The sequence below is a fragment of the Hibiscus syriacus genome, unplaced genomic scaffold (assembly GCF_006381635.1).
Source record: "Hibiscus syriacus cultivar Baekdansim isolate YM2019G1 unplaced genomic scaffold, ASM638163v2 tig00000340_pilon, whole genome shotgun sequence".
In the NCBI taxonomy this organism is placed as follows: Eukaryota; Viridiplantae; Streptophyta; class Magnoliopsida; order Malvales; family Malvaceae; genus Hibiscus; species Hibiscus syriacus.
In genome coordinates, this window is record NW_024061783.1 from 2638862 (window position 1) to 2699809 (window position 60948).

Consider the following 60948-nt stretch of genomic DNA (forward strand, 5'->3'; position numbering starts at 1 on the left):
TCAATTGCAACAAAATGCTCTTGCCTTCAAGAGGTAGTACTCATGGGAGTGGCCATCACTGTCATCTCACTCAATGCCCTTGCTACAAGCTGCCCTGTGCTCGAAAGAATGGCACTTTGTAACACCGACTCGGTAGGGGACTTGGAGATGCAATTCATCGGTTATAAGTTCAATGCGCTTAAGAAGCTGTGCATTAAGAACTGCCCTATCTCCGATACCGGTATCAAAGCCGTAGGCGAAGGGTGTGCGAGTCTAGTGAAGTTGAAGGTGAAGAGATGCCGAGGGGTGACGAAGGAAAGCGTGTGGAAGCTAAGTATGAGGAGGAGACGTTTGATCGTATCGGTCGATAATGGGTCGATGTTGTTGGCCGACGATGAAATGGTGTTGGCTCCAAAGAGGGCTTCAACTTCAAGCTCAAGGACACATGACGTGAACGTGATTTGCGGCAGCAGAGGCGCTCTCTTGCTCAGGTCTCGGTTTGAGCATGCTCTACGCTTTAACAACAATAACAGAAGAAGACCCAATTGATGCACACAATTCGCATCTGTCCTTTCTTGTTTTTACATCCTTTTCCTGCCAAATTTGGATTGATTTTGATTTGTTTTGTTCTTTCTATATGTTTTTGTCTTCTGGTCTAAGCAATTCATCCATTCACTCAAAATTCTTGCAGCATCTGATCGACTTTTGGACAAATTAAGATTTTTGCACTGTTGCTCCATTCTGAACCACAAGGTTTTGGACATTGGATGTGTTGAAATATGAATATGATACATTCGAATATATTAGTATATAAATATGAAGAGCCACTTTAGGGATGATAATGGTTTGGTATATCAACATATCTGTTTGACAAATCTCTTTATCAAATTATATAGCTGTTTCTAAATTAAAAGTGATTAAAAACAAAACTCACAATGAAATGAGGGATGGATGGAATTGGGGCGGCTGGAGACCATAGTTCCCTTGATAATTTTAAATTATATATTTTAGATACTTTTATATTTTTTATTTATAATCTATTTTTTCATAAAATTTTACAATTTCGCTTCTTCAAATATTTTTAAAATTCACCTCTAAAATAAAATGGTAAAAAGGCATCAGGGATCTCTGTACTTTTGGGGGAAAACTAGGTGACTCTCGTATTATTTTTTCTCTCAATGCGACCCTCTAACTCAGAAAATAAACTCAATATGACCAATGTTTGTTCATCGTTGACTGTTACGATTCTGATATGACAGTTCACGGTGTTGATGTGGAAATTTACAATACTGACATAACAGTCCATGGTGGAAGATTAACGTGGCAGATGACATGACAGATTGACTAAATTGGTAACTCAAACAAGGTAAATGGAAGTCAGCACCGTGGACTGCCACATCAGCATCGTAAATTAACATGCCAATATAGTAATGGTCAACGATGAATGTAACATCTCATTTTTTGGGCCTAATTGAAATGTTTTAAAAATGTTACAATTATTTGTAATTTCTTGTCAGTTAGGGGCTTAAGGCAAAATATGGCCATATGTGGGTTTAAAACCTAACTCCCTTCCATTTTTCTCTTCTTTCTCTGGTGAACAATCCCAATCGGGGTTTAGTTTTCCCTCTCCCTCTGTTTCAAAACAAAAACATAAGTGCCATTTTGGTTTAATTCATTTTGTTTGTCGATTCCGTTAGTTGTGGTTTACACCTTCGGTACCCCACTATTTTTCGTGTTGTTCCCGTTCGTCCAGTGGTCATAGTTTTTCGTTTGCTAACGATGTTAGCATTTTTAGAGAGAAAGTAATTTTGGGTTTCATTAAAAAAATCATTTTTTGACGTTGTTTCTGTAACCCAAACCCAGTAAGTTGTTCCCCGCGCTTTGAATTAATTTTCTGAAAATTTTGGTGTGAAAATCGCCGCCGGACGGCATCCTACGTACCCACACGTCGTTCAGATATCATACAGTAGTTAGTATGCATCCCCGTAGGAGAACACGTCGTTCTATATTTACCCGCAGATATGATAGCGCTCGAGGCCGTGGAGGTTGGGTGACTATTTCTGATAGAGATCCTCCCGTTTCTAAGGTCGAGTCGTCGGATGTGCATACTCGAGCATCTTATTCTTCTGACCTGACTGAACATACTCGAGTGTGATTCTCCTAATCTGACTGAGTATACCAAGCATACTGAGCATACACTTGTCACTGGAGTCAGAGCTACTGATGAGTCGGGGGTGCTGATGTTGGTCAAACAATTTTATGTTTACTTCAAAGATTTGTTGGGGTCCAGTCAGAGGATAATTCTACTACTGTCTCGTCGAAGATGTTGCGTAACAGATTAGAGAATTTCAGAGGGATTTCTTAAGCATTCCCTTTTGTTGAGGATTGTTGGAATAAGGATATTAAGCATTTGTTGGATGAAATGGATTATCTAGTTGAACGGAGACTTCATGTTGTTGTCTCTCTGCTCAAAGAGGATACCCTAAATTGGTGGAATTCTGTAAAGATAATTACTCTGATGGATCAGTTGACTTATGAGTTTCTCTAGAATGCTTTTCAGAGTCACTTTATTACTAGTCGATATCTAAAAAAGCGAAAGCAAAAGTTGATGGATCTGAAATAGGGTGATATGATTATTCAGGAGTATGAGAGGGAATTTGTTTAGCTCGTTGACAAAGCTAAGACTGCTGAAGAGATGGAAGACCTCAATAGAGAGCATTACAGTCGGAAAAGAAAACAATCAGGTTTTGAGGGTCCTTTTATTTATTCTGCTCATCATAGAAAACGATTGAAAGATGATATACTGAGGGTTGATTCTGGGTCTAGACGTGTATTTTCTTCTGGTCGGTCTAAGAGTAGGGGTGTTTCTTCTTCATAGCGGGTTGTCCCTACTTGTACATTCTGTAGTAAGTATCATGATGGGGAGCTTCCGTGCTATTTGTTAAGAAAAAAAAGGGTCTTTGCACTTGTGTATTGATTATCGAAAGCTGAATAAGCTGACGATTAAAAATAAATACTCATTATCATGCATCGATGATTTATTTGATCATGCATCAGTGATTTGTTTGATCAGTTCCGTGGTGCATCAATTTTCTCTAAGATCAATATTTGATCTGGGTATTATCAGATCAAAGTAAAAGATTTTGATGTTCCAAGAATGACTTTTTGTACTCGATATAGTCATTACAAGTTTTTAGTAATGTCATTCGGCTTGACTAATGCTCCTACTGCTTTTATGGATATAATAAACCATGTTTTCCAACTGTATCTGGATCATTTTTTCATTGTTTCCAGTGATGATATTCTGATTTACTCGAATTCTAAGGATGGACATGATGAACATTTAAGAATTGTTTTGCATACTCTGAATGAAAAACAACTCTATGCGAAGTTCTGTAAGTGTGAATTCTAGCTTAGCGAGGTGATATTCTTGGGTCGCATTATTTTGGTTAAGGGTATTTTTGTGAATCTGAAAAAGATTGAGGTTATTCTGAATTGGAAATAACTGAAGAATGTGGCTGAGGTTCATAGGTTTTTTGGCTTAGCGGGTTATTATCGGAGGTTTGTATATGAGTTTTCTATGATTGCAGCTCCCTTGACAAAACTTCTGTGAAAAAAATATATCATTCTTCTGGGGTGAAGCTCAATAATCGGTTTTCGAGTAGTTGAAATATGTTCTGACCTAAGCACCGGTTTTGATCTAACTGAAGTCTAGAAATGATTATAAAGTTTATAGTAATGCTTCACATACTGGTTTGGGTTTTATTATGATGTATGATGGTAGAGCGATAGCTTATACATCTCGTCAGTTAAAGACACGTGAGTGTAACTACCCTAGCATGATCTGGAGTTAGCTGCAATGGTCTTTGTGTTGAAAATCTGAAGGCACTACCTTTATGGTGAAAAATGTTATATCTACACTGAGTACAAAAGTCTGAAATATTTGTTGACTCAGAAGGATATGAATTTGAGACATCATCGTTGGCTAGAGTTTCTAAAAGATTATGATTTCTAGATTGAGTATCATCCTGGAAAGACCAATGTAGTTGTCGATGCTTTGAGTTGTAGAGCGACTACTGATTTGAGGGTGATGTTCGCCAGTTTGAGTTTATATAATGATGGCACCTTTTTATCTAAACTCCAAATTAATACTACTTTGGCAGTTGAGATTCAGTCGAAGAAATCTCTCTATGTATCCATGTTTCCGTTTGCAAAGCGAACTAAGCAAGGTTCTGATTCTGAATACACATTTGATGAGAATGGTGTATTATGTTTTCGGGGATGTTATTATGCTCCGAATGATCATGAGTTATGAACTGCTATTTTGAGGGAGGCTCACGATAACCCCTACTCGATGCATCTTAATGGTGTTAAGATGTATCGAAATCTCAAAGAAATGTATTATTGGTCTAGTTTAAAAAGGGGACGTCACCGAGTATGTGGCTACATGTAGTACTTACTGTTAAGTTTCCATAAAAAATAAAATGGTTGAGAAATAAAATTAGGCATTGTGACATACCCTTACACACATGTAATTGGCGTTCATCATTATTCTTAAAATTTTTATGATAGTTCACGGTAATATGTCGGATTTAATATCGATGTTGGACATGGGGTGGTTGCCACATTGGACCCAAAAAATCCATTGCTGCTTTGATCTCAGCTCCGCGGTGTAAAATGATACATATTTTTCCCTCGTGACAACATGTAAGTGTAAGTTTCTAAGAAAAAAAACCCAAGAATCTATATATTCACTTTCAACAAGGGAAAAAACAACTAGAAGAATATTGCGATTACCATCTTGGACAACTACCAATAGTAAAACTTGCTTGTATTTTCCATACAAGATGTCTCATAAATTTGGACCACGAACTTGCATTATTTCACAACATTAATGCACTGCGGGTAAGTCCAAAAAAGTCGATAGAATTGGCATCGATCACGAAGCATTAAATCATTGTGGTATACATGGCAAGTTTCAAAGTCGACTATTGTCACAGTATTCAGTCTGCGCATTACCCTAAACCAACTTGGTAGTTCGTGTAAAATGAATCCCACTTGCTATGAAGTTTTTTAATGGCATTCTATTTTTTCTTCCATGTTTTTTTGTAGGATACGATGTACCCATATTGAGATTGTATAGCTAAAATCAACACCACAATAGCTATATCGGAGCTTGTTTTGACCATGGGCATGATGGCTTGGCAGATAATGTCGGAGTCTAAGTTGGGATAGTTTCAAAGTCGATTGTTGTATATTGTTAGTTCACATGTTATTTTTCCTCTTTTTCTTCGATACACGAACCATCCATTTGCATCCATTATCACGTTAAACACAGTGACAAACATATTTTTCGGTAGTAGATCGGTCGACTATGGAGTAAACAAAATTATGAATTTTATAATTCTTAATTGCAATTATCACTTCTTTTTTTGGATGGAAACTTCATTCCGATATATAACTCACTTTACTAATGAGTTAAATCAGTAATCACCAACATTAGGCATATCCGTAAATTCTGTTGTATATTATATCATATTCAACTTCATATATGTGTGTTGGAGGTTTGGTGTGTACTGTATTCGTGGGAACTTCATCTACATCATCATTATCATTAGAGTCCACGTTGAATTGCGGTGATTCTGGCTCAACAAATATTTCAGTCTCAACATCATCTGCACCTAGCTCACGAAGAGGTTCTTCTGGTGGAGATGATGATTCCTCTGTGATGCCGATATTTAGGTCAAACAACCTGGCAGTTGAAGGTCTCCCCTTGAACTTGAAGGCATCGTGTCATATAGGTTTTGAACTGAGTGTTGTGTCACAGACATCTCCACATTAAGGTCGAAGCAGCTCGCAATTGAATGTCTCTCCTGGAACTTGAAGGCATCGTGTCAAATGAGTACTAAGCATATTGTTGTATCGAGGACATCTCCATATTAAGGTCAAAGAAATTGGCAGATGAATGTCTTCTCCTTGAGCTGGAAGCGATGTTTTCATACGAATTGTTCGTGGAGCCACATCAGTAGAGATCGTAACAAGTTGTTGATGAATGTCTCCCCATTGAACTTGATGGGATGGTACCAGGACGTGGATTTCCCATTAACGAGTTAAAATCATTACACATTACTTGAGTTGGGTTGTCAACTTGATCAGCTTGTTGAGTCAGCCCATAGTAGAAGCATAATGACATACTATAAACCGCAGATACTTCAACAAATGTGGCATACATTTTTGTAACAACGTCCAAATTTTGATTATGAGCATCAACCATCATAGCAACATCGTCATCGTTGGAGAGTTCGAACGCTGTATAAGTTAACAGAAATATTACAGTTGGAAATCTGTACTGAAGTGAATACAATCATCTGTACTTTCAATATGAACATTTTTTTGAAATTTTAGTGATCAACTCCTCAAAAGTGTTGTTTCTCCTGAAGGATAAGGTGGCATAATAATTTGATTCGAAGATAAAGTCGATTTTGTCTTCTCGAATTTCTCCATCATATTAAATAATAGTTGAAACAGGCCTCATTTTGAGAGTTTGAAAGATTGAAAATCTTATATCTGCAAAAACGAATAATTGTTTCTAATATTCGATCATTCTTTTAATTAAATAAATAATATACGAATTAAAATATAAACAAATACTAAAAAAATTAAAAATATATTCACAATAATTTAAATAATTCAATTTAATATTGTTACCGTGTCGGTAAAATGTCACGAGATATAATTCCCTTCCATTTTACAACCGCAAAAAGTAATAAAAATAATTAGTAAAATAAATTTTGGTCAAATAAATTGAATATGAAATAATTATAATATAATAAAATTAATTTTACTTTCTAAAAATTATAACAAAATCTACTTGATAAAATGAATTTATATAAGGAAAAATATAAATGTAATTTTAGTGTGGTTTGATATTTGAATTTGGGGTATTTATAGGGAGAGGGGATGAGTCATCCGGAACTTAAGGCAGTTGCGGTAATAGTAGAATATGCAATAATTGAGGTGGAATAATCGAATGCACGTTTCATAATCTGTGCCTCCTTGACGTGTCGAAAATCCCGCGAAGGTGCGGATTACGATCTGCACTTTTTCACCTTGGCGCCAGTTTAGCCAGAACTCGAAGAAGGTACATTTCATGATCCACACCTTCTGTCTATGTCTACAAAGCGTGTATCTTGAAATTCGATTTATTATCACTCTGTCAGAATGAGTGTTAGATACTAATATTTGGAGAAAAAATATCTGACAAATAATTATTGATTGCTTATGTGATTTTTTTTTGGTAAAATCGCCTGCATAATTCTCATTGCCTGCCACTGCCAGACGAGCCGAAGCGATTGGCCCAATTACACATTGTAACCGACGGCACGATTTTTAAGACTTCTTTCTAATTTCGAATCTCTTTTTTCAAATGAGATGACTATTCAACAATGTTCTTAATCTTGAGGTCGTGGGATCGAAAGAGGGCATTTTATAATTCGGAGGTCTTCTACGGAAGTTGCTCTCAACTTGGTGTTGGGGGCAGCCTACTATCTTACATCCCCTTATCCCATTATATACGGGACAAAGCACACCCATTTTTTTTTCAAATGAAACCGCGTTTCGCTTTGTGATGCTTTTCCTATTTAAATTATTTTTGGTAAACTTTATTACAATGTGTACTGTGTTATCGGATAGCCACAAATTGAAAGCTCCTCACTATATATATTTTTGGGGGTAGTCTCCCATTTGGCCCTGGACTTTTATAGGATGCATAATGTAACACGTACATAAAAAAATATATGATAATCTAATATAAAATTAAGGAACGACAGAGAACTAATACAACCGAAAATGTTATAATAAAACATAACATTTTCGGTTCATATTAAAAAAAAATTAATATTTTAAGTTACGTCCAATCGAAAATGTTATGTTTTTTATAACATTTTTTTTGCATCTTTTCCATATCGTTCTTTAACCTTATATTACATTGCCTTTCTTTGAGACATCCCATCGAGCAAAACTGAAAAACAATAAAATTTCTCAATCAAATATCTGCAACTGATTTAACAAATATGATCCAATGTGTTTAAATTCATATGTTTGATTTAACAAAACTGAATTTTCTGACAATGTTATTATTTCCAGCAGCCTAAAACTCCTGAACTATAAAATAATTCTTTACTGAGAACCCTTTGAAATACATGTACTGTTCAGGTGATAAAACATACTTTTCCAATGGCTGTAGCATGTAAGCTTCCAAAGGCCTCTTCCATGCTCAAAATCTTCGGCGATAATGCGTTTGCAGGAGTCGGGATCATTGCATCTGTTGCATCCATATGTTTCACATTTTGTCAGGTGTAGAACTCAACTAATGAAGATGACACAAATCATTCTGAACCTACACAGCAGCTAAGAGAAATGGAAAAACCGACTCACTGCTACTCACTTATGGTTTGTTGCCTGGGCACCATTGCTGGCAGAAGATCGGGTCCATGTATTCTAAGGTAAAGTATATTACAATACGATAAGAAAAGAAGAAGAAGATAAAATTAGGATACCTTGATGATGACAGTTTCAGCATTCTGTTCTGTTATATGCTTTGATGATAATAGCTAAGCTATAAAACTAGACAATAAATGCACGGTTTCCTCAAGATTTTAGAAAGAAATTTGTGATGCTCGTCTTAGTTTACAAACTCTGCTTGGTTTTAAGAACTCAAAAGATGTCAAATGAGCAAAGAATGTGCAGACTAAGACCTGTGAACAAGAACGAGAGCAAAGATATAAAATAATGCTACTTATAGGTGAGAAGCCATATGTTGAAATTACATGTGAAGAAAGATCAAAGAATGAGACTAGTGTTATAAGAACAATCTGATTCTGTGTCAGGTTTCAGAATGAGATTCACAATAACCGGAAGATGATCATTAATTCAGTAAAACCCATACCACAAAGTTGCATTTCCAAGTTCTTCATTCAATAATTCAAATGAATGGGAGAATCAGATCGGATGAGATGCCACCCATGCACCAGAGCAGGATGAATGAAATTCATAAGTGTATTGCCAGTGTATTAAGAAATCAAAATTTACATTGAAATTAAGGAAAAATATTAAGACAATAGCAGCAACAATAAATACAGGAGTGATCATTTTAAATTCCCATCATATTACTCTATTCCCTTGTCTAATTGACCCAACTCTTGTGCTTCAATTGGTCGGATAGGTTGTGAAAATTCAGCTTCAAGCTTTACTAAAGAACAGGTTCAAAGAAACATTTTAAGCTACCATGTTCAGCTGGATTTAGGCTTAAGAAAAACCCGAAGATTCATTACGAAGCTAAACAAAGTCTCGCCTCTATGCATTTATTTCCCTAGAAACTCATTGTTTTTTCCCTCTTATTTACCGAAAGTTGAGCGCAGTTAGTTCCTTGATTGAAGCAATAGTGTCTGAATTTGAACCCAAGGCTACCATTCGGCATTCACAATGAACTTATTTGAAATTTGAGCACTGTGGCTTATCCTATAAAATCCAGAAGTAGTGTTTTGTCAGTCTCTTTAAACTAAAAATGAAGGGGAATAAGAGATTCCAAAAGATTCGATATTATCCAAGACAGATATTGTTCTAATGATGACCCAAAACCCAGTTTATATGAAACATTCAGCAGGCAATAAACTGGAGAAGAAGAAAATAAGAATTGGTGCCTGCCGCGTTGGATTGTGCTAAAACAGTGGAAATACTAAAGATTAATAATCGATCTGATGATAGTTGTACGGTTGCAAGCTCTGTTTATGATCTTTTGTAGCGTGACTGGGAAGTGAGACTATGCCATATACACAAAGAAGCGAATATTGTTGCAGACAAACTTGCTGCACTGGCAAGGGACAAAGAAATAGGGTAATTACTTATCATTCTCCTCCAACTAAGATAGCTACTCTAGTTGAAAGAGAATCTGCTTTCATAGGATTAATATATTGCACAAAATCAAGTTTAAGGATTAGTATATTAGCATATAAATCATGTTGTGTAATGCATGAATCTAGGTGTATACAAACAATGTCTTATTAATAGTAGAAATAGCTCTTAACTCTTGAGGATGGGACAAGCAATGGTGAATGAATATAGTAAAGAAAAGTTTAGGTGTTTCATGAGTGAACTAGTGGGTGATGAGTATAGATATTGTATAAAATTGATTTATAAACCTTTTAGCATAAAATGCATGCCTCGCATACGAAACGTGCGCATACACCTTACGCCTAGGCTCTATAGACCTTTTGCGTCTTGTGCCTTTAAAAACCAAAGTTAATTTAATAAACGTACAAATATGAATAGAGGTGTGTGTTGGTTCGTTTATGTTCACAGACAATTTATTTTATTGGATTATTTATAATTTTGTTTATCAACTCATTTATATGCTCGTTTACCCGATTATTTTTTCCTTCTAATTTTTTTTTACTTTTTTAATATCAGTAAAGTTTAAAACTAAATTGTACATAAATGAATTTTGAAGTTCAAACTATAAAGTCTAAAGAGCTTAAGACTAATGACATATTTCACCAATATATTTGTTAACACTAAACGAACATGTTGATAAACATATAAAAATACATGTTAAAGAATGTTAAACATATTTATAAATATTAAATTAATCAAAAACAAAATACATAAATACATTTAAAAATTAAAAATTATAATATTAAAAATTTAAATAAACATAAATCAAATATAAATATATTAAAAATAAATAACCAAACACCTGCAATGATTGTCGAGTGTTGTACACGTGCCTGTAACGCAATGCTGGAAACGAAAAAGTAGAATATGAGCGGAGCGGTCCAAACTGTCTTAACACTGCAACTAACGGCCGTCAACAAATAAATGACGGCCGTAATGTCCCCGTCAACCTAGAGCATTGTTTAAAAAACATTAAAAGTCGCCATCTTCAGCCAATTTAATTCGATTTTAAATAATTCAATCGATATCTGATTATGAAATTGATTACTTTAATCGATTATTAATTTTGAAATCTTAAAGTGACACAATTGAAATTTTGACATATACTATATTTAAAAAATATTTATAATAAATAATGTGAATTAAATATTTAAAATTTATCTATTACATATAAATTCCCCAAAAACCATTAATTGTCGCGTTGATGTTTTGTGTGTAATTTGTAACTGGCGAAAAATGACATTTTAAGTTTTGATTATCGTGCTTATCTGACATCTCACATGTCGTGTAGATGTAGGTTCCACTTTCCACTCTCCCCTGTTGTACCTTTGCTTTTTGCCTCAAACCTTTTCTCTTTCTCTCTTTCCCTAGCCTTACAGTGTGTTCTTTGGCCTTTTAGAGGAGGGGCCGGCGGTGGCGGTGGTGATGGTGGTGGTGGTGGTGGTGGAGGCTTAGATTCTTACTCAGTTCGCACTTCAACGGCTGTAAAGTTAGACCCTTTAAACCTTTTTCATGTCCTCATTGCTTATCCTGTTCCTTTCTTTTTAAGCTAACTTTTCCCCTTCTTTCCCCCCCTCCACTCTACTGCTAATCGAAATATAAATCTGGGTTTCTTTTTGACTGCTTGCTGCTAGATTTTGTTTCCCTTTTTGTTAACTAGTATATCCATTCTTTAATAAAGGTTAAACCATATTTACTTCAGTTTATCTGCTTTCCTCGAATCAGAACTTTTCAAACCAGTTTCTTAGTATCTCCGGTTGCTGGATTTGCTTGGGGATACAAAAAGGTTAAAAATTTAGTTGCAAAGGGAGCAGAGAGGGAATACTATGGGGTGGGTTTCAGTACAGGATAGAGTTAATATTGGGTTTGCATGTTTGTTTATGGTGGTTTGGAGTGTGAGTGGAATCGGTGTGAACTGGGGGACACAGTCAACTCACCCTCTTCCCCCGGACATCGTGGTAAGGTTGCTGAGAGAAAATGGGTTTCAAAGAGTGAAGCTTTTTGATGCAGAATATGATACGCTTAAAGCTCTGGGCGGGACTGGGATTGAGGTCATGGTGGGTATCCCAAACGACATGCTCGCCACCGTGGGTGGCAGCATGAAGGCTGCTGAGAAATGGGTTGCTAAAAATATCACCCAGCACATCACTTCCAATAATGTCAACATCAGGTTTGCTTTCTGTTTTTTATGTTTCTTCTTCTTCTTCAGTTCACGACTTTATGTTGTTTTAGCTTAGGTTGCAGTGTTGTGAATTAGGGCCAAAATAAGTATAAATCAAAGGATAGGGGGCTTATTTGCATATAATAAATGTATAGGGGCTTATTTAACCAAACTAAACTAGTTCAAGGGCTTTCTTTTAGTTATTTAGACTTAGTTTAATCATCCTAAAAGGCTTGTTCGCCTCTGAAAATTTGCCCATTACCTCGAGGCACATCCAGTTTTTGAAGACATTTCAAATTGTAACTATAGCTGTGACTGGTTTTAATCTTGGTACATGGATGTTTTATCTTCCGTGTGATTAAGGTTTTTCATGAAACTTTGTCGTTGCATGGTGCTTTCCGGTGACTCGTATGAGTTGCAGCTGATCTTTTTGGCATTGAACCTTTTAGTTGTATTTATATGAGGCAGTGCAATTGACTGTAAAATATGGTATTTACAACTTCTGGCAACCATATCTAAGATGTCGGACCACAACATAAATTTCAGCTTACTCGAGGATTGCCGGGTTTCATTCTTTAGTTCCGATTACATTGTGTTGTCATTTCTGCCCTACAGATACGTGGCTGTCGGAAATGAACCTTTCTTGGAGACATATAATGGAAGCTACCTTGGAATAACGTTCCCTGCTCTTAGGAACATCCAGGCTGCGCTGGTCAAAGCCAGGCATAACAACCAAGTCAAAGTCACCGTTCCCCTCAATGCTGATGTTTATGCAAGTTCAAGCAGCTTGCCATCTGATGGGGACTTCCGCGCCAACATCCATGACTACATGCTTACAATCGTCAACTTCTTGAGTGTTAGTGCTGCTCCCTTCACTGTGAACATCTATCCCTTTATAAGCCTCTATTCTGATCCCAACTTCCCTGTCGAGTATGGATTCTTTGATGGCAATGCGACGCCAATAAATGATGGTGGAACACTATATACCAACATGTTTGACGCCAACCTCGATACCCTTGCTCATGCATTACAAAGGAATGGATTTGCAGATTTGCCCATTATAGTAGGGGAGATTGGATGGCCCACCGATGGAGATAGAAATGCTAACTTAGAGTATGCTCGACGGTTCAATCAAGGTTTTATGTCTCATATTGCAGGTGGGAGAGGAACCCCAATGAGACCTGGGCCGATAGATGCATATTTATTTAGCTTGATCGATGAGGATGCTAAAAGCATTGCTCCGGGAAATTTCGAACGCCACTGGGGGGTTTTTACTTTTGATGGGCAGCCCAAATACCCTCTGAACCTTGGCACTACAAACTCGGGAACTTTAGTTCCTGCAAAAGGTGTACAATACCAGCAGAGGAAGTGGTGTGTGATGAAGCCGAATGCCAAACTCGATGATCCATCAGTGGCACCGAGCGTGAACTATGCATGCTCGTTGGCTGACTGCACTTGCCTTGGTTACGGTACATCTTGCGGAAATCTCGATTCTAGGGGGAACATTTCCTATGCCTTCAACAGCTACTTTCAGCAGAATAACCAGCTCGATATAGCCTGCAAATTTCCAAACGTTTCGATGATCACGAAAACGGATCCCACTCCCATTGGTGGAACTTGCAAGTTCAATATAATGATTCAGCCCTACTACGGATCCGCCGAACGGAGGCAGTCGGGACTGGTTGCTTTTCTTTTCCTCATTTTGGTGTTGGGTCTATGAGAATTCATAGGATTATAAGTGAGGTGTCTGTCATTCTACGAACTATTCACTTGAAGGTGCACTGGAATCTTGTTAGAGAAATGATATTATGTTGCACTTTGAAGCTATTCAACTTCTGTAAATCATCTTCTCTGACTTGTTGCTTCAACGCTCCTTTTATTTTCCAGCAATATTGGCATATTTTGATTTTGGTAGTCATCTTCTTTATTCTGGCTTGACTTGTATTTTATTAAAAAAAATAAAAAAGTTAAGCCTCCCAAATTTTTTATCCAGCTAAGCCCTCGAACTTAAAAAATAGTCAATGTGGTCCTTTGATTAATAGAAATAAGTTATTATCGTTATGGTGTTGATGTGATTGTATTTTTTTTTGAAAGTTAGAGAATGCAATTAATTTTTTTTATAATTTTTTATAAAGTTGGATTTAATTAATTTCTTATAAAATTTAAGGGTTTTATTTAATCTTGGTAATAAATTTATTTAATAATTGAAATAGAAAAATATTTTAGAAATTTTGAAAATATTTAAAACTTTTTAAAAATTATATATTTTAATGCATTAATTAATTAAAAAGTTTAAAATAATAAAATTTTTGAAATAATAAATTATAAATCATTAAAATATTTATAAAATCTTAAAAGAATAATATTTTTATCGAAAAATCTTCAATTATTTTATTTATTTTCATATTATATATATATTCAAAGTAATATGAAGTTTATTAAATCATTTACCTTTTCACATAGAATTGGAATTTTTATAAGATCAAAGATGAGAAAAAGATATAGGTACACAAATGTGAAATACCACGAATCAAATTACTCCACGTGTATAAACCGAATTATTTTTGTCTAAAAATAAATAAATAATTCTTATTGAGAACTTTCATTTCATTTATTTTTAAGGTTAAAGATTTAATTTTAAAAAAAATTAATTAATTACATAATAAAAAAATTATTACTTTAAACATTTACATATAATAATTAATTAATGATCTTCATTTATATAATCTTAAACAATAATAAAATAGACGAGCCTGGTTCATTGTACAGTTCTGTCCGAATCTGTTACTGTGATTACCAAAATTACATGGAATCTCATCGAGCTGTAAACTGGAAGCACTCGATTCTCTACCTCGCTTTTATCTACGCCGTCCTCCGCCTTGTCCACACCAATTTACTGCTCGACGAAAGCCCTATTCACCACAAGAAATGGCCCCATCTTCCTCTCCGGTTCCGGCACGACGGCACTTTCAAGATCCTTCAGGTCGCCGACATGCATTTCGGCGCCGGTCTCACCACCCGTTGTAGAGACGTGCTGCCTTCCCAGTTCCCTTACTGTACCGATCTCAACACCACACGGTTTCTTAAGGCCTTGATTCAACTTGAAAATCCTGACTTTGTTGCCTTCACCGGTAACTTTGACTTTACTTTTTTATTTTCCGTTTTACTTGATTGTGCACGTCTCGGAGTTTTGATTTAAGCTTCAGTTAGTAGGCTAATTGGTGGAGTGCTTAAAACAAGGGAATTTAAGTCAATTTCCCAGATCAGCTATAAGAACCCAGTTAAAGTAATCTTGATATGGGGTTTCATTCTATTTCTGAATGGATCTAAGAGTTGATATTTATTTTTCATAATCTACTGTATTAGCTTGATACAACTTTATTGATGTGATCGATTGAGTTACGAACTTACGCTAGGCTCACTCTTTCTGATTTGGACGAAGAGACGTAGACTCGTAGCCCGCGAGCCGAGAAATCAGAACTCTGTTTCCTTCGGAAGGTAGAGCAGGGAAGAATTAAAGTGAGTAGTTTCATTGAAGTTGCATCCCTTCTTTCGGTTTTGGTCGAGAGCTTTTATAGTAGCCTTTAGTACGCCTTAATAGCTATCCATAAATTAGCTGGCTAAGTGGATATGGTCACATGACGATAGTCTTGGCTCTGGTAAGTCACATGCAGAGATTCAAATCCCGGTCGCGTTTTCGGTCATGTCTCGTTTATTGCGATTGCGACCATAGCGGGTGCTATTGCGGCCATAGCAGGCGCTATTGCGGTATATCGGGAGGCAGCGCTATCACTATTTCGCGGGATCTATCGCGGTCGCGGACCGTTATTTAAAACCCTGGTCACATGCACATGTTAGAGATCACATTAGCTAGTCACGACTCTTCAAGGGATGCTACATATTCGAGATTCTTCTTTCGGAGGTGTTCTCTTTGTCTTCCGGAGTTTTTGGGTGTCTGAAGATATTTTAGGGTTCTCCTATGGTTGTGAGGCGTGAAAATAGTGTGCAGAGGACCCTTAGTGGGTACAACAAAATTGTTTTATGGGGCTATAATGGTCTGTTATCCGACCGATTAGTCAACTATTTCGGATTCAGATACTACACAAATCCATTATAGGCACGACACTTCCAACTTGATTTGCATCATTTTATGCTAATCCAACTTGTAGTTGATAGTAGGCTAAGACTTTAAGATATATATGATTGTGCTTTTTATGACTGTATTGATCATGCCAGTATCTGAGGATCTTCTTTGATTTCTTTAAACCAGGAGACAACATATTTGGTTCAAGCACTTCTGATGCTGCTGAATCTCTACTAAAAGCCTTTCGTCCCGTAACGGAATCCGGAGTCCCATGGGCAGCTGTGTTAGGAAACCATGACCAAGAATCTACAATGACTCGGGAAGAACTGATGTTTTTCATCTCTCTAATGGATTATTCGCTCTCTCAAACTAATCCGCCTTCCGAGGATATCGATGGCTTTGGGAATTATGATCTCAGTGTCTATGGTGCTCCGGGTTCCCGTTTGGCAAACAGTAGTGTCCTCAACCTTTTCTTCCTCGATAGTGGAGACAGGGAGACGGTTCAAGGAGTTCGAACGTATGGATGGATCAAGGAATCTCAACTTCGTTGGCTTCGCAGAGTTTCACAGGGACATCAGGTAACTTATTCTACAATGATTATGACACAACCTCAAATGCTGAATATTATCCATTAATGGCATGTTCTTACTAACAGGGACAGAATCAGGACGTATGTCATGCAGCGAAAACTCGGCCTGCAGATCCATCACCAGCGCTGGCATTTTTTCATATTCCGATCCCAGAGGTTCGGCAGTTATACAACCAAAAGATTGTAGGCCAGTTTCGGGAGGCTGTGACTTATTCATTGGTAAACCCAGGGGTCTTAAACACTTTGGTCTCCATAAATGATGTAAAGGCTGTGTTCATAGGCCATGATCATAATAATGACTTCTGTGGGAATCTGGAGGGAATATGGTTTTGTTATGGTGGAGGTTTTGGGTACCACGGCTACGGAAGGGCGGGCTTGCATAGGAGAGCGAGAGTCATATTGGCTGAACTTAGGAAGGGCGATAAGGAATGGATGGGACTCGAGAGGATCAAGACATGGAAGCGCCTAGACGACGAGAATCTGAACAAGATCGATGAGCAAGTCCTGTGGGAGTCGTCGTCGCCAACTGGATGATTCTTTTTTTTTTCTTCGAGTTATTGAGGTACTTCGTGTCTGTAACCATATCATGTTGTATAATATCTGCCACGGTTTTCTTTTCTATTCAACTGCATTTCGGACCGTACATGTCCTGAGTTTTTCAGTGTAATATGATATACGAGTTGATATGTGAAATGAAGGTTGATTTCTCCACTGGTTGATGGTGGTTGTAATCAAATTATCTTTTTGATGTATATACTTTTTGAATTGAAAAAGAGAGGCCTAAAACAGTAGGCTAAAAAGCAAAGTTGTCCTACTTCGTTGCTTCTGCTTCCCGGTGGAGAAGATCTGCAAGCTCTGCTGGTGGGTGTTCAAAATGGGTCATGCTGAAATGCTGCCATGAGGCGAGTTTGGCCAACTTGTCTGCAATCGTGTTTCTACTTCTAGGAATCCACTGGACCTTTGTCTCCCAGGCCCGTTGGCGTAAGTTTGCGATAGCACGAACTAGAGAAATATTGCTAGTTGATCTTCCCCCATCATCTAGGAGTTCAACAACTTGTTGACAGTCAGATTGTGTCCAGAGTTTTGGAATTTCAAGGCTGCACGCAATGAGAATTCCTTCATAGATGTCCCACAGTTCAGCCTGTAGAATCGAAGTTATCCCAACATTTTTGGTAAAAACGGCAACCATATCACCATTTGAATTACGGAGAACTCCACCGATCGAGACTCGACCATCCGTGTTTGTGATAGTGCCATCCGTGTTTAAACATGTCGAAGCCAAGAAGAATTTGATGCATGGTGGCTCGGACATCCAATTAGAGTTTTTATTCGGTTGTCATAACATTTGGCCCAGCTGTAACTACGGTGGATAATAGAGTTTAAATAGTTGGCATTTGATTGGGAGGCAAGCGAAAACTCAATAGGTTTTATAATAGCTTTTGTAGATATGAGCTGTAAAGAAATATAGCAGACAAAGGTAGATAATTCAGAATATATCCCTAATTAAAATTATATCCAAATAAAATAAAAACATAGTGATTCTCCATCAAGTTGTTTTCCTTATTTCATTTTAACTTGTCTCCTAATTATTATTATTATTATTATTTTGCTATTCTAAGAAAAATAACACTTCCTATCCATTTCACTTCCTCCCATTTCTCTCATTCAAACAAATTTTAGTTCATTGAAGTAGTCACTTTTGCACTTTCAAAGGCTGCTAAACAATCTAGTAAATAGTAATTATTGAAGTTTGGTTTTTAAATCTTCATGATATTCTGGACCTTACTAGCAGGGTAAAATTTACCAACTTTTTGCCAATTTAGATCTTTATACTAATGCTCATTCATTACTATGACTTTTATTTGAGGTAGCTTTCATGATTCTCGTGAAATTTCTGCTTCCATTTTTTTAGTATAAATCTTCTGTATTTTTAGGGAAACAGTACCCTGGCAGAGTCTGGATCAGAGCAGCTTGAGTTTATTGCTTTATCTCAAAGACTAAACGATACCAAATACCAGCAGAAGGTGTACCTGTTGGCATCTTTCTTAATAGTCTGGCATTATCACCCGACTTTTCTTTGTTTCCAGTTCTCATTTCTTGATTAAGCAAGCCTTTGCATTTTTATATTATCTACATTATTTCTCTGTGGAATTGGTAAATTTGCATATAAAACATGAGCTTTTTGTTTACTTTCTGTAACTTAGTAGCAGAGTTCTATTTCAGGTGGAGGCTGTCATGGAAGAAATCCATAAAATCTTCCCTTCTGATGGTTTGTTGCCCATCTACATCAATCCTCATAATGGAACATCATCTCCCTCGGTTATCACATTTGGTGCCATGGGTGATGGGTGATAACTTTTTTCTTTGAGTAGGTTGCCATGTCTATTGAATTGAATTCTTATTTCAAGAATGACTTGTTAGGAATTGTAATTTGATACTGTTGAAAGACTAATTTCAACCAAGTCATACTATTACTAGGTGCACTTGGATGATAGCCTTGTACTCTAGAATCAGAATCCTCATACAGTTCAGTTGATAATAGGAAGGCCCATTAGGATACTTTCTATTGGACTTCATTATATTATTTGAAAACCCGTATGGAGCGAGTTTTGAACTGCTATATCGGATTATAGTGGTAACGATGAATGGTGTGTTATAATTCAAAAACCATTTTAACATCTATAACCATAATCAAGTACCGAGAGAAGAAAGTGAAAAGCAGCCCTATTTCCCCCACATCAGCTGCAATGATGGCTCTAAGAGCGGTGGTGGGTCTCAATGCTTTGCTCCTACTACCCATTCATGGATTAATTTAATTAATCAACATACCATATAACTAAGTTGTTCACATTTCCTTAAAAGTAAAATGGTTATAAATCCGATTTTGACTTGCTTATATAAGGATTTGATAATAAATATGATTATTTTGTGAATAAAAATAAGTAATCAACAATAAATGCAATCTAAGATTAATGAGTTAAAAGAGTATGTAATGCAATACAAGTTTATGAGTTGTAAAAAAGAGCAAGTGCTTACGGTCAAAAAAAGTGTTCTTTGCCTCGTAAATTGTATCTTTCTGTGGTACACTTCTATTACCCAATTTTTTTATTTAAATATTTGGATTTAGGATCGTATCAAGTGAATGCCTTTACGTATCTTACCTTTGTCTTTTAACTTCATAGACCCTATAAGCAAAACATGAATTTCCCCACCAAGGGCGAATAAAAAAAGGTTTTTCTTTGGTATATTTAAATAAAAAATGTTTGTATAGCAAAAAAAATTATAAAAATAGTGATAAATTGACGGCTATAAAGATTGATATAGCCATAGGCATGTTTATGTGAAGGTGTAGAAATTGATATAGGCATGGAATAAAAAGTAAAGTGCGAAAATGCCAAATGGGAACCTCCCAAAGCCTTAGAATTCCTAAATGTTTGGTGTTGGGAACAACGCATGCCTTTGCTTTGCTTTGCTTTGCTTTACTTTGGGCATCATCGTCGGCTCTCCTTTCCAAGCTCCCAACAAAGATTCTCTTTGCCCATCACTCTCAATCTCAACACCTTACATGGGATGACTATCCAACTCAGTTGATAGAGCACAAGGTTCTTAATCTTGAGATCGTAAGATCGAGTCTCACGGAAAGTATTTCATAATTCGGAGGTCTTCTACGAAAGCTGCTCTCAACCTGATGTTGGTGGCAACCTACTATCTTACCCCTCCTTACCCCATTATATATGGGAACAAGGGACATCCATTTTTCTCAATCTCAACACCAACTAAATTCTCCGCTGGTCGATTTAATCCTATATGATGTATTGATCAATTATTTAATATCAAATTTTACAAAAAAATTATAAATTTTAAGATTCAAAATTTTAATATTATTTAAAAATTAAAGTACCTTATTTTCCTAGGCCAACCTCCTCTTTTAAATTTTAGTGTTATGGATGTAAAATATTAGCTTAAAACATTTTTATTATAAAATTATATACAAATAAATTAATTAATAGATCATTTTACATACGAAGGATGAATGTAAGGGTGCGTTTGATTAACGGAATGTAAGATTATCGACAAGAATAGGATTACCGGCGATAATAAGATTACTGGAAATGTTATATTTTGTGTTTGGTCCGTTTAGCATGAATGTAAGATTACAATGTTTGATTAAAGGAATAAAAGATTATTGGAATATATATTTTACCAAATTGTCATTATTATCTACTATAATTTTACTATAATTAATTTATATATTTTCTTTAAAAATTTTAAATTCATAAAATTTATATATATATATTTTACAAAATTGAAAAGATAAATAGGTTTAATAAAAGGGTAAAATTTTATTTTAACCTCTGAACTTCATATAAAATTTTAATTATGGATTTTTTTTTTGTAAACTAAAATAACTTAAGAATAAATTTGTAATTTAACCTTCGTATAATTTTTATTATTCAACAACATATGAAAGATATCTTTGAAGAAATTTATTTTAAGAATATTTTAGTCCAAATGTCAGGAATATAACAACATCTAAGGGAAAAAAGTAATCATATTTACAGTAATATACTCCCAGAATACTACTATTTAAAATAACTTATTACCGAAATTGAAAATATTTATCAACTAAACAAGAGAATGATATTTTATTCCCTGATAATGTGAGATACCTTCAACCAAACGTCGAAAATAATTATTTCGGATAGTAGCACGGCATTGAGACCCACCATCACTGGCAGTGCCATCATTGCTGCTGAAGTGGGGAGAAGCCCCACTTTTCACTTTCTTTTAGCTGAGGTTGTGCTGAGCTTACCTGGTTCAGCAGGTAGCCGGTTAAATCATAGTATTACATATCGTAAGAATTAATTAGGGTAAATTATACCGTTCCTCACTAAACTTTACTCTTTCTTTCATTTTACTCATCGTACTTTCAATTTTTTTAATTTATTCACTAAACTTCACAGATTGAATCATTTTGTTCACAATGTCTTTAACTTTTTAATGGTGTTATGACATGACACAAACATCAAAAAGTCATCATTTTAAAAAACTCTAATCTACACCAAAACAACGTCGTTTTAAATCCTCTTCTTTCCCCTCATTTTTTCTCTACTTTGCAAATAAGATGATCGGTAGTCACTGTCAGCCACCACGTCATTTTCATTATGTCTATTGTTTGTCGTCGTTGATTGTGGTCGTTCGGTCTCAAAATTCATGGGTTAGTTCATCTCGACCCTCTGAGTCTAAATCTAGTGGTTGTTTCACCAGAAAATGTCTTAAAATCCGTGTATCTCGACCAAAATGTTTCGTATTTCTCACTTTTAATCTCCAATTTGTGGACTTCAGAGCAAATTCTGAAAAAATGGAGGTCAAATTCAGACTCAAGGTGTCGAGGCGAAGCGACCCATTAAATTTGAGACCAAATGACCACCATCTACGACGTCGACTGTGGCATCTGGCCACATTATGTTTGTATTTTATAGTTGGGTGAGCGAAATAGGAGAGAGTAAAGTTCAGTTAAGAACAATATAATTTACCTTTTATATTTTCAATTATTTTATATCAAATAATAATAAGAAATGATACGTCCTCACAAAGTTATAAAGATAACAACAAAGTGAGTATAATGATTCAATCTGTAAAATTTAGTAAACAAATTAAGAAAATTGAAAGTACGATGAGTAAAATAGTAGAGAGAGTAAGGTTAAATGTAATTTAGCCATTAATTTATTAGTTTTTAAGTAATCTTTGCACTGCCTTAAGTAATCCTTACAGCGGTTTAAAGTAATTTGCTCAATGTTTTAAGTAAATAAACACGAAGAGTTAGTTTAATATTATTATTAATAAAGGGTACTGATCTCTCGATCTTTTGATATACTTTATAAATTTGATTTATTCAGAAGAAATAATATTATTATTGCGATAAAGAAAAAAAAAAAACAAATCGATATCGAGAATTAGGTCGAAATTTCGGCAGAATGAAAAAATTCAGCCGTCGTTGCATGCGTGTTAATGTCTATTTTGGAAGCCAACAGCCATGGCAGCCTCACATGGACATTGGCCAATGCTTTCATTTTTGTAAATTGGACTGCAACTTTGCACCCTATCCATACAATTTGGCTTTATAGGACACAAAGCAGAGCCTTGTAAACGGTTAAGATTAAACGATATAACCGTCACATTTTACAGGTCAATTAACTGGATCGATAAGATTAAACGGTTTCGATTAATCAAATCGTTAAAAATAAAGATTAATTGTTACGGTTGGGATTACGGATTTTAATAAAATGGTTAACCGTTATTAAATCATAAATATAAATTTTAAAGATCGATCTACAAATCCTAATAAAAATTGAAGGTTAATTTTATAATTAACTATATTTTCTTTAAAGCAATTCTATATTTTCTTTCTTGGTATATATATATATAGCAACCTATCATCCTAATTATTTTCTTTCTATATTTCCTTATGTTGGAGTTATTAGAGGCTTTGAATTATCATGTTTATTTTATGTTTAGTAAAGATTTATCTTTGAAACTTTGATATTTTTTTGGACTATTGTTAATCGATACGTGCTTAAATTTATAGTGTGATTAATTATGTATTTTTGAGTGTGTTAAACTAATAGAAAAATATGAAAACATACTATGTATATGTATTAAGTACTATGTAGTGTCAATACTTATTTTTTTTTAAAAAAAATTAAGGAGTAAAAATGTGTGGGGGGGGGGGAATTGTAATAGGTTACAGATTAACATGTGTAGCTGAATCGTTACTAACAGTCAATTGTTATCGGTTAACTGTTTCTTAATAATTAGATTATGATTAGTAAAATTCAGTAACCATTATAACGGTTAACCATTTCCTAATGATTAAGTTATGATTAGTAAAATTTAATAACTGTTATAACAATTAATCAAATTATTTAGACTAAATGATATAGTTAACCTACCGTAAACACTCCGAAAAATAATAGCTATGACAATCCTACAACTGATACGTACGTTAAAGATCAATTGAATAGAAAGGAGTTGACTCAACGCACATTCATTCTTCTTTTTTCTCTTTCTCACAATGAATTGTCCATAATCGATCAATCATTTTCTTTTACGATCATCTTGTTGTATCATAAAAACATCATTTAGTTTGGGGTGAACAATTGATCGAAAAAATTCAAGTTATTTGAATTGACGAGTTCAAATTTATAAATTAAACTTAATTTTTATTTTTTTAAGTCGAATCGAGTTTATAAAATTCGAGTGGAGTCAAACTTTTTAGCTTTTGTTTTAAATTTAATTATAAATATTTATAATATTATGATACTATTTGATTCCAATTTAAATATTTTTTATAACTATATACAATACATATATATTTCTTCATATTCTTTCATATATGATATATATGTATCATACAAAGTCGAAGTACTCGACTCAAACTTGAAAGGCAATCCACTAATTATTAAAAATTTTGAGTTATTCAAATTGTATTTTACAACTCGATTTGAACTTAAAATTTTTTTTAGTCGAATTTACAAAATCATAACTTAAAATAATTTCAATCAAGATTTTAATAAAAATATTATTTTTAATAAAGTTAAATTTTACCCACTCGATTGATTTTGAGTGCTTTTGCATGGGAACACAATAATTGCAGCAATACATACATAGATCAAAATGAAGTGTGAGGGGTACTCTTCTTTTTGTTTTCTTGCAAAAGCTAGCAATTTAAATCAGCTTTATTTGATTACACGTTGCATGTTTGTGATTTCTCACTTCTACTATCATTTTCTAATACATGCACCAATGGGGAAAAATCATAAATTATTATGGAGTTCATTTTAGAGGCCCACATAAAAGGGCAAATTTAGGGGCAACTTGTAAAAAAAAAAATAATAGGACAAATGGTGATTCAGAATTTTTTTAATACTTTTTTAAATTAATAGTTGTCTATTTTTTTTATCAAGATTTGCCTTCCAGATGCCATTCTTGGAAGACAATGAATTTTTTTTATTAAACTAAAATGATCGTAAAATAATATCAGTCTTAAATACTCTCAATTATTTTATAATAAATATTCAATCACCCTATGACAGTCAACAAGCATTGTTTTTCTAATATCAAATATTTGTTTCTAATACATAATATATAGGTTTTTTGTTTAGTATAAAAAAAATGTAATAGAAAAATTAGAGTTAATTATATTATATGTCCCAAAACTATAATCCTCAATTTAAATTAGTCCTTAAAATTTAGAATATTCTAATTCAATCCCAAAACTATAACTCTCATGGTAAACTAGTCCTTAAACTTTTGGACATTCTAGTAATACCCCAAATCTTGGGTCAGTAGTTTTGGTCAACTCGAGACCTTTAAGTCAAGCTAATTAGACCTATCAAGATAGTTGAACCAAGTTATAAGGGTATTGGGCTTAAGTAAGGCCCAAGAGTTAGGAGAAGTGATGATTTTAAAAGTGAGTTAGAAGAAGAAGGACCAAAATTGTAGTTTACCCTTTTTGTTAAAGCTGATAACTTTTCCCCTCATTTTTATATCATTCACGTAAACCAACGCTCCCATAATATCTCATCCACTCATAATATCTCACCCACTCTTCTTCTTATTCCTTCCATTAGTTTCCATTTCTTCTTCCTTTCAAATGACAAGTTCAAGCATTCAAATCTTAGATTGGTTTAGCCAAGGTAAGAATGTTTCTCTCCATCATTTAAGCTTTGTTTTAAGCTCCATTTTGTGAGTTTTATAATTAGTTTTCAAAATATGTTTTATGGAGGTTAAGGGGATCCATGAATCCAAGCTTTGTTTTAGCATATTCAAGTTACCTAGAACATCTTAAGCTTTAATCCAAGAGCTTAGTTAGTTTAGTAAACATTTTTTTTGTCTTTGTTTAGTAAGGGAGGTGGAAGAAAACTCTAAAACAAGAGGGAAAGAGAAGTTTCCCTTGGTTAACTTGAGAGAACTTCTATCAATCAAGAAGCAAGGTAACACACTATCAACTCTTTCATACTCCTAGTGATCATTAGAAATGAGTTATAGCTTGATAGTAAGTTATAAAGCTTAGTGTTATATGTTAATGGTATATTGTTTAATTGATGTTATTATCATGTATTAAGACTTATTTATGCTCTTTTATGATCACTCAAGACTTAATAATTAATGGGAAACCTCAGGGTAGGAAATTGAGGACCTTAGGATGGTTTTGAGAGTGTTTTATGGAGTTTTCTATGGTGAAAAAGTGAAATATGTAGCATAGGTTTCAAAACCCCTAGGTTTGTTTCGAAACCCCTTGTCTAGAATGACATTATGCCAGAGATGACCTTAGGTGGTTTCAAAACCCCTGCCCAAAATATCAAAAATGGCCTAAAACGTTGCCCGATAGACCCTAGACCTATAGTATAACCATAAATGTGTTCGAATACGCGTAAAACACTAGAATAAGTGTTATAGAAGGTGTTTAAAATTGGGTTGCAATGAATGAAGTAGTTGTAGGGTTATCGATACATTCTATAGGGTATCGAAACTATAAGGCTAGTATCAATACCAGAGGTATAGTTTGAGCTTTAAAACACGAGTAAGTGTAGAGGCAAGTGAGGGCATTGATAGTGTAAGGTCAGTATCGATACCAAGGATAGAAAATGAGCTTTAAGTCAAGAGAAAGTATAGAGGTAAGTGAAGTTTCCCAAAAGTTTATAATTACTCTTAAATAAGACTAAAAGTGAGAATAATAGTATTGCTTAATTCAAACGTAGAAACAAGAATAAAGTTAGGTGAAATAAGATTCGCCTTATTTGAATGCTCGAGAAACGACCATGACACCCAAGTTTCTTTAGAAAAACTAGCAGTGTCAAAAATATAGATTCAGTCTGAATATCCTTAGGGAGTGTGCAAGGCACTTTAAGCTAACTAGTTTGGGTGTAAGGTCCGACACTCAAGGAGTGGGCTAATTGAAAGTGTGGTGCTCAATGTAAAGATTCTGGGGGCCACATTCTTGGTAGAATAGAGGGGTGTATGAGCTCTGAGAGGTAAAAATCTCAATCACACGATGATATCTATCATAGAGTAGAGAGTGAGTATACTCGTATACTCACTAAAGCATAACAGAACAGACTAGTAGACCATATAACAGTAGAATTGATAGTTTGATCATTTCAGTGATAAACTTTTAGTATATTTTAGTTGTTAGTGTGATACTGAGCTAGTTAGCTCAGTCTTCGGATTGCTTTCCGTGGATAGGTTAGTAGATCAAGAGTTCAAGAAGTAGTAGATAGATCAAGGTCTAGACCTAGTGCATATTCAGAGTACATCTTAGTAATTTTTGAATGACATGTATAATTTATAAACCCTGTTGTATCAGTTGATTCATAATTTTTTATTAAGAGTCAGCCTATAATATTTTGATGGTAAATATTTGTTTTTGGGAGCTCCCTGGTATAAAATTTTAAATTATATTATTTCATGGATGTTTGTATTTGTGGAAATGGTCATTTTATAGTACAAGAAAAGAGTAAGGTGTTGGTCAACCACTCCGGTGGTTCCGTGTGGCATCCTACATTGGTCGATTATGTGTCGTATCGGTCTCGGGTGTTATATTTAGTGGTATCAGAGCGTCAAGTTTGACGTTCATAGGGCCTGCGAGTCAGTGTCATTAAAAGAGTTTATAAGTATACATACCCTACAGAGTTATGTCGTACTTCTGTATTTGCATCAGTAGTAGTAATTACTCGTTTCCTCTTAATTTCAAAATTTTATAGATGAATGAGAGCCCATATCACATTAGAGAATGTAGAGATGAGAGTATAGCTTCTTTAGTAGATGATCCGGGAAATGAGTTCGTCTCAGACACAGAGTTTGATGAGCCTAATGGTGCAGGGTAGATGAGGAAAACTTCTTTAGTAATCTGATCACTACATTGGACCGTATAACTAGAGCCCTTCCTAGGACTCCTGTTCAGCCAGACCAATCCGTTCTTCCAGTTATAGAACCTTAGGAAACACAAATAGAGAGGCTCTTGAGGTACCAGACCACTGAGTTCTTTGGGTTAGGGGATGATGATACTGTATAAGTCGACCATGGTTAAGAGAAACCCTGAGAACTCTTTGTCTGTTGCATCTCACTCTAGAAGGTATGTTAGAGTAAGTCATCTCCCTACTGAAAAGTGACGTGATAGACTAGTAGGAGACAATGAAGATGTCGTTAGAGCCTGAATGTCCTACTTGGGATCAATTATTAGATGAGTTTCATCAGAAGTATGTTGGGGAGGCCCATATGGATGCGATGAGAGATCAATTTACTCAGTTTATTTAAGAGAACATATAAGTGTTTGAGTATGAACTAGAATTTCTTCGACTGAGTAAATATGCCCCATAGTTGGTTTTCTTAAAGTATCAATACTGCAGGAAGTTTAGAGAGGGTCTCCGACTAGACATCCTCACTCATTTAGTTGCTAATCTATCAAATTTTTTGTCGAGTTAGTTCGTCAGGCAAAGACGGTAAAGAGAGTTGTGGGATGAAGAGCAGCAGAAGAGGGTGCTACTTCAGGTCAGGGTAGAGAAATGACTAAGTCAGCAAAAATATCTCAGTCATCCGAGAGGTTGAGAGAATCTCAAGAGTCTGAGAGAGCCCCGAAAAGCCAATTTAGCCAACCAGTTCAGAGCGTGAGTGGAGGAGGAAGTAAGATCATTCAACATATATGACCTTTGTATATTGCACTGGTAACTACTATTGGAGGATCGTTGAGAGTGATTTCTCATCCTTATTGTTCTCTTTATGGTATAAGGCACCCAAGAACTTATAGGATTGGATCCAGAGGTTGTTACCATTACAGATCCCTGGCTCCAGTTTTGACCCAGTAGTCAGCTTCTAGAATTCAGAGAGATGGAGGATTCTAGAGATGAAAGAGTTCTTCTGATCAGACTAGTAGATGTGTCATTCAGTCCGTAGCTAATGGGGATCCCAGAATTGCAACTTGTCAGTTTGCGATTAGAGCTAGAGGAGAGGATGATGCAACTGATTAGATCCCAAGTAACCTTACCCTATTCCTTATTCCAGTAACCGCCCTAGTCAATCTAGTGCCCACCCTTAGGATTAGATGTTCTAGTGGGCAAGACATGTCGTAGATGCTCAATAGATTTTCAAAGTGAAACTTTTCTTTAGGGAAATTTTGGGGATAAATTTTCTTATAAGAGGTGAGAGTTGTAATACCCCGAATCTTGGGTCAATAGTTTGGGTTAACCTGAGACCTTTAAGTCAAGCCAATTAGACCTCCCAAGATAGTTGGACCAAGTTATAAGGGTATTGGGCTTAAATAAAGCCCAAGAGTTAGGAGAAGTAATGGTTTTAAAAGTGAGTTAGAAGAAGATTAACCAAAAATATAGTTTACCCTTTTTGTTAAAGTTGATATATTTCCCCCTCATTTTTATACCATTCACGTAAACTAACCATCCCCATCATATCTCACCCACTCTTATTTTTCTTCTTCATTCCATTAGTTTCTATTTCATATTCCATTCAAAAGTCAAGTTCAAGCATTCAAATCTTAGATTGGTTTAGCCAAGCTAAGAATGTTTCTCTACATCCTTTAAACTTTGTTTTAAGCTCTATTTTGTGATTTTTAGAATTAGTTGTCCAAACGGGTTTTATAAAGGTTAAGGGGATCCATGAATTCAAGTTTCGTTTTAGTGTATTCAAGTTACCTAGAGCATCTTAAGCTTTAATACAAGAGCTTAGTTACTTTAGTAAACTCATTCTCTTGTCTTTGTTTAGTAAGGGGTAGAAGAAAACTCTAAAGCAAAAAGGAAAGAGAAATTGCCCTTGGTTAACTTGAGAGAGTTTATAGCAAACAAGAAGCAAGGTAACACACTATCAACTCTTTTATACTCCTATTGATCATTAGAAATGAGTTCTAGCTTGATAGTAAGTTATGAAGCTTAGTGTTATATGTTAATGGTAGATTATTTAATTGATCTTATTAGCATTTATTAAAGCCTTATTTATGCTCCTTTATGATCACTTATGACTTAATAATTAATGGTAAACCTCAGAGTAGGAAATCGGGGATCTTATGATGGTTTTGAGAGTGTTTGAAGAGTTTTATCGGGTGAAAAAGTGAAATCTATAGCATAGGTTTCGAAACCCCTAGGTTGGTTTCGAAACCTTGGTTTTGAGAGTGTTTGAAGAGTTTTGTCGGGTGAAAAAGTGAAATCTATAACATAGGTTTCGAAACCCTTTGTCCAAAATGATATTCTGCCAGAGAGGTTTCGAAACCCTTACCCAAAATATTAAAAATGGCCCAAAATATTGCCTGAGAGACCCTAGACCCATAATATGACCATAAATTGGTTCGAATACGCATAAAACACTAGAATAAGTGTTATAGAAGGTGTTTAAAGTTTGGATGCAATGAATGAAGTAGTTGTAGGGTTATCGATACATTGGATAGGGTATTGATACTGCAAAGCTAGTATCGATACCAATGGTATGATTTGAGCTTTAAAGCACGAGTAAGTGTAGAGGCAAGTGAGGGTATCGATATTGTAAGTCTAGTATCGATACAAAGGATAATAAATGGGCTTTAAGTCAAGATAAAATATAGAGGTAAGTGAGGTTTCCCAAAATTTAATAATTACCCTTAAATAAGACTATAAGTGAGAACAATAATATTTCTTAATTTAAATGTAGAAAAAAGAATAAAGTTAGGTGAAATAAGATTTACCTTGTTTGAATGTTCGGGAAACGACCTAGACACCCGAGTTTCTTTTGAAAAGCTAGCAATACCAAAAGTATAAATTTAGTTCGGATATCTTTAGGGAATATGCAAGGCACTTTGAGCTGACTAGTTTGGGCACAAGGTCTGACAGCCAATGAGTGGGCTAGTCGAGAGTGTGGTGTCCGATGCAGAGATTTCGAGGGCCATATTCTCGGTAGACTAGAGGGCCATATTCTCGGTAGACTAAAGGGGTATGTGTGGGGGCTAGTCGGTAGTTTAGAAAAGCAGGAGTGTTGCATCCTACTTCGGTCGATTGTGTGTCGTACTGGTCTAGGGTGTTACAATTCTAATTTCATTCCTAAACTATGGCCATATTTTTAAATTAGTCCCCAAAATTTTGAATATTCCTATATCATTCTCAAATTCATAAAAATATATAATTAGTTTCAACCATAGTTTAACATGAATTATGTTTTCTTAAACATATAATAATATAATTTGGCCCAATAATTTTATTAACAAGGGATGTAATTAGTATATATGTATAATTTGGGATAAAATTAAAATGTTCTAAAAGTTTGGGGACCAATTTAGAATGAATTTCATAGTTTGGGGATGAAATTGAATTGTTTAAAAGTTTGAGGACTAATTTAGAATGATAGTCATAATTTAAGGATTAAATTGAAATATTTAAAAATTTAAGGATTAATTTAAAATGAGGGTCATACTTTGAAGACATGTGATGCAATTAACTCTAAAAATTAAAATGATATTATTAAATAGCATGCTTAAACATAATTATATAAATACTTTCAACAAACTTATTTTAGTGGTTAAATAAATCATTGTTGTTCTTAGAGATCACGAATTCGAACATCATCAATTGTAAAATGATAATTAAACATTAATTGTTAAATTGTTGAGAGTATTTAAAATAAATACTATTTTATAATGACCTTATCTTAATAATATATATATATATATATATTAAAAATGGTGTAGAATTAGAATCTAGAGCTTCAAAAGCATAATAGTAAAGTAGAGAATGATTGTATTTACAATGATTACAGGAGTCCCAACATTTGGAAATAATGTAGGTGAAGTGGTGTTTATGTCCCCAACATAATTCCAATCTCAACATATTTATTCCATGTCCAATCTTCATCATGTAAAAAGGAGTTGGTCCAAATAATTTTGGTCAGTCTGATGTAATCTCCTGCGCTTTTATCACTTTATTGTAAAAAGCTGTGCTCACAACAAAAGAGAGAAAATGAAAGTTGCTTCTTTCTTTTCATCTTTAATATTGGCCATTTCAGTTCCAAAAAAATAAAAGCAAATTATTGTTGCTTATATAAACTCTCAAAAAGCATTCAACCGTTTTAAAAGAAACAAGGGATTTTTAGTGTCGGCAGTGAATCGGAGAAGACATTAGCAGTCCCGGCAAGAAAAAACTTAAGGTAAATCCTCAAGTTTTAACCTAGTACTAAAACGACGTCGCATCAACACAACTAAATGACGACAAGATCAAAACCATATAATTTAAAAGACATAATTAAACGAATCGAATTTAAATGAATTTGAAGTCGAATTCGAATAAGTTATCGAAAACAAAATAAGGGGTGAAAAGTAGCAATAATGGAGTGCATAGGATAGGAGATAGAGGGTTGCTCTTTTTAGGTACTTGAGGGTTTGGGAAGGGAATATTATTTACCACTTTTCTTCTCCTTTTGCTTTTCTTTTTAACTTTTTTTTTACTGCTGCTTTTCTTGAATTTCTGCTGCTTTTGTCTGTCCATTCTTTTGAATCATGTGGATAAAGGAAGCAGGGGTAATTTTCCTTTACCTTAACAATAATAAAAGAAAAGGGTACACTATGTATTTTGTCACACAATTATTCATATACTTTCATTTTGATCATTCAATTATTCTTTTCTAAAATTATATCTAAATTACGTCTCAGTTTTGTTTCAGTTACTCAATTATTTTTTAAAATCATAATTAAAATTATATTTTAATTCTTTTCTTTTATTTTTTTTCGATGATGATGTGTTATAATGTTATAGCGAGACACCCACATCACCATTAATCTTTAATGATGGATGACCAAAACGTAATGTTAGTTATGATTTGAAAAAAATGGTTGGGTGACCAAAACTGAATTTCAGAAACATTTGGGTGATTAAATACTTTATTTACCCGAAAGAATGGATGACCAGGAAGTATAAAGAAGGCAATATCCGTTGTGTGTTTGGTAAAACTCTACTTCTTTCAACATTCCCAACAGTTTTCTTCTTCGGGTGGTAGTAGGGTTGAGAGAGATAGCATTAGATCAATAGAGATTAGTGGAGAGTTTAGGTCACGAAAGAGACGAAGTTTTAACAAGGGGGTGGTGTTGGGGGGTGGGTTTTAGCCAAGTGATGCGCTCAGGTGCCTATACGGTTCAACAGACACTCACGGCGGAGGCTGCTTCAGTGTTGAAGCACTCTCTGGGGTTAGCGTGGAGGAGAGGCCATGGTCAGGTCACTCCCCTCCATGTGGCCGTGACTTTGCTCGGTTCAAGGTCTAGTCTCTTGAGAAAAGCTTGTCTCAAGTCTCAGCAGACTCACCAGGCTTCACATCCTCTTCACTGTAGAGCTCTTGAACTTTGCTTCAATGTGGCTCTCAATCGGTTACCAACGGCTCCAGCTCCGTTCCTCATCGGACAACCAGCTTCTCTTTCCAACGCTCTGATCGCAGCGCTTAAAAGAGCACAAGCCCACCAAAGAAGGGGTTGCATTGAGCAGCAGCAGCCTCTTCTCACTGTCAAAGTCGAGCTCGAACAGCTTATCGTGTCGATACTTGATGACCCGAGTGTTAGTAGGGTTATGCGAGAAGCCGGCTTCTCCAGCACTACCGTTAAGAACAACATCGAGGAGTGCTCATCGGCACTCTCTGGCACCTTCTGGCAAACCCATTTTTCTGAGCAGAACCCATTTTTCTTTTCTTCTCAAAAGAAAGCACCAAGCAATCATATCACGGATTCGGCATCGGTGAAGGAAGATGTGAAGTTGGTTTTCGAGGTTTTTTCGAGGGATAAAAGGAAGAACACTGTAATCGTCGGTGACTGTTTATCCATGACCGAAGGCCTTGTTTTGGAGCTGAAGGCCAAGATAGAAAGAGGAGAAGTTCCCGAGGAAATGAAGAACGTTCACTTCGTCAAGTTTTACTTCCCGCCGCTGTCTTTGAGATTCATGGTAAAAGAGGACGTCGAAAAGCATCTCACCGGCCTGAAAAGACGGGTGGATTCCATTGCAGCCGCTGGAGACGGTGCCATTATCTACACAGGAGATTTGAGATGGACCGCTGAAGAAAACTTGAATGGCGAAGAACTCATTGCGTACAGTGCAGTCGATCATCTAGTAACTGAGATTGGAAGGTTGATCTCTGATTGTAACTTCTCGAAAACGAAGGTCTGGTTATTGGCCACCGCAAGTTACCAGACGTACTTGAAGTGTCAAATGAGGCAACCTCCTCTTGAAGTTCAATGGGCACTTCAAGCAATTTCTGTTCCGTCGGGAGGACTTGGCTTGAGCCTCCATGCTTCCAGGTTTGCAGCATTTATTTTCCTCCATTAATGTGGTTATAATCTTCTTCCTTGAAGCTTTTAAACAATTTGGTATTGTGATCATGCAGTGTCCATGATTCTCAAGGGCTCGAAATGAAGCCATTTGCCGAGCATGACAAGCTCGCCTGCTGTGAAGAGTGTGCTATAAATTACGAAAAAGATGTACGGTCGATTAAGTCTACCCAGCAGAATCTCTTGCCACCTTGGCTTCAACCTCAGGAAGACCAAAAGGTACACAAAATTTAAACTAAACTGATCTTTTAGAACCAATTTTGAAACATTTTTTTTTACATTTGCAGGATGAAATGCTTGAACTGAGAAGAAAGTGGAACAGATTATGCCACAGTTTGCACCAAGTTAGGCATAACCAAAACCATTTGAGTGGAGAAGGCTATCCTTGTGCTTCATCATACCCTTTGATGTCGTTCACTGATTCTGATTCAAAGTTTAACCATTCGGTGCCTAAATTCAGACAGCGAAGCTCGTGTACCGTTGAGTTTGATTTCAGTAATAGTGCTCGCGAGAAACGATCAGGCCAAGCGAACTTGGACTCTCTTAAGAATAATGAGGATAAAGAGGTAAAGATCACACTTGCTCTTGGAAAATCTCTGTCCTTGAGTTCACAGAGACCGGCAAAAGAGACAAGTGAATTGTACAAGACGTTGCAAGATAACGTGCCTTGGCAATCTAGGATTATTCCTTCGATAGCCGATGCCCTGAAGCATTCCGTGTGCTTCAAGAAACAAACTTGGTTACTGATTCAGGGGAACGATGTGATCGGAAAACGGAGATTGGCGGGTGCCGTTGCGGAATCTGTTTTGGGGTCAGCTGATTTGCTCTTGCACATGAACATGAGATGTAATGAGTCAACTTCCTGTTACGATAGACTCGTAAGAGCATTTCGGAACAACAAAAGGCTTGTAGTCTTGGTGGAGAATGTTGATTTGGCGGATACCCTATTCCTAAAACTCCTAGCCGATGAATTCGAAACCGGAGCATACGACGAATCAAGAGAAACCAAGGGAAGTATTAGCCGAGCAGTAGTCATTTTAACCGAGTCCATTTGTGCGGGCCATGAGGACTGCGAAATGAATCAAGATTCCATAATCGAGATGAAGCTAATCGTCACTGAAAAAAGTAGCAGTTTTCGAACACCGACCTCTGATAAAAAGCGAAAAGCCGTCGAGTGGGACGTTTGTAACAAGGCCAAAACGTCGAGAATCGAAGACACATCATCCCTCAAAAAAGATTTATGGAGGCAGCGGCCGAGTTTCAACACTCTTGATCTGAACATGAAAGCCGATGAGGACGATCAAAGTGAAGAAACTATTAGGGACACTAGTCCAATTTCAAGCGACATAACTGGGGAGATCGCAGCCGGTCCACATCTCCGACTCGAGTTCCTCGAATCGATTAAGAACCGCTACATCTTCGACCGAAGTGCGTCCCGAGACAACGAGATGAAAGGGGTTTTCATGTCCAAGATGAAGGGAACCCTGGAGGCAATTTTTGGGGATGACAAGGTGATTAGTTTTAGTGTGGAGGATAAGGTGTTGGATGGGATTTCATTTGGTTCAAGTTATTTTCTCCACGGCCTATTTGAGAAGTGGCTAAAAGACATTTTTCAAAGGGGATTGGAAACTGTTAAAATTGGCGGGAAAGATGGTATACGTGAAATTAGGTTAAGTTATGGGGGTATACGTGGAAATGCAATGGAAAATGGGTACATGGGGACTTGCCTCCCTAGCAAGATCCAAGTTTCTTTCATGGGCTAAATTGGGTTTCATTTTCATATGTAGAAATTTCTTGACAATACGGAAAAGGACCATAGTGTCCTTTGTGTAGACTAAATTGGGGTTTTTCTTCTCGTAGTTTTATTCCGTGTCCTGTTTTGTTTAATTAATTTTCAGTGCGGTTAAAATCTTAATCCTAATCCTTTCGTTTCTCTGTATAATTCCTATTCTTACTTATTCTTACACTCTTATAACAATATTGAGATAATTGCGTGGGATGATCTCAAACTCTAATTTTATTCTAAATTGATCTCTAAATTTTAAAATATTTTATATCAATCCTCACAATCTCATTCTAAATTTTAAATATTTAAACTCTAAAACATTTTATATCAATTCTTAAACTTTAATATATATATAGTAGTGAAGAATATTCAAGAGGAAGGTATATAAGCTTAATAAGAATTTATATTCTACTTATAATTAAAAAATTATAAATAATTTATTTCACCTCTGTCACAAATAATAATAATTGAAGAAATTAAATAATATTAATCAACGTAGAAAGCGAGCAGCCCACGGTAAATGGTAACGTCGAGGATGAGGATGCTCAATTTGTTCATTATTTTTGACGTTTGACCTTTCCCCCTGTCTTGTTCTTTAGGTAGCTCAAGAAAATTCCTCCAAAAATCCCAAAATTCGTCTCCTAAAAAATCCAATTCCATAGCAACACTGAAGTGAAAAAGACTAACAACAATGTACGTAGAGCACGCATTCTCGATATCCGACGAGGATATCATGATGGACAATCCCCATGCCATTAACGATCGCCCGCCCTATAAGGAGATCGGCCTCGCCGTCGCTCTTCTCGTCTTCGGCACCCTCGGCATCATCTTGGGCATCTTCATGGCCGTCAACAGAGTCGGCGGTGACCGAGCCCATGGTAAGATCTGAATAAATGCTTTAATTTCATGCGAGGCCGATTGGCTGATTTGCGGGTTTTGATTGATTCTTTCAGGTCTTTTCTTCGCGATACTCGGATCCATATTGTTCATTCCGGGGTTCTATTACACGAGGATTGCGTATTATGCGTATAAGGGATACAAAGGCTTCTCCTTCTCCAACATTCCCCCTGTCTAGACTCGAGCCGATTCTCCCTCTCCTGCCCCTGTCTTATGTACAGATCCCTTTTCATTTTATTTACTTTGTTTTTTTAAATGTTTCGTTTCTACGGACTCCGTAGTTCTATTCTTGACTTCACTTTGTATGTTATTTGTTTCATAGTGCAATTGTGGCCAGTAGTCTTGTTTTTTTGTGGTTGTTTTCTGACATAATATCTAATATTACTATTTACAGTTTCTTAATGTTACTAATTATTCCCCTATGTTGTATTGATCCCTTGCATTTAGAGAAGTTCTTTCTTTCATTAATAGCTTCTGCATATGCTATTAGCTAAGGTTATTGTTGTTTGAAAGAATAGATGCAGAGGGTTTGAAGGGTTCTATTTGCTCTTCTTGTGGAATTCGTGCATATAATTAGGCCGCAAATTCATCTGTTTTGCTTTGTGTTACCACTGTTTTATGATTTTTGATACGTGAATGTCCAAAAACCTTTCTAAGTATCTCTTGATACCAGTGTGAATTTCCAAGATCTTTACCATAAATTACTTATCGGATTATTAGCCATTGTCATATAGGTCTTACAAGTATGTGATTCTTAATCATCAGTTATCATTTTCCATGTTGTGTTTCCACTAGAATCACGTACTCCATCTTTGTAGACTAGGGTTTATTAGAGGTAGTATTCTTGGTGCAAGTGGTAGTTCCCGACTGTAATATTCTTAATAGGTTATTGAGGCATACGTAAATTGGGACTAGTATCGACATTGATTGTGTTGCAGAAACTATGGCTGGTTGCGCTGATTGACAATGGAATATAATGGTGAAGATTGTGTAGGGATGTGTGTGTGTGTGAGGAAGGACCACTGTCTAACATTATCCACTTTGTAACCCATCGAACTGAAGCACTAGGTTTCTTTCTCCATTCGTTTCACGGTTTTTAAACTCAAGTTCCACAAAATCATATCCCTCCTGTGTCCATGCGTGTCTTGACCTTGTTATGATCATCTCTAATTTGTTTTTCATTTTTCTGGATGTGTCCTGGCATGCCCCTTATATCACTGTGTTGGTGGCCGTTTCATATTCGACAGTGGTATGGGGAGATTTGACTTGTGTCCTTGTATCATATGCTTCACAAATGAAAAGAAAGCCATGAAAGTTAAGTTGTCCAGGATGAGCAAGGGAAGATAAATGCAAATCTTGAATCGGTGAATGCTGAAGCAAAGTTGTAGCTATAGATTTGGGAGATGGTGGTAGATAGCTAATGAGAAGATTATGGAGTAGTTCAAGGGATTCTCCTTTAGAAATAAGGAAGCTCTGTATATTAAAACATCTTAGTATTTCTAAGGTAATTGTTAAAAAATAAAAAACAATTCACGAATTGTTCGAGAATTTATTGAGTCAAGCTGAACATTGTTCAATTTAACTAAGGTAATTGTTAAAAAATAAAAAAGAATTCACGAATTGCTCGAGAATTTATTGAGTCGAGTGAACCTTTTTTGATTTAATTTGTAAAGAATCTCGAATCAAGATTAAGTTCAAACCAAGTCAACTTGAATCGAACATTCACTTTTAACAGCACACAACTCATTAAGCAATCCTATCATACCAACCATTATTTAAAGCTAAGCCGGCGAAGATAAGTTAGGCTGTTGAGCACCTAAACAAGGGAATCTCCACTCAAAAAGGAAAATTTGAGTGGGGAATACTGCTCTCTTGTATGAAAAGAGAATGATTAATTTGGCGATCCTATTAACATATGAAGAAGTTGCTTCGTTTGTTTGCTTGATGTTTCTTTGTATCTATTCATTCCTTTGGGTTAACATGTTGAATTTGTGGTTACCTTTGTTTACAGTTTATGAATGCTGGTGGGCAGTTACATTTTATCAAGGAAAGACAATATGATATTAAGGCCTTTGCGCTTGCAGATGAAAAAAGTGCGTCTCAAATAAAAACCAAAATATACAGCCATGGTTTAAAAAAAAAAAGGCGCTTCAGCTTTAGCTTCAATTACCATAAGAAAAGGATACATACATCCCATTACCACCAACTACCTTCAACTTGTTACAGCAATGATTTCGTGCAAAATTACAACCCCTCGAAACCTCGGGTAATTCTCAGAAATGAATGATGATTTTTGCAGGCATGCAAAATCAGAGGAATACCCAAGCCCCTCATCACCCATCTCATTAACGAAAACCAAATCATTTACAAAAGGGAAACAGAGGAAGCACCACTAGAGGTTTATCAATCAGACCATGTGATTGGAGTGAAAGGGTATTGAGGAGGCTGTGGGATCATGCAATGTTGCTGCGGTTGCGGCTGCGTCCAGTGATGGAACGCCTCTCTTGGCTTCAACCCTTGGAATTGATATCCGTGAACTTCTTGCATGCTTTCTTTGTCATTACAATTCTCTTCTACATCCATTTCATCAGTTTCCATCGACTCTGGAATCGGGATTTCCTGCTCCAAACCTCTGCTTTCCACTGAAGGAATCTGTGAAGGAACCCATGGAACCATAGCTAAACATCCCTCGCTTTCCTTCTTGCTCTCTTCGGTTTCGGCTGATTTCGTGTCGGTTGCCCGTAGGAATTGGTCTGCAACAATTCTAAATCAGAACCAGGAAGAAAATACCGTAAACAGCTAAAAAAAAGGAAACGTACTCTTGAAGCCGGAGATGAGGTCGGAATGGAGGGAGACGAAGGGGGTAGAAGGAGGAGGAGAACACAAGGGAGGTTCATTAGGATCAAGAAGGAGTGGGTTCGGGTTAAAGAGAACTATGGCTCTTTCGTGATTCTCAGGGAAGGAGTCCTCCTCGATTATCGGGGGCAAATCGACATCGAGACGGCGAATCTTGGTGGCCGGCGACGAGAGCGAGAAACCGGAGAAGTCGTCGTTAACTTGGTCGATGTCCTTTCGCTTCAACTCCCAATCAAACCCATTTATTTTCTTTATTTTCTTTTTTTTTTCCTTTCTGCTTCAACCAATCAATCAAAGAACATTGCTGTTGTGGAGGGAGAAATTGGTGGGTATAATATCTGAGAAATTTAGACGAGGGATGAAGAAATTTCTGACAGCCTCTGGAGAATTCCAGAAAGGAGAAGCCGAAATTAGTGGGACCTTCTATATCGATGATTTTATGGTTAAATTCGTGTTTAATACTTAAATGATTAATTTTAATTTGTTTTAATATTTAAATTTTTATTTTTTTAAATATACTAAAGTTTAGTTTTTATTTTAAAAAATTTAACGATAATTTTAAAAAAATAAAAATTTAAATACTAAAATAGATCAAAATTAATAGTTTAGATACTAAACGTATTAAATTTTTAATAATAAATACTGAAATAAAACAAAAATTAAAAGTTTAAGTATAAAATAGATTAAAACTGATAATTTAAGTGTTAAATATATATTTTACTTATTATATTTTTAAAATTTTAATTTATTCATTTAACTTTATAAATTAATTTTTTTTATCATTCGGTTGTTAATTTTCTAACGATGTTGTAATATGATAACCTACACCAAAACAACGTTATTTGAGATTTCTACGTAACTAAATTTAATTCAAAACGACATCGTTTTAATTCTTTATAAAATTTTATTTTTTCTTATTTCCTCTTTCTTCTTTTATTTATTTTTCTCTTTTTCTCTCTCTATCAAAGCTAATTTAAAATTCAACCATCGTATTAGTTGTAGTTTTGGTTATCGTCGGAGACCGATGAATTAAAAGACCATCTTCCTCTCCCCGTTTTCGAGCTCTCTCCATCTTCATCTCCCAAAAACTTACTTCGATAATGGCATTGAAGCTTTGCATAACCAAAATCAGAGGATTCTGTTTGCACTTGCAAGGGTTTGCTGCAGTAAATTTTCCTCCATTTGTTGCATCTCAATTTCTCATTGAAAATAGAACTGGTAAAATCAAAATAAACCAGAAGTCCTCCCGACCTCTAAAAGTTACCCCAAAACCACCACACCATCGGAGTTTTGGGATGATTTATGGTGGATTAAGCGAGCAACAAATTTCGTTTGTTCAACTTGGGCCTCGTATTTCCTCCGGCGTGGAGTTGTCCATGTCAAGTTTGGAGTTGGGATGGAAGTTAAAATTCGAAATTAGGGTTTAGTAATTTTAATTTTATTTAAAAAAATTATTTAACATTTAATATTAATATTTTTTATTTAATATCAAACTGAGGTGGTCTGTTTAATATTAAATTATTCCACATCGTCTGGCTGTTAGAGAAAAAATTGTTCAGTGACAAAAAAAAATCAATCTATAAATTTAATGAGTAAATTAAAAATTAAAAGTACAATAAATAAAATATAAGAGAAAATAAAATTCATTGTCAAACGTGTAATTTAACTTTTCTAAAAAAATATAAACTGAGTTTTCGTGTTTAGCCTTAGAACATGAAATATTTCGAGGTAAACTATGTGAGTAACAAAAATCAATTTTTTAATTAGTTTAAGAGGATTAGTATTTGTTTAAAAGAAATTTCTTAATTAATTGATAATAATATTTTTTTTACATATTTATAAATACAATTGCTTGAATTCAATAGTTCTATAAAAATAATATTTTCTTTTATAACGAAGTTTACTTATAGATTATTATTAATAGTTACAACCAACAACCAGTTGATCTAATGAGATGAGCATTAGATCCCTTAAGCAAGGTCAGGATTTTGAATCCTGATGTTTGCGAATGGAGAAAACTGATTAGGAGGATCGCCTCGCATATGCAGTATCCAATCTGGATTAATCGATTACTTGATTGGATAACATTAATTAATTCAAAAAATAGTTACAATTAACTTAGAACTGTAACGTTGTCAATAGTTTATAATCCATATCTTAAAATTTTACAATTATTTAAATTAAATTATGTTAAAAATAATAAATAAATTGAATTTTATTATTTTATTTAATTTATAATTAATTTAAAGTACTTTATAATGTAAAATAAATAGTTTATATTTATATCAAATAATATTTAAAAACTATAAAATAAAAACTATTTATTATAATAAAATATGAAATCGCTCATAGGAGTTCTTCCATTTCTTCACCGTTTCGCTAGGTTTTCTTCGTCTTTTTCTCTAAGTTTTCTTCACCGATTTGCTGGGTTTCTTGCTTTTCTCTTTTGGGATTGATGTTTGTTATCAATGGTTTCGGATAATAGTGCGAGCTTAAGTTGTATGAACTGGAGGCAGCTCTTTGCTGCGAGCCCAGATCATTCGCTTCAGTTTTTTCCTTCTCATTTGGAGGACGCTGCGGTCACGATCAAGCCACCTTTGGAGTTTTTTGATAAGGCTATTAAGTTTTGGAATAATTCTCTAGTTGCCCAATTTCTCGGTAAGTCTTCTAATTTCAGTTCATTGCAGCGCTTGGTTAATTCTATTTGGGGGAGATTTGGGGAGATTGTGGTCAATATTATGGGTGATGATTTGTTTGTTTTTCAATTTCTGAATGTCGATTCTTGTGATTGGATTTTGGCAAACGATCATTGGCATTTTCATAGTATGTCGCTTATTTGCATAGGTGGACTCTAATTTGCAATCTAAGGAGTTTAATTTGGATATGGTTTTGGTTTGGTTCCATTTAGTCGTATACCTTTAGAGTTGTTCATTGGTGTAGGCTTGAGCTATGTGGTCAGTGCATTGGGTACCCCTTTGTCCATGGATGGACTTACGACTCATAGGCATAGGTTTGCTTATGCGAAAGTTTGTGTGGAGGTTGCTGCGGATTTTAGGTTTCCCAAGAGTATTAATGTGCAGCTACATGATGGTTCTTTGACATCGATTGAGGTAGTTATCTTGTGGGTTCCTACGAGGTGTTTTCATTGCAAGGTTTTTAGGCATGGTGGAAGGAGTTGTACTTCAAAAATGACTGGTTCTTAGTAGGTTTGGGTTCCCAAGGGTCAATATGTGTTGGTTGATTCTTCCATTGCTGATGTTGTTAACAATGTAGCTCATGTTAGTTCTGAGAGTGTTGTTGATGGTGTGGGGGTGTCTACTGAGGTTGTTGCTTCTTTGTGGTCATTGTGGATCAGAACCCTTATGGTGATTCTGCTGCTGATAAGGGCTAATTTATTCTGTATAGGTTGAGGCAGTAGTTGATATGAGTTCTAAGGTTGATTCTAAAGAAAATCAGGTTGTGACTGAGGAGCAGATTGTTTCTCCTATCTCTAATGGGATCCCTAAGTAGGGTCGAGAAGATGCTAAGGGAATTACTGAACTCTTGCAAGGTTTGAAGAAAGGTAGGAAAAATGCTCGCAAGGGTAGGAATAGAGGTATGGGTTCTGTATCTCTTAGTTTAGCATAAGGATGTTATTTTTGGAATGTTAAAGATTTCAACAATTCCCCTAAACAACTAAGATTTTTAGATAGTGTTCGTATATTGAATATTGAGCTTTTTTATTTGTTAGAGACGAGGGTTAAAGTTGGTAATGAGCAAATTGTTTGGGATATGTATTTTCAGACTGGAAGATGTTTCATAACTATACTCATTCTGTTAATAGTGATTTGATTCTTTTGTAAGAGTTCGTTTGATGCAGTGGAGGCAGCTGTCACTGATAAGAGTGTCACTTATTTAGTTACCTTTGAAATAAGAAGTTTTATGTCACGGGTGTTTATGGTTGTAATTTGAGGGTGATATGATTCGATTATGGAAGCATCTTGGTGAATTGAAGACTTTAATTGAGGATGCTCCTTGGTTGGATGCGGGTGATTTTAATATCATTGGGTTTGTTGAGGAAAGTTTTGGTCCTGTTAGTGGGCCTTTGCTGTAAGACATGGATGAGTTTCTATAGGGTGCTAGTTTTAGTGGCTTGGTTGGGCCAATTTTTACGTGATCTAACTATCAAGATGATACTTATCTTGCCCAAAAGTTGGATAGGGTTATGGTTTCAATTTTTTGGATTGATTTGTTTCCTCATACTCATGTTGATTTCCTAGCTCCATGAAATTTTGATCATTGTCCTAGACTTGTCAAACTTGATTGTGAACAGAGATCATTCTCTAAGCCTTTTCATTTCTTTAATTTTTAGATTGAAGACTGGATTTTCTTCGGGTTATGGAGAATAGTTAGACTTTACCTTTGTGTGGTCGTGACCCTATGAGAGTATTGTTCCTTTAGCTCAAGCATTTGAAGCATGTTTTGAAAGTTTTAATGTCTTTAAATGTGGTAACTTGTCTTCGCGGGTTAAAGCTAATATGGCAGAGTTGGAGGCTTTACAATTGTCGGTTTTGGCTTTCCTGGCTTGCCCTTATGATCCTAATCTTAGAACTAGAGAGAGGGAGGTGTTTGTGGAGTTTCAGAGTTTACTTAGTGTAGAAGAAAGTTTTTTAAGGCAAAAGGTAATGGTTACTTGGGTCCAAGAGGGGATCGCAATTCCAAGTTTTTCCACTCTATGGTTGTTATGAGGCAGAATCGTCAAGAAATATGTGTTCTATAGAATGATTCTAGTTAACTTTGGAGTCTCATGATCAGATCATTGCTGAAGCTGTGAACTTATTTTAGTCTTTGTTAGGGGGCAGCTCTACCTGTCTCTGATGATCTTTCAGTTGATTTTTTAAGGATTTGTTGGGTGTCTTTTTTTTACGTAGCCAAGGATTTTATGCAGAGGGTGTTATAGTTGATGAGGTTACGGAGACTATGCTTGTCCAGGCTTCTAATAAGGCACATGGTTCGGATGGCTATACTTTGATTTTTTTCAAAAATGCTTGGAAGGTTGTTGCGGCGAATGTGACTAGTGTTGTCTTGTTTTTTAGCACTCATAGATGTTTTCTACTTTCAATGCTACATATTTAGTGTTGTTTCTCAAGAAGCCTAAACCTGACCATGTTTGTGATTTTCGGTTAATTTCATGTTGTTATTTCATTTATAAGTGTGTTACTCGTATCATGGTTGCTCAGATTAAGCATTTTTTGTCAGATGTTATTTCCAAAAGCCATAAAGCTTTTATCATTGGGTGTTGCATTCGTGATAAAATTTTGATGGCCTGAGAATTAGTTAAAAGGTATAATAAGCCCTCTTTGTTACCCATATGTGCTTTGAAGTTAGATCTTCAAAAGGCGTTTAACTCGATGGATTGGCGTTTTATCTTGTTTTAAAAGCTATCGATATGCCTAATGTTATGGTAGGATGGATTGAGGCTTGTGTCACTAATCTTATTTTTTTGTATCTCTAAATGGGGATTAGTGGGGTATTTCAAAGGGTTCAGGGGCTTCATCAGGGGGACCCTTTGTCCCCTTATCTATTTGTGATTTCGATGATTACTTGTTTAGACGGCTTATTTTGGTGTTATTTTTTTCATTTAAAATTTCATAGGGTTAGGCTTGCCAACCTTTGTTTTGCTGACGACCTGTTTGTGTTCACCAAGGGGTTCATTGCCTTGGTTTTGGGAGTTTGGGAGATGTTGAAGATCTTTTTATAGTTTTTTATGTTTGTGGTTGAATGCGGGAAAGTTTGAACTTTTTTATTCTGGTATGAGTATGTATATTTTGAATGAGATTCAGACAGTTACTGGGATTTGATATGAGAAGCTCTCTATCCATTACCTGGGTTTTCCCCTTGTTGCCAAAAGATTATCTATTAGGGACTGTGCACCTCTTATTGAGAAGTTTACGTTTAAACTTCAAAGGTGGCAAGCGAAGGTGCTTTCATATGTTGGTCGTCTTCAGTTGATTTAGTTTGTTATTTATAGTGTTTAGAATTACTAGAGTAACCATTTGTTGTTACTTGATGCATTTATCAAGCGAATTAATCAATTTTGCTTTCGTTTCTTTTATAAAGACGAAGATAAACCAGTGAAAGGGCAAGGGTGAAATGGTTTTTTACCTGTTCTCCTAAGTCTGATGGTGGACTTAGGCTAAAGGATCTTAAAACTTGGAACCACACATGTCTTGTTGGGTTGGTTCAGAAGTTATTATTAAATGACGATTTTATTTGGGTGTCTTGGGTTCATGAGTACATTATCAAGCAAAATCTCTTATGGTAGATTACTTGTTCCCAAAATAGTAGTTGGGCGTGGAAAAGCCTCTTGCAGGTTTGGTGTAGTGCATGTATGATCCGGGTCTCTTGAGTGATTCTTTTTCTTCTATTCATTCTATTTGGCTTGAGTTGAGGACTTGTATAGCTAAAGTCCCTTGAGAAAAGGCTTGTTTGGCACTCGATGCATATTCCTAAGTTTTTGTTGTAGCTTGGATGGTGGTTCTAGATAGATTACCTACTAAGGTTCGACTTATTTCTTTTGGTTTGTCGATTAATGAGATTTGTAAATTTTTCTTGAGTGCTTTAAAACCGATGGGCCATTTGTTTTTCTCTTGTAGCTTCTCCAAGAGTGTATGGGCAGGGTTTTATGGTTGTATTTTCAATTTAGGCCTGCAATGGATTAAGGGGATGAGTTGCTTTGGGCATGCCAAAGTTTGAAGGGTAAATCCTTGAAGAGTGCTCTACTGCGTTTAGCGTGGAATTGTTATGTTGGTTTGATTTGGAGGGAGCGTAATAGGAGGCACTTTGCTGGCTTGAGCTCTTTATCAGAGAGTTTGGTCAAGTAAATCAAGGAGGTTGTCCGTTTAAGGCTTAGTGGGATGAAAATGCTTTATCGGGGTGTTGATCATGGAGCTCTTTGTGCTGAATGAGCACTATAAGAAAATGCACCTTTAGTGACAATGCAAATGGTCACTAAAAGCACTAAATTTAGACACTAAAATGTATAGTGACAAAATTTTCAAGTCGTTACTCCACCAATGTTGTCACAATAAGTGTTTTTATTGATCAAATGTCGATACTATTAACAATAACCCCGTCACTAGTATATTAGTGATGACTTTAATGAATTGTCACAATTACTTGTATTTTTTGTGACTACGTTTTTTGGCACATATATATTAATAACGACGAAAAATTTAGAAACTAATATCAACCTGATTAGTGAAATTTTTTATCACAACTACAGTAGATATTACATTTTTTAGTTGTATTCATCTTCTTTAGGAACTTGCGTTGGCAATTATTGCCATCAGTTAAGCATGGGCGACCCTCCTAACTCAATTTGCTTAAGGGGTCTATTGTCTCATCTCGCTATATAGATGATTGAACCTAAGACCTTCAAGAAAAGAGTGCAACACCTAGCCACTGTGTTGAGAAAGAAATATATGTTGTTGACAAAAAATAATATTTATGTTAAATTATTGATAAAATTAATTTTATTTATTTTAATATATATATAATATTAATTATTATTAGGATAATTTAATTAAATTTCCATGATTTCTTATATATAATAAATAATTAGGTTTATTTTAAAATATTGTAACACCCCCAACCCGTACCCGACCCGGATACGAGTCAGAGATATTACATTGACTTTTAAAACACAACTCTTAACAAATAATAGCAAAATACTTGAATTTATATTAAGAAAATACGATAATATACATATGGTAATATGAGTTAACCAAAATATTCAGAGTATACACAACTTAACCCTTTAATTACATGTCAACTTCCATTTACATAACAAAATGACCTACTGATTAAGTTGTTTCTGATCTGATGGTTGTAGGAGTAATGTTGTCCAGCTGCTTAACCTGTCTCGTCTACTTTCTCGGATCCTACGTGTGAAACACTCACACGCTAAGTCGTCGACTTAGTGAGGCAATGTAATAATAATAACAATGAAATATAATGAAAATGTCATAATGATATGAAATGGGATGAAAGCGTATATTTAATCCATGTAGTTTACATCACCAATATCTTTACCTATAAGCATATAACTTTAACATTCATGAATTTGTATTAATAAATTTATTGGCCCATGATATCATATTAAGAACCTCAGGTATATGAGTATTGTGAGGTTATGCATTATTTGTCACCACAAATCGTATAAATGCACCGAAGTGCCGCGTAGAATTGCACCGTAGCTCTATATAATAATGTCCATAAGGACCACATAGAATTCCTTAAGAATCATATACATATACTAGGGATCAAGTATGTGTCTCCCAAGACTTCACACATGTTCCAAAGAATATATATATATCCCGAAAGACCGCGTAGACCCTCTACCCTTGGCATGCCAACTATATCTATAGTTCTCATCTACATAACATGGGCTTTTACAATTCACGTAGTTTATATCGCGTAGACATGTAAATTCTTACCTTTTCACATAGCTCATATAACTTTTCCTGCACATTCATGTCACATAATGCATTTTATATGAATTCATGTCATGTCTCATAATACAAATATGATCATGTATCAAGATATAAAATCTAGACTTATCACAAGTCTAGAATTGTGTATATTTTTATAATCATACTATACATATGCACTCACCTATATTTCCTTCCTTTTCCTCGATCGATCTTACTGGGCAATTGTTCGTGAACTTGATTAAGCTCTGTATCTACATAGTAATTTGTTGATACTTATTAGTATACTAATTAATATATTCTAAACTATCATTTCTTAGGCTAAAAGAAAAGCTATTTCCATCTTTTAATGAAGGTATGCATCGATGCACTATACAGTGTATCGATGCATTCCCTATCGGTGCATCGATGCACTACCTGTGCATCGGTGCATAAATGACATTCGATGTTTGCATTTTAAGGGGATGCATCGATGCACTCCTTATGCATCGATGCATTAATTGCATTCGATGTTTGTTTATTTGAGAGTGCATCGATGCACATTGAAGATGTATCGATGCACACAACCCAGAAATCCCATTGCAAGTACGAAATTCACTCTTTTCATCTCAACTCTTCATCTTTCAGCTCCTTTAATATTCTTAACTCAAATATACATAGTTAAACTAATTTATATCCATTTATCTCATCTTTAACCTCAAAAATCCATCTTTCATATAGAAATCAATAATCATACCATATTTTCCATGTTATCCAAACTTAATTCTAACACTTCTAACTTCTTATTCTCATCGATGACAAGTCAAATTCATCCTCCAAATTCATTTAAATCTCATATTCAAAATTTCACTTCAAAACCCATTTTCTTTAATTTGTCATAACTCCTTTATCTTTTGATTTTAAGATAACTTAAGCTTTCCTTAAGCTTAGTTGTCATCTAATGATCAAAACCCAAGCTTTAAATCAACAAATAATCAACAAATTCGAAAATTTACCTTTGCAAGCTTGGCTCTCTCTTTCTCTCGTATGATGAAGAAGAAGAAGATGAAGTTGAGAAAATATATACTCATCCTTATCCCACATGCCTATATATCATTTAATTATAATTTCCAAGTCAAATGACCATTTTGCCCTTTAATTCTTTTAATAATTACTAACAACTTTCAGGAAATATCTCCACATAAATCATTAAACTATTGAATTATTCTACTTTAATCAGCAAATTCTGAAATTTTACAATTTGGTCACTAACCCGTAATTTGGGATGTTACAAATCTCCCCTCCTTTTAAGAAAATTCGTCCTCGAATTTTCATTGTACATATCAACAAGAACATATCTTTTAATGTTCTTATGTTGCTTTCACAACTTCACCCTTCACAATTTATAATCAATGATTTGCATTCAATTGTCAAAGAACCCAATCCATGTCTGTATTTTCTCTTCTTCAATTATGCATTGTCCTTTGACCTTCTAGAATTCATATAATGTCACTCATTATATAAACAGAAATCTCCATTCTCCTTACTTAACCTCATAAAAATATTAAATTCCTCATAATATTTTTAATTGCCTTGCAACTATAACCAATCTTTTATTCCATCCTTTCTTGATTGCCTCTAAAACTTATCATATTTATATATCAAACTTATCATGTAAACTTTCATATGACCTTTATTACATCCAATCTTTTATACTTCCTCATTCTATTTCCTTATTCCATTATTCTTTTAAAATCAAAATCTCCATATACATAATCATATATTTTCATTCATGTTCACATACTCTTTTCCTATCTTACTTATACTTATCCCTGATTATCAATCTTCATCACATCTTAATAACTTTGATAAGCAGCTTCACTTATACAGAACCTCATTCTTTATCATCTCTTGTACTTGATATTATTTTTTCCTTCCTCAAAACTCCCTTTTGAACCTGTAAATACTTTTCTCATTGTCTTCATCATATCTATATGCTCCAAATACCTAACCATATTCAAATCCATATCATACTTGATTAATTCACTTTATCTTTTCTTCCAATCTTATTACTCTATCACCTTTACTCTTACAGCTAGTCAATAACAAGTGTTCAATCTAGGGCACACGCCCTAATCAATTAATTATATATATATATTTTTTTCCAACCAGAATTATCTCAACAATAGTTTACTTAACTTTTCAAATCCACATTCTTTCTATTACATCATGAAATTTTCTTTATTCACACTCAACATTTCAACGTCTTCCATCTTATAAAATAATCACCAGCGTACCTATATTTTTTTTAAACTTTTCGAAACAATATTCACATCAATGAATTTTCCATTATAACATTTGTTTACCATATTTTAGCTCAACTGCATAGCAACTAAATTACTTTATTAACTTTTCCACTTTATAATAGTGGAGATCCTATAACCTTATCCAATTGCACATTTGATTTCCGGAACACAATCCTTAACTTTTTAATCTAGAGTACAACCCTTATCAACCTGATCATATACCTTCTTTTCCGTGGAAATTTTCCTCAACGATATCTTATTCAACTTTTCAAACTCAAACTTTTACTCACATATAATACTATTCCCCTGTTTCAAAATCAAACATTATAACTTTATTTATCTTATAAGTTGTTCACCGACATACTCATTCTCAAACTTTTCTATTACTCTTTATATTCTCTTGAACATTAAAATCCTTATCTCCTTCACTACATCACATACATAATCAATATATACAATTGTATCCGAATCCATCTCATATTTGGTTATCATAACCTGACAATATCTTATAATTCCAATACATTACCATCACATAATTTTGTCATCCATTGCTAACTCTTTCCATCTATAATGCAAATCCTTTATCATATTTACATTCTTGCTTATACACAATATTATTTACACGTCTATTTTTTTTACGTATCACCTCTTCAATAAATCTTTCGTGCTATCATAAACTTCACTTCATTACTTTAATTCTTTCATTATCTTTTCCCTTATACTTTTACATTCCTTTCATATAATTTATACTTTTCCTTCTTTATCCTTTTAACTTTTCTATTAATCCTTAATTTTCGTCAAACATACAAATCCTTTAACTTAATACATTCACTATCACACTACTTTATTATTCAACTTATTTCTTTCAATCAAAACATAAACCTTCATCAAACTATCCATATATTTATTCTTCCCAGTCAAAATAATTCATTCTCTATTTCATTACTTATCCAACCTTCATTCTCATTCGTCCATAATAAAATTCCTTTGGTTCAAATTCAACCATTCTATTTACCTTTGTCTTATACATAACTAAACCATATCATGTCCTTCATACTCCCATGCTCTTTTATATCACATATATTTATCCTTAACTATCACATCTTATTACATTTTCATGACTTTGATAGTCAACTTTACTTGCACAAAACCTTATTCTTTATCATTCCTATACTTATGTTTTCTCTACTTGTTTCCAATCACCTGATTTCAATACTCATCTTATCCCTTTAAAATAATTTCCCTGCTTCAATTTTTATAACTTCTAACAGGGCTTTTAACCCAATTCACAAAGGTTGTCTTTAACCCTGACTTATTATAAATTAAATCCTTATTTAATCTTTCAGGATCAAACCCTACTTCTTGAGTCTGTCAGACTCTCGTCTGATTTAATTCCCTGGCGGATAATACAACTAATTCATATCTGGTTTAAAATTGAAAACCAGAATCTCTAGCTTTTTGTGATGGTGCTTAACTCTATGAAGCACTAATTTTCTTAATCATTGGAGATTTATGTTCTTCAATCCTTCATTATTAGCTCTCTATAGAGCTTTAACGCGATTAACCATTTCTTGAAATGAGAACAATTCAAAACCAATAACACTCTTTTAATTTAAGGCGCAAGCCCTAAACAACCAATCACCTGTATCTTTTTTATCCTTCTTAATCAGAATCAACTCAACAATAAATCTGCTTAACTTATCAAACTTACTTTCATACACATGCATGTGTAATTCCCTTGCTTCAAGCTCATATATTCGAGCTTCATTTGTCTTATGAACTGGTCATCGATTTACTTATTCTTGAATTCTTCTACAAATGATAACCGTGTCACTTGGTTTTTTTAACCTCTTATGGTGACATTTTATCCACCGTATTTATAACTTGCCCACATAGTAACAAAACTACTCAATTTAACTTCTCCAATTTGGAGAAATAAAAATCTTCTAAGATTATATTCCTATCATTTAATCCAATTTCCATAACAATGGAACATTTCTCAAATTCCCCCTTGAACTCGGGTGTTCTCAACTCTTTTCGATATTCATTCTATGAATTATAGAGGTAGAAAATTAAAAACACCTATAATATAGTTAACATCATGAAACATTCTCTAATCTTGTACAGGCACGCCCTGAGGTTTTTCGCTCTTCTCCCTACTGGCCAGGGCAGGTGAATGCTATTACCTTCAGTCTATTGCCTTATGCTTCACTTTGGAAACTCTTATGATCATACATCTAATATAACATAGCATTTTAATTCTATTAGCAAGACAATACACTCCTTACACTATCAGATCAGAAAATTTCACTTTATGTTGGCATGTATACTTTTTAAAACACTTTTGACTTCGTTTTTAGCCTAGAATCGGCTAAACCGTAGCTCTGATACCATTAAATGTAACACCCCCAACCCGTACCCGACCCGGATACGAGTCAGAGATATTACATTGACTTTTAAAACACAACTCTTAACAAATAATAGAAAATACTTGAACTTATATTAAGAAAATACGATAATATACATATGGTAATATGAGTTTACCAAAATATTCAGAGTATACACAACTTAACCCTTTAATTACATGCCAACTTTCATTTACATAACAAAATGACCTACTGATTACGTTGCTTCTGATCTGATGGTTGTAGGAGTAATGTCTAGCTGCTTAACCTGTCTCGTCTACTTTCTCGGATCCTACGTGTGAAACACTCACACGCTAAGTCATCGACTTAGTGAGGCAATGTAATAATAATAACAAGGAAATGTAATGAAAATGTCATAATGATATGAAATGGGATGAAAGCGTATACTTAATCCATGTAGTTTACATCACCAATATCCTTACCTGTAAGCATATAACTTTAACATTCATGAATTTGTATTAATAAATTTATTGGCCCATGATATCATATTGAGAACCTCAGGTATGTGAGTATTGTGAGGTTGTGCATTATGTTGTCACCACAGCTCGTATAAATGCACCGAAGTGCGCGTAGAATTGCATCGTAGTTCCATATAATAATGTCCATAAGGACCACATAGAATTCCTTAAGAATCATATACATATACTAGGGATCAAGTATGTGTCTCCCAAGACTTCACACATGTTCCAAAGAATATATATATATCCCGAAAGACCGCGTAGACCCTCTACCCTTGGCATGCCAACTATACCTATAGTTCTCATCTACATAACATGGGCTTTTACAATTCACGTAGTTTATATCGCGTAGACATGTAAATTCTTACCTTTTCACATAGCTCATATAACTTTTCCTGCACATTCATGTCACATAATGCATTTTATATGAATTCATGTCATCTCATAATACAAATATGATCATGTATCAAGATATAAAATCTAGACTTATCACAAGTCTAGAATTGAGTATATTTCTATAATCATACTATACATATGCACTCACCTATATTTCCTTGCTTTTTCCTCAATCGATCTTACTGGGCAATTGTTCATGAACTTGATTAAGCTCTGTATCTACATAGTAATTCGTTGATACTTATCAGTATACTAATTAATATATTCTAAACTATCATTTCTTAGGCTAAAAGAAAAGCTATTTCCATCTTTTAATGAAGGTATGCATCGATGCACTATACAGTGTATCGATGCATTCCATATCGGTGCATCGATGCACTACCTGTGCATCGGTGCATAAATGACATCGATGTTTGCATTTTAAGGGGATGCATCGATGCACTCCTTATCCATCGATCCATTAATTGCATTCGATGTTTGTTTATTTGAGAATGCATCGATACACATTGAAGATGCATCGATGCACACAACCCATAAATCCCATTGCAAGCACGGAATTCACTCTTTTCATCTCAACTCTTCATCTTTCACCTCCTTTAATATTCTTAACTCAAATATACATACTTAAACTAATTTATATCCATTTATCTCATCTTTAACCTCAAAAATCCATCTTTCATATAGAAATCAATAATCATACCAAATTTTCCTTGTTATCCAAACTTAATTCTAACACTTCTAACTTCTTATTCTCATCGATTACAAGTCAAATTCATCCTCCAAATTCATTTAAATCTTCTTATTCAAAATTTCACTTCAAACCCCATTTTCTTTAATCTATCATAACTCCTTTATCTTTTGATTTTAAGATAACTTAAGCTTTCCTTAAGCTTAGTTATCATCTAATGATCAAAACCCAAGCTTTAAATCAACAAATAATCAACAAATTCGAAAACTTACCTTTGCAAGCTTGGCTCTCTCTTTCTCTCGTATGATGAAGAAGAAGAAGATGAAGTGGAGAAAATATCTCTCATCCTTATCCCACATGCCTATATATCATTTAATTATAATTTCCAAGTCAAATGACCATTTTGCCCTTTAATTCTTTTAATAATTACTAACAACTTTCTGGAAATATCTCCACATAAATCATTGAACTATTCTATTTTAATCACCAAATTCTGAAATTTTACAATTTGGTCACTAACCCGTAGTTTGGGATGTTACAAATATAATCATATAAATATTAAGATTGAAATATAAAATAATGTCAAGTGTTTTTAAATTATATTTAACTAATAAAAATATTTGACAATGTATTAACCTCTTGTAGTGAAAATCCTAAATTAAAAAGAAAATACTAATAATTAACTGGTTTGCAAAATTCACATATATCTCCATAAAGATCATAAATTACATATCAAAATTAATCAATTATTTAGAAGAAAAACTAATCATAGTTGAATATTAAATGACACTATCAAAGTTTATAGTATCATCAGTGATTTATTTTGTTAATAAGAATAAAATAATATAAAATAATATATTTAAAATGTTAATGTAATTTTATTAGTCATTTATTAATCATATAGGCATTATATAATTTGGATACTTATTGAAATTTAAAATGTATACAAACCAAAATTAATCAAGCTGGAGTATGAGACTAATAATAAAATTTTACCGTTTGACAAACTAATTTATCTTAACAACAATTTTAATTATTATTGATGTCAATATTTATTACAAAAAAAAGTAAAATTTTAAGTGACAAACAACTTTATTTTCACAATAAATATCAAATAATAGTGATCACTTTACATATCTTCACTATCATATCATTTTTCGCTAAGGAAATAATTGTATTAATTTGCGTATTCTAATAATGTCAAAATTTTTGTGATAGTGAAATTTGTATCACAATTATATACTTATAGTAAAAAATTAATTCTGAGAAAAAATAATCATTATAGTTATTACTATAATAGTTACGAAATAAAAATATGTCACATTTGTTTTATTATTAGTTTCGTACAAAATTTTGTCACCAAAAGTTTAATATTTGTGACAAAATTACTAGTAATTACTATCAATTTGTCAGTAAAACTTTTACTCTTGTATGATACTTGTGACGTAATTTAAGATTGTCACAAGTATAAAATGGTAAACTTACTAATGAAAAAAAATGATATTGTCACAATTATGAATAATAATAGTAATCACTTAATATTTTATAACTATTACATTGTTTCTTGTTTAAAAAAGGTAATGTCAATTCAATTATTTTATTAGTGACTAAATACAAGTAAGACAAATCTATTCAATTCAATATTGATAAAAATTATTGTCGTCACAAATTACCAACTAAAACTAATTAAAAAAATATTAGTCACAAATCACCAACTAAGACTAGTGACAAACAATTATTGTCACAAATAATCAACAAAGACTAGTGATAAAATATTTTCATCACAATTATAAATAGTAACAGTGACTACGTAATATATTGTCATTATTATAATTTTTCAGTAAAAAATAAATTGGCGTCAAGTCGACCATTCTATTAGTGACCAATTGATGATGACAACTTGTTTTTATCACAATAAAACAGTATTAGTGACGAATTACTTGTGATGGGTTTCAAAATTATCACAATTATTATCTAAAGAGTAACGAAATAAAAATAAGTCATAATTACTTATTTCAAAAGTGACAAAAATAACTTTAATTATAAATAACATATTGTATGTGACGAAAATATTTTATGTGGTTAGTTGACTTTTGATGATATGTTTGATCTGTATTGCTGTTGGGTTTTTTAGTTTGGTTTTGCTTTGAGGTTGTTTATTGTTTATGTTTTTTTTTGGTGGTTGTACATATTTCCAATGGTTGAAATTGAAATAAATAGCAAATTCACCCAAAAGTTTCCATAAAAAAAAGAGAGTTAAAATGTCAAGCAAATGGTTGGTTCTAACATTCCTATCTCAAACTTGTATGTAAATATCATTTTTACTATTTACCGTGAAGAATCCATGTGCACAAACCTTAACCTATATAAAAGGAAGCACCTTCCATTGATCTGGAAATTTTAAGTATTTTCATCTGGTGAAAGCAGCAGAATAACTGAGCACAGGGTATATATTGACATCAAGGAATTGAGCATATTGTTTGATGGCAATCTCTCTCTCCGGGACTTGGTCGGATAGGAAATCGAATGGTGCAGGCTTACTCGATCGTGTCGACCAACGGCTCCCATCTATATCCCGGCCGCTCCGGCCGCATAATGTAATCGTGACAGGTAAATGACTGGTGTTGAAAGCAACATAGATTTCTCCCTTCACAGAATCAATCTGGGCAAGAAACAATTGATAATAACTCAATCCGGTTGAAGTACTGAAATGGAAAATCGAAAAACGAGCAGAAAGACAGAAGGGATTGTGCATGTAGGTTGATAGATTTCTCAACTACATATAAAAGAATATGCAGCATACAGAACCATGCTAGTTGATCTCACCAAAAAGATATTGAGGCCGGATATTTATTGCACTAATATATGTAAGGGATACGATACACGGTAAATGACAGAGCAAAGCTAGAAAAAACCATGTCTTATCCTTTTCCCGACATTAGATTATATCAACCAAGTGCACAGGCAACTCCAGCGTTTTCAATTCAAGTCATCAACGCATTCTATCCTCCATATCAATTTCGTATACTCATTGGTGATGTTGATTCATCTCACCCTTCAACACCAAGCATCTTACAAGCATGAGTTTAAAGTTTAGTCAGTATCTACCTGTCCATGATGTTAAGATTTTTGGTTGTGGGTTGTATGATATCTTGATCCATTCCATTAAATTTTAAGATTTAAAATAAGCATATATCAGACTTTGTTTTAAAATAAAATATCACTTCAAACTATGCATATTTTACTTTTAATAATTAAAAAATAGTCATTAAAAAGTAATTATTTAAGAGATAATAGTAGTGGCAGTTAAAATTTCAAATTCTAACCAACAAGGCCAATCAACAATTATTTAAGCGAGTGATTGACGCCAAAATAAGCGGTAAGAACAAGGCAAAGGACAAAACCACAGTTGTTTTCGCGCGGAATCCAATGCAGTCTCACAAAGCCACGTACTTTATTCTCACACTTCCTTGGGTGTCGGTCGGTAAAGCTTTATGCTTTGAAAGCTCTGGTTTTGTTTTCTCTCACCTTATTCAATTGTGTTTTCAGTTCCGCCATCACCGCCACGTGGCTCCTCTATTTTTCAAAAGCAAAAAAACACACACACACACACTACTAAAGTAGAGTGTGTTATGAATGAGCATAAAACCCAGCAGCCTGTAGAAGGATAAAGAGATGCTTTGTAGCCGTGAGATTTTCAAGTTCTTAGTGAGGAAAGATGTGAGGAAGATACTGAAGCGCAAGGACAGCGATGCTGGCCAAAGAGGTATAAAAAAAATTAATTGGGATTTTTCTCTTGAAATTATCTCTATTTCTGCAAAAAAAAAATTGCATTGTTCATGTTTTAAGACTCCATTTTTGTGAACTCTATCTTGCTGCTTGCATGTCCCTTTTTTTTGTATTTCTCCAGAAATAAATCAAGGCACATTTAGCAGCATGAGCTTGATAGGTCTACATGAAAGCTTCTCATCTTGACTGGACTAGTATAGTCGAGAGTTCTTCCAAAACATTTATCTCGATTAAACTAAATTGTGGGCCGCAATTTAATACCATGTGATTAAGAATGTGTAATCTTGAAAGACACCATTTTGGTTCTGTCTAATTGTTGGTAATTTCTAGTGAACTTTAGCCTTTACTACAAACTACAATCTATTTGCATCTATTTACTTGTCCGAAACTATTCGAACCATTTAGTAATCCATCAAATGTTTTTAACTATCCTTTTGTGTGTAATAGGGCTGTTGATGTTCTGTTCAGAGCATGGAACACTCTTTCACTGATTTTGTTATTTCATTTGTGTATTCGAATGTCTTAACTATTGGAATATGTATATGAATTTACTGAAATGTTTTATTCTCTGTGCTGTGTTTCTAATCATTTTTGTGCTTCCTTTTGGTTCCTTGCATTACTAATTCAGGGAAAGCCCTAGAGGACCTGCGATCTTCGCTCTGTAACAAATTCTACTCGGTCGATAGTTCAAAGCGTCAACGAATTTGTGGCCCTGTTGCTGCTCTTACATTCAACTTTATCGTTGCTGTTGGTATTATTTTCATAAACAAATGGGTTTGTATGCCGAATTTTCTCTTATGCAAAGCAACTCTTAGTCAAGATCTTGGTTTTAGATTGAATAAAATTGTCCTATATGATTGATGTACTCGCTTCGTGTTTTCAGGTACTTAAAACTGTAGGATTCCAGTTTCCAGTATTTCTGACTTTTATTCACTATGCTGTTAGTTGGGCATTGATGGCCATTCTGAATACGTTTTCCCTCCTCCCAGCATCCCCGCCCTCGAAATCAACTCCTTTGTCTTTGTTTACTCTCGGTATTGTTATGTCTTTATCAACCGGCCTTGCAAATGTCAGTTTGACATACAATAGGTTAGATATCTTATCTCTCTTTAAAAACAACTAACTGGACTCTCTTGGACGACGTTTTGGCTTTATTGTTGATTAATTTGTTTTTCCAGTGTAGGATTTTATCAGATGGCTAAGATTGCCGTCACACCATCTATTGTGCTTGCAGAATTTATATGGTATAAGAAGAGAGTCACTTTCTGCAAGGTACCTCGTTCATTTCTTTTTTTCTCGAACTTGGATAACGTGTCGTATCTAGTTCTCCAGCCTTAGTTATAATGATGAGAAAGAATGAAAAGCGATAGTAGTATGGAGTTTATATAAATTTTAGAGCTTTCTCTAGATGAAGAAATAGGATTCTATCATCCAGACATATTAATCGTGTTGATAGGATAGAGTTCTTCTCAAAATTGGAAGATATGTAATTATGTAAACATTGCTCGAGATTTCATGCGTATTACAACATATCCTTTGTAATATTTGTCCCCTTTCTCTTGAAATTCATCCTTTGGAATCTGTCAGGTGATTGCGCTGACAGTTGTATCTATCGGTGTTGCGATTGCCACGGTGACTGATCTACAGTTCAGCCTCTTTGGAGCATGTGTAGCGATGGCATGGATTATTCCCAGTGCCACCAATAAAATCCTCTGGTCCAACTTGCAGCAACAAGAGAATTGGACAGCATTGTCGTATGTTGCAATCTCCTTTGAGCACATTTTTGATTTATTCGAGACCTCTTGATGCAAAGGATAAGCTTAGCCCAAGGAACTCAAGAGAATAGATTCCGAAAGTCGATTCTCTATCGAAAATGGCCTCACTGTTTCCCTTGGGCCTTTCTTTTCCTTTATATTCTTTTGGTGTCTGAAAAAGTTATGAATTTTGTTGTTGAACAGGTTAATGTGGAAAACAACACCAATCACTCTGCTTTTTCTGGTTTCCATGATTCCTTTCCTCGATCCCCCGGGTGTGCTCGCCTTCCATTGGAACTTCCACAATACATCGGCAATCCTCTTATCGGCTTTTCTCGGATTCTTGCTTCAGTGGTCGGGAGCTTTGGCGCTCGGGTAAATCGATCTTCGCATTTTTTATAATAACAGAAATATTCTAGTTTATGCTGGTCCTGCATGGCCAATATGGTGTACAGTTCTTGATACATATTCTATCAACTTTCAGCGCGACGTCAGCTATTTCCCACGTCGTTCTCGGACAATTCAAAACATGTGTTCTGCTTCTAGGTAGTTATTACCTTTTCGAATCGAATCCGGGCACAACCAGTATTTGTGGAGCATTTGTAGCTATCGGAGGCATGTCGTTTTCACGTACCTGAATTTAAATGCTAGGAAGCCGCCGCCGCCGTCTCTGAAAGTTTCCTCCTCTTTACCGAAGTCCATGTTAAGTGAAGTTAACGGGGAGAATCGCCATGGATTCGGCGATGATAGTGTTTAACCGAAACCATTCTGCGCAGATATATTTAACCCAATAAATGAGTAATTCATTAACCCATTAAAGCTCTAACTCTAACAATTAGAGTATTTAATTATTTATTGTGTAGTAATTATATATATATATATAATATAGTAGAAGTATTGAATATATAACATTAAATCAAAAAATTAAAAAAATTAAAATTAACTTTTTTGTCAAATAAAATTTTATGTTCGTATTTAGATATCCGGATATCTAATCCGAAAAAATTGGATACCCGAATTTCGGGTATTTGGTTTTTTCGGAT

At 34.7% G+C, this 60948-nt stretch overlaps 6 protein-coding genes and 1 pseudogene across 6 annotated transcripts in view; 6 read left to right on the forward strand and 1 right to left on the reverse strand.

The window, feature by feature from the left end:
- The window catches only part of LOC120202508 (F-box protein SKIP2-like), a 1805-nt gene extending 1155 nt beyond the window's left edge, over positions 1 to 650 (forward strand). Inside the window, exon 1 of the mRNA XM_039202926.1 lies at positions 1 to 650. This exon is cut by the window's left edge and continues 1155 nt beyond it. Coding sequence (XP_039058857.1) covers positions 1 to 528 — 528 coding nt within the window. The 3' untranslated portion in view covers positions 529 to 650.
- Positions 651 to 11278: 10628 nt separating this feature from the next.
- On the forward strand, positions 11279 to 13991 carry LOC120202515 (glucan endo-1,3-beta-glucosidase 6-like). Its single transcript, XM_039202938.1, has 2 exons — positions 11279 to 12100; positions 12707 to 13991. The coding sequence occupies exons 1-2, from the start codon at positions 11757 to 11759 to the stop codon at positions 13809 to 13811; spliced, it is 1449 nt and encodes a 482-aa protein (XP_039058869.1). The 5' UTR covers positions 11279 to 11756; the 3' UTR covers positions 13812 to 13991.
- An 865-nt stretch (positions 13992 to 14856) lies between these two features.
- LOC120202541 (probable inactive purple acid phosphatase 28) lies at positions 14857 to 17475 on the forward strand. Its single transcript, XM_039202967.1, has 3 exons — positions 14857 to 15222; positions 16362 to 16753; positions 16831 to 17475. The coding sequence occupies exons 1-3, from the start codon at positions 14898 to 14900 to the stop codon at positions 17296 to 17298; spliced, it is 1185 nt and encodes a 394-aa protein (XP_039058898.1). The 5' UTR covers positions 14857 to 14897; the 3' UTR covers positions 17299 to 17475.
- A 15363-nt stretch (positions 17476 to 32838) lies between these two features.
- Positions 32839 to 35958, forward strand: LOC120202553 (protein SMAX1-LIKE 4-like). The gene is made up of 3 exons (XM_039202974.1): positions 32839 to 34069; positions 34156 to 34318; positions 34387 to 35958. The coding sequence occupies exons 1-3, from the start codon at positions 32901 to 32903 to the stop codon at positions 35860 to 35862; spliced, it is 2808 nt and encodes a 935-aa protein (XP_039058905.1). The 5' UTR covers positions 32839 to 32900; the 3' UTR covers positions 35863 to 35958.
- A 478-nt stretch (positions 35959 to 36436) lies between these two features.
- On the forward strand, positions 36437 to 37200 carry LOC120202562 (transmembrane protein 230-like). Its single transcript, XM_039202980.1, has 2 exons — positions 36437 to 36763; positions 36839 to 37200. The coding sequence occupies exons 1-2, from the start codon at positions 36577 to 36579 to the stop codon at positions 36958 to 36960; spliced, it is 309 nt and encodes a 102-aa protein (XP_039058911.1). The 5' UTR covers positions 36437 to 36576; the 3' UTR covers positions 36961 to 37200.
- Positions 37201 to 39185: 1985 nt separating this feature from the next.
- On the reverse strand, positions 39186 to 40710 carry LOC120188394. The gene is made up of 3 exons (XM_039191873.1): positions 40661 to 40710; positions 39602 to 39912; positions 39186 to 39535 (listed from the first exon to the last, which is right to left on the reverse strand). The coding sequence occupies exons 1-3, from the start codon at positions 40708 to 40710 to the stop codon at positions 39186 to 39188; spliced, it is 711 nt and encodes a 236-aa protein (XP_039047804.1).
- Positions 40711 to 57991: 17281 nt separating this feature from the next.
- Positions 57992 to 60664, forward strand: LOC120202571 (annotated as a pseudogene).
- Positions 60665 to 60948: the final 284 nt, after the last annotated feature.

Bases quoted from the DNA above. Each gene is read 5' to 3' on its own strand.
- LOC120202553 (XM_039202974.1), top strand. From the start codon at position 32,901: ATGCGCTCAGGTGCCTATACGGTTCAACAGACACTCACGGCGGAGGCT. The intron at 34,070-34,155 runs GTTTGCAGCATT...GTGATCATGCAG, and splicing joins TTGAGCCTCCATGCTTCCAG to TGTCCATGATTCTCAAGGGC. The intron at 34,319-34,386 runs GTACACAAAATT...TTACATTTGCAG, and splicing joins AACCTCAGGAAGACCAAAAG to GATGAAATGCTTGAACTGAG.
- LOC120202515 (XM_039202938.1), top strand. From the start codon at position 11,757: ATGGGGTGGGTTTCAGTACAGGATAGAGTTAATATTGGGTTTGCATGT. The intron at 12,101-12,706 runs GTTTGCTTTCTG...TCTGCCCTACAG, and splicing joins TCCAATAATGTCAACATCAG to ATACGTGGCTGTCGGAAATG.
- LOC120202541 (XM_039202967.1), top strand. From the start codon at position 14,898: ATGGAATCTCATCGAGCTGTAAACTGGAAGCACTCGATTCTCTACCTC. The intron at 15,223-16,361 runs GTAACTTTGACT...TCTTTAAACCAG, and splicing joins TGACTTTGTTGCCTTCACCG to GAGACAACATATTTGGTTCA. The intron at 16,754-16,830 runs GTAACTTATTCT...TCTTACTAACAG, and splicing joins GAGTTTCACAGGGACATCAG to GGACAGAATCAGGACGTATG.
- LOC120202562 (XM_039202980.1), top strand. From the start codon at position 36,577: ATGTACGTAGAGCACGCATTCTCGATATCCGACGAGGATATCATGATG. The intron at 36,764-36,838 runs GTAAGATCTGAA...TGATTCTTTCAG, and splicing joins CGGCGGTGACCGAGCCCATG to GTCTTTTCTTCGCGATACTC.
- LOC120188394 (XM_039191873.1), bottom strand. From the start codon at position 40,710: ATGGAGAGAGCTCGAAAACGGGGAGAGGAAGATGGTCTTTTAATTCAT. The intron at 39,913-40,660 runs GTCTCCGACGAT...TGGTTGAAGCAG, and splicing joins GATGGTCTTTTAATTCATCG to AAAGGAAAAAAAAAAGAAAA. The intron at 39,536-39,601 runs GTACGTTTCCTT...GAATTGTTGCAG, and splicing joins CCTCATCTCCGGCTTCAAGA to ACCAATTCCTACGGGCAACC.